Consider the following 72,089-nt stretch of genomic DNA (forward strand, 5'->3'; position numbering starts at 1 on the left):
GAGGCGAATACTACAAGCACACGCATGCGATGAAGATCGCAGAGTAAATATGGGCGTCGCGTTTGTTCCCCGACTGTTCTCTTTTTCTTTTGTCCACTTCTTCGCTCGCTCGTTCCTTGCAAGCATAGGAATAGGTAGAAGGAGAGACAGGAAAGAAAAAAAAGAGCGCGGTTTCGTGTCATCGATGGAGAATAGCAAGGAAAGGGTTTCGGGAAATTTGTTTTAGATTCGGCGTGGCGTGCGCCTGGCATCCTATCGTATTAAGGCCGGTAAAAGGCAAATCTAGAGTCTACAAGGACACAGGCCGCCGCTGAGATAGAACGAGGAGATCGGGGAACGGGCTGTCACTGCTGGGTATAGCGGCGACGCCCGCAGGGCTCTCAAAGCTGGGGTGTCGGCGTCGTGCAGCTATGGCTGTGGTAGTTGAGTAGAAGGCGCGTGACGCAGGCTCGGCTCTCGTCGCACCAGGTAGGAAGGAAAGATTTCCAGGTGCTCCTGTAAACAAAATTAATAAACGTACTCTCCTTCTCTTTTGCTCCAATATGAAAGGGAGCACTCGGTTAACTTGACATGTTAGTCATCAATTTTTTTTTGAAGTTTGCGGAGATTATCCGCATGAGTGTTGCTCTCTTCATTGTTCAGTTTATCAGCAAGAAAAAAGGATGATGAAGGAAGGCTAATAACATCATTGTCATTTGATAGGGGAAATTTCAGTTCGAGAAAAGTAAGTGCGGCTTTCGCCTTTATTCTTGTGCTTTGGATGCCGTCACAACGGACAAGTTCGGAGGAACCTTTGGTTTACGCGGCTTCAGCAGGAGGTTTCGGGCAGTCTGGCAGCACTTCCTGTAGATCCGATCTACAAACACTGCCTAAGGAGGGTATGTAGCGAAGAATGTTCCTTGTCAGCATAAACGGTCTGGAAAGGAGGGGTTGAGAACAGTTTACTCTTTAAACGACACTTACTGAAGGGAATGTTTCGAAAGGTTGTACTCTGTTCACGTGGTGCCATATGAAAGACACAATCTCTGAACGCAAATGTGTGTGTACCATCGTATCACAATCACACCGTGCACAAGGCGCCGGAAGTGCTCTTGGGACTGTGGTGTCCTGTCAAATCAATCAATCAATCAATCAATCAATCAATCAATCAATCAATCAATCAATCAACAGTCCCTTAGTCAGTCAATCAGTCAATCAATCAGTCAGTCAGTCAGTCAGTCAGTCCATCTAGCGAGGAATCCATGAAAAACTCATCGATTATTCATCTCACTACTTTTTCTTTGCTTTAGGCATGGGAGTATCCCAGGCCATGTATACGCCTTTCTGTTCGTAGGTGCGTTCGCTGTTCAGATACATCAGAATCAGAGTGATAGTGTAGACCGGAATAGGACTCAGAGTGCGCTTATAATTTCATGCGGTGGTATATCAGCACGCCCAAACTGCAGCCTTACTGAACGTTACTGCACTATCGCATAAACGTTTCGCGCGTCAGTTGCTCCGAATATCAAACAATTCAACTGAAATTGCCAGAATGGCAACAACACTTTGGCCAGCAATGGCTACGGTATAATCTTTAACCAGGCCTTTCCAGGGTATGCGATGGCAATTTTCGGTTAGTAAATGTCTGGCTCACCGTTAGTCATGATTTCAGGAAAGATTGGCATCCTCCTACTGTGTCAACATATAGTACGTAGCACTCCCCAAGCTCGGCGAAACAAAGTTGGCCTAAGTGGGCACTACATATGGTTGGTTCGCCACGATGCACTAGGCCAAGGCTAGGTCTATTAAGTTTTACAACTTGAGGAAGTTAGTGTGTGGTGTCTGCTGTAGAAAACTATACTAATGAACGCCTGAGAGGTATATTTCTGGCTTTAAATTCACGGCAGCAAACGAACGTTGCGTGTGTATGCGTGTGTTTCTGAGTGGAAAAATGCGCGTGGGAGCTGCCCATGGGAAAACTTCGGTACCATGCAGTTAGACGACGTGCACGAAGCGAGCGACGGAGCCGGGGACCAGCGCGACCGAAGGGACACCGCGCCAATGGCCGAGGGTACGGGGGACGTGTCCGACGCAACTGGCGGTCCACTAGCGACTCTGCATCCACTCCGACGACGACAACAACAACAGACAAGAAGGTTACGCACGCATAGCGAAGAAGGAAGAGAGAGGGAGGATGACGGCGAAAGAGTGCGGGGGGGGGGGGGGGGGGGGACAGGAACTAGCGTCGAAACGCCAACAAACCCTCCACCTCCAGAGGCGAGAGCGTCCGCCGCAACTCAGCAGAAGGAAGAGCGCAGCGACCAAGACGAAGCCGGTTTCGGGGGTGCCGTGCCGCGAGCAGCAGGAGTCTCAAGAGAGGAGAGAGAGCGTTCGCGTGCCCCACGAACGCTGAGCAAGGTCCGCACGACGACGCGGTCAGTCAGTCGGCGAACGACCGCCGCTAGAACTAGACGCGCGCTCTCCTCCGGCAGAAGCTGCCAGGCGCTGCTCGAGCACGCTCTTCTACGACATCGCGCTCTTAGTCGTGAGAGGACTTACTGGCAGCAGCAACTGCTGTGGCGTGGAGCTGGACAGGGCTTGTGGATTGGAGGGGAGCCCTGTTTCTTGTCCGGTCCAGGACAGCTGTACTTGAAGCGTCGACTGGGTCGCCGGCTTCTAGAGGAGCAAGAGCGCTGTCTCTTCGTCTAGTTGCCAGCCGGGACATCGTACTCCTTCGTTGGGAGTGAGGTCACTGGCTTTGGAATTCAGGAGTGAGTGTTGGTTCGTTTCTCTTTCGAGGGTCTGGTGGATGGGGTCTGATGAGATTTGCTCCGCTGATTTCTGATTGCAGTTGTTAATATGCCGAGACAATGTCTGAGTTTGGAGGTTACCTCAACACCATCGTCTCTATATACTGCTCCCGGCAGTTTGCTTCTCCCGATCCGGGGAGGCCTGCATGTCCAGATAAAACTTTTCTTGCATGTTCTAACCGCTTTAATGAGTCATTCTGGCCCACTGATGCTGGGGATAGTTTAGAGCAAAAGCAGAATGACAATATTTGAACCAGCTGACTTGTTACCGTCAGGCAATGACGATAAGAAGTCTGCGTGTCAAAACGGCAACAGAATGAGCTGAGCTTGTCCTTGTTCGCTTCAGAGTTTTATCGGGAGGAGTTCTTAGCTTTGTTCTTGTGTGTGTATTTTCCTTTTCACTGATACAAGTATTCCGATTAAATTTCCTTTTTGCGGGAAGTATTGCACATGCCATTACAGCACACGAACCGGCATCAATCTGAACTTATCCGGCAAAGGATGAAATCTGTTACATTGCCGGAAATCAGTCAATGTGTCAAATAGCGTCTACGGAAGTTCTTTTGAGAAATGGTTTCTGGAGCTTTTACCTGGCAGCCAAAACATGACTTCATTTACCAGTGAGCTGAAAACCTAAGCTTTCAGAAAGAAGGCAGAACATAAAAGGGGGTAGTACCGAACTCATAATCACAAAAAGGGTACTGCTTCACACTAAATACGACTGTGTAATTGCAAACGTTTAGAGGCCATACGTGTGAATATTCCCCTGGTTTTGTAAAGTTCAGAGCGTAGACTTCGATATGGTGTTTTATGTGGTTTTCGGCTCCGTTGCAAGTTGTAAATTTGACAGCCTCATTTTCTTTCGCATAATTGGCGATGGGACTGTGAAGCTTGATTGCAGTGCAGTGGCGTCTGATAACGAACGTGTAAAGCGTTCGCGAGCAGTTATTATCTGACATAACTTGACAGATGGCGGTAAAAAGTTAGTTTGGCATTTCATGAGTTGTAAAGTTCGAGCGATAAATTCGATGCTGTGATTTTTTTACCGTGAGGCGAAAGAAATGAGGCAAAATTGGCAAGTGTACATCCAATTCCTCCAGCCCACTTCACAAGGCCATATTTGCGGTTATTGTAGAAGTGCCGAGATGGCGGGAGGATTTGCAGCGGTGATGTAATCGCTTGTCTGAAGCTCTGAAGTTGAGATGCATTGTTCCCTTTGAGAATGCAAACGTTTTATGCGGGAGGTGCTCGTGGATGGATAAGCTTGAAGATTGCCCGGTTTGTTCACATTGCATGGCTGCTGTTTGATAATGTTTCAGTTCCCTTCGTGATTGTGTGTTATACACTGAATTGTATTCCGACTAAATGAGCCCTGTGCGAGTTTTTTCAGCATTAACATAAATGAGGAAGTGACAGCATATATTTGTCTTCTATTGTGAACGGTTCTTGTGGTTTAAAAGTCTTCTTACACGCAATATGGGTGTCACATTGTTTTCGATATTTTAATCTCCGCAGCTTTCACTGCGCTCTGAGTTCTTGTGCTACGTATTCCCGATTGATTTTCACTTGATATCCTTATCGTACAAAACCCAATGCAGTACATTATTTCGACTGTTCAATCGCTTCCAAAGCAAACGTTGAACGTGCTTTCATCGCGTTCATTTTTTTTCAACGTTGTTGCCTTTGCTGTAAAACATATTTGGCCGGTGTCGTTCGGTACCACGCTTGGGACCAAGAACTACGTAGCACATACGGTGAAAAGATGAAAGGTGTCACGTGAAAGCCACCACGCGTTAAAGATGGAATGTGCGAGTAGCTGGATGCCCCTTTCCTGGATTCAGAGCTTATATATTTGCCTCTTCACAGACTTCCTCAGGCGTGCGAGGTAGACTGCACTGACACTTTGTTGTCGTTTTCTTGCTGTACATAACCCAGATACGAGGGCTGTGCGTTGGTTGCAGTTGAAGACACAGCAAATGACTATTCAATGAATGAAAGCTGAAGACATGGCAAGTTATCTGACAAGTTTGAGTAGTATGCCAATTGCCTTTGAATGAAACTGCAGAGAAACCTTGAAATAACAATTCTGCTAGACTCGCGTCGCAACACACTGCCCTTTATTTTGATAAAACAACGATGTCTGGCCACACATCGGCAGAGAGCGAGATCTTGGGCTCCTAGAGGTGACCGAAACACACTTATTCGCGGCACCTAAAACCTATCTGGGACGCTCGCGGAGCAACCGCGTGGGCTACCAGGGCGGCGACTGCGGCTGCATACACAAACGCTGCCCCGCCGTAAATAACCGTCACCCACGTGCACGGCTTTCACCTTTTGCCACGCCGCCGCCTCCCCCGGCGTATAGCGACTCGCTGTTGTGTAACGTCCCGGCGCATTCCTTCTTCGCAGGCCTTCGCTGTTGTTGTTGCGGGAGACCCCGTGGACTCCTGTTGGAACAGGCGCAGGGCATTCGCCCGGGAACACGGTCGAAAGAAAGAAAGGAAGGGGAGGCGTAGCATCTCATCGCTCTCTTCAAACTCGGCAGGCAAGCGGGTGGGGGCAGATAGCCAAGACGGCCAGCCACGAGGGACTCGCCACGACACGAGCGCATATCGAACAGGGAAGCCCGACAACGAAGGCAGGCAAGCAGGCAGACTCCGTGTAACCCCGATCAGCAAGAGGAGAGCATCGCTCCGCCGCGCGTCGCACCGGGAAATTCCGTAGAGGACAACAGCGGGAGAGAAAGACACACACACAGAAGAGGTGCGACGCGGAGGGAGAGGATTGTACGAGAGTCCCGCAGGTGCACTCCGTCCTCGAAAGGACTCCTCCAGCAGTCGGATAAGGAGAAGGAGAACTAAACTAAGACAAGACGTCTTCAAGACGTCTTGTTCTTCTTCTTCGACGTCCTCACACAACCGGGCCCTTCTACTCAACCCCGTCCCGTCCTCTTGTACACTACGGCTTCTACAGCAATACAGACCACCTGACCGTCGACGAGACGGAAAGAAGGCGACGAGGAGTGTGCGCCGGTGAGCTCTTTCGACGAAGAACGAGAGTCTGTAGCTCTCGCGTCGGGCTAAGCGGGAGCGCCGCATCGGGAGCATCTCGGACGCTTTCTGGCCCGCGTGCCTTCTCTCTCTTTTCGCCGCGCCCGCAGCTTCTTCGCTCCGTCGCTGGCGGCCGGCCGGCCCGGAGAAGGTCAAGAGAAGAACCACCACCGACACAGCTGGGCGAAGAAAGAAGCGCCTGAGCGGTGGTGAGCGCGTGAAAACGCAAGCGCTAAAGCCGGCGCCTTGGTCGTCGTGAGTGTGCGAGGGGGCCTCTCTTTCGGTTCTCTTTTCACCGCCGACTTCGCTGGCCTGCTGGTGCTCACCCGAGAAGAGGAGGAGGAAAATCTTCGTTTGACTTGGGGGCGCCGGCACGGAGTGCGACACGAGTGTGGGTGGTGTGTGTTGATTACCGGGATAGCCAACGGCGCTTCTCTGGGAGAGTTCGTCGAGCCTTTTTTGCCGAGTCGTCGTTGCAACAGAGAAGAACGAGATGGCGTGGGACTGGCTTTGCTGATCTTCGAGAGGCCGCGCGTTCAGGGACAAGAAGCGAGCGAGACAAACGGCGTTGCGGGGCAGCTGCAGCAGGAGCAAGCGTAGCGATGACCAACCGGGCGAATCGCATCAAGGTCGCCGTCCTCGGAGGTCCCAGGTCCGGAAAGTCTGGTGAGTGCGCCTGTGTCTTTGCATTTCACACTCGTTGCCTTCCCACCTACTGCGGCGCCGTTCTGTCTTGTTGCCGCCTGGAGAGGACGGGATGTGTGTGTGTGGCCCTTTCCGCTCCTGCCATTGGCTTCAAGAGCGATGGCTGAATCATGCATGAGACGATTTGTCGTAGAAAGCGTTCCTCTTTCGCTTGTGCATTTCGGTGCAAAATAACTTTGCTTTTTTTTCCGGATTGGGCTCCTTGCACAATGCTGCAGTTACTACACATGTGCAATGCTTGCTGAAGAATATCATTTTACTATAAACTGCGCGTTGATAGTCCACAATAACGGATGATATGTAGTATGCATGGTGGAGGAAAGCATTGTATTGTGTGCTACGTGTTGATCAGATGAACCTTATTCAGCGAAACAGTTCAAATCAGCGATACAACTAGGGTTGCACATGCAGCTGCCTTAGTTGGGGCCTAATGTAAACAACACTTGAGAAGCCGTGGCTGGGAAGAACTTTGTTCGCAATTTGAGACCTTGTTTTCATTTGCTGCGAGCCTTTTCTAGGCGTCTTGCATGTGCAATAACTGCGACAGATATGAACAAGTAAGTTCATACCCTGCCTTCACCAAAATGGTTTGGTTCATGTTCAGCGTTTCGTCTTTCTGTGATGCTTCGTCGGCCAGTTTTACTTACTCACCGGCGTATTCACAATGCTCGCAATATGTTCTGGGTGTCATTATTGACCGCATAACTTTTGTTTCTAGACTTAGCTGTGCCATCGGACTATACCACGGCATTTGAGCAGCTAATTTAAGCTCGATGGAGCATTAAACCAAATTTTGTGAAGATATGATGGAGACGGGGTCACCGACAAGGGCTCAGACATCGGCGCCTACGCGTGCGAAGAGGCCGCTTGATTAGGTAATCAGGAGCATTTCTGCAGAACGCTTTTGGAGCGCCTCTGAAGAGTTAGCATGCCGCAAAGGCCAACCACGCGTAGATGAACCGAAACTCGTTTGCTCTTGTTATAGGTCATGCAGGGTTACCTGCCTTGCATACCGAATTATGAATGGGTCATCCAGCGCGGCAGTCCATGTCTTAGCTCCGTTCTTGTTGCATTTACACTCCGTAATATTTTTTTCCTCTGCCAACTTTACATACGTTATTCCTTATATCCCATGGTCGACTACTCTGTGAGGAGCTTATCTTGAAGCCACTCTCTTAAACGCAGCGTTATAGCTGGGAACGTCGTTTGATTCCATAACGCCGAAAGCTATCTTTTTGCGGCTCATTCATAATCAGAGAAAGTGCGGTTTGTGTGGAATGACAACAGTGCATGATTCTAAACAACCCAGAGTTAAAGATGCCGCATGAGCTAGACCTTAGCTAACGTAGTTACTTGACTTTACGCACATGTAATCCTCCAGAGGGGCCGCGTGGTCTTCAGCTTGTTGTGTTGTTTACCTCACACGTCACCGTTACCAAGCGCGGTAACGATGACAGTGCCGCTGCCTTCACATCCGGGGGCGGTCGGTAACGAAAGCGGTACTGACAGCTTCAAGTTGCGGTTTGGGTCACCTGAGCTCCATCCCAATCGATGGCGCTAACAATAACTTCAAGCCTAGCCAATTCGTTGTCTATCCTCGGAGGGTAGTCCGGTCTCAACCATAGACAGACAATCCGCAGACAACCCACACCGGGGAAAAGCAAGGAACGAACCACAAAAGCACAAGCTGTGCCGAAGCCGTGCGGCTCTCCAAGACAAGACGATCCCGTCGTACGCCTCTTCTGAAGAGCACTACGCCGGCTCTCCCATCGTGACCGACTGAAGTCGTCCTCGAAGCCACCGAACTTGAGGCAGTGGAAATTCTTCTTTGCTAACTTTTTCTTTCCTTTCTTTCTCGCCTTTTCTCGCTCCTTCTCGCGAGAAGGCGCGCGTGCTCGCCGGTGACATTTATTAAAGATAGCAGAGCCAATCACAGCAGTCAGAACCGGACCGTGCACGCCGTGTAAGCGCGCGGGCGCGCTTGGAGTGAGCCGAGAGACTCGGAGGAGGAAACGCGGTCAATGGGATAGTGGTCATCTCTTCTTTAGCGCCCCTGAAGGCGGCGGCGGCGGCCGCCGATATTAAACGGCGACTCCTCTTTTGCTTTGTTGGCGGCGGCGGCTGTTTTCGAAACCGATTTCGCCGGTCCGCCCCGCGTCTACGCTCTTGAGGCGGCCTGCGGTACCTTACCTGGCGGAGGCTGCCGGACGAGTATCTAGGTTGCGCGCTGCAACAACGGGCCTCCCCCCTTCCCTTCTCTTATCCTCCCTGGGGGGCCACTGAACCCAAACGTGCACAGTTCATGTGCACGTGCAGTAGGAGAAGCCAAACGTTCTCGTCTATAGGTTCTTCGGGTTAGAGGTACGCGTATGCGTGAAAGAAGACATAAAAACATCTCTTTGAAGGCGTGAAGGGGCGGCAGGACGGACGAGGGGTTGTCGAACGGCGCGGCGGGCGGTTGTGGCTGCCACTGTGAAGTTTGATGTCGGTTCTGCGCTCGGTACTACTTCACAGAGCAGTGACCTTAAAAGGTTGCTCGATGGAAAACCAGCTGACGTGTCCTGCCCAGCTCCACAGTCGTGATGAATCTCCGAGGACTACCAAGCAACCGGTCGTTCGTCAGTGGAGGCGGGGCTTGTATTTCCCCCGTCTCGCTACCAGCCTGTAAGCTATAGCAACGACCTGCATGACGTAAGAGTGGCGACGTGATTTGTTGGGGCTAACGCCTCGCAGATAGGTCGGTGTGTCAGAGAGTTCGACGGCTCGCTATATTTCTGGCCTGACGAGAACCTGCCCGAGTTTTCGTGCACTTCTGTGCATCGAAGTTTTCTCTTACTAAGATGTGTGTTCGAATAATCGTTTGGAATAGTTTACCGCAGGAAGCTTTGAAAACTTCCCACAACGAGATTCCATGATGGCACAGTGGTTATTATGCTTGGTCGCTGACCCTAAAGACGCTATAGTTCAGTCCCAGTCGCGGCGGTCGCAATTCTATGCAAGGGAAACGCTACAGGCTGGTGCCGAAATCAGGAAGAAGAAATGGTATTGGGCAGGGCATGTAATGCGAAGGAAAGAAAGCCGCTGGTCCTTAAGGGCAACGGAGTGGATTCCAAGAGAAAGCAAGCGTAGCAGGGGGTGGCAGAAAGTTAGGTGGTTGGATGAGATTAAGAAGCGTGCGGGGATACTCTGGCCGCAGCTGGCAAAGGACAGCGTTAATAGGAGAGACATGGGAGAGGTCTTTACCCTGCAGTAGGCGCAGTCAGGCTGATGATGATGGCGATGATGATGATGGTGTACAGTGCTTTGACAGTGCACGTTGAAAAACCCGAAGTGATGGAAACTGTCTGGAGCCCTCTTATACGGCGTTCCTCATAGTCCGAGTCGCTTCGTAAAGTTAGACCCTATAAACTATAAACGATAAAAGCTTTGCACATTGCTGAAGGGGAATTCTTGATGACATCCTAGTGATGTTTGCCTACAGTAACTTCACGCTCCTTCTGTAATTACTTGGCACTTCTGTCCTTATCGTTAAGGCTGATGAATAGTCAAGGCAGCAGAATGCGTTGACTAGCTTGTTTTGTGTGGGCTCTGTCCTGAAAAATGCAACGATTTTTATGAAGGTTAATAATGAAGTCTCCACCAAGTGTGACTGGGGCTGTCTAAAACTGCACCTAAAACATTTAATCATATAGGTCAGTTTTTACCTTATAGCTGTAATCCTAATGAGTCTAGCCGAACCTAAAACGACCTCTCAGGCATTTAGTGGCCGCCAGGACAGAAGGCAAGGGGTAGATCGTGAAACAAACCACAGCGTGGGTGTCCGGATGCCCTCATTCCACACTTTCAAACAAGGGCACGCTGCATTGAAAAGACGCATCGTCGTTTTGAGAAGACAGGCACGGCCGCGATCAAGACGTCGAGCACACAATGCTGACGGTATTCGGACAAAAGGGAAAACCGTCCCAAGCCTTCTGCCTCAATGCAAACAGTCCAGAACAACGCCTCGCTCGAAGAACAGTACACAATCGGCGCGGCCAGGAATGTCACGCCGCGTTTCAGCCCTATCTCAATGCTCCGTCGGAATCAAGGGACCGAGAAAGAGCGGGGAACAAGCAGACACGACCTGACCGGTCGCTAAACGGACTGTCACTACGCGTCGTATGCGGTCGCGCCGAGACTACGCACACAATGCCGACGCCGATCTCGCCATCGAGCTCCGCATCGCTAGTTTCGACTGTCAGGCCGGACAAAAGGCGGCGTGGTCGTCGCTGCTTCTCGCGGGACAGCGCGATAGTCAGACAGCAGCCAGAGAGCGATCCACAATGGCCGTCGTAATCCGGCTAGGAAAGCGCAACCTCCCACCGCTGTCAAGCTGTCTCGTAAATGATGCGGGCCCGACTGGCGCGCGCACACACTCGCCAGTGGGCTCGTGGTGCAAGTTTAAACAACGTCTGTCAGGACGGTGCACTCGAGAGAGAGTTGCTCCCGTCTCATTCGCACGCTTCCCTTCCTTTACGGGTGGCGGGCAGGTGTTTTCTCTGCCAGAGAGGATGGTGCGTCGTTCCGCAACCACCTGTGCGGCTTGCTGCTGCTTTCACGCGCCCGGGAGTCGTCTATGCTCCGGGGGCAAAAGGCGCAAAATGGCAGTAGATTACGCGCTACTCGGCGGTGTCACGTCTTGGAGAGATGTAAGGCGGAAACTGCCGGCACGCAGATGGGCCCTGCAGACACGAACGAGACTTGCAGTCAATGGCATGGGAGTTTTTTTTTTTCCTTTTTACGGCGCTGAAGTGTGAACGCCCGGCCGGAAACGTGATAGGTATCCTCACATATCCGGTATTTTGAACGTTCATATTATGTTGCTGCTGTGTAATCGGCTCTCAGTTTTCTCGCAGTAGTGTTGTTGCCAATAACTGCCAACTTTTGTTCGGCAACGTTCGCAATTGCCGATAACATGACAACCCCAGTGTTACCCTGTTCTTGCCTATAGCATTGCCAACGGCTTTGTTATCGACGTAGACCTGGGCGACAAGCGTTATGTGGGAACTACAATGGGTGTTGCAGCAAATGCATCCTCTATTGTAATCATATCCCGAATGACTTAAGCGCTGACCCTCTCCTGGAGAATGAGGGGAAGGCATCGTTGACAATATAGAAAGGTTTGGTTTGGTTTGGTTTTGTTTGTGGGGTTTAACGTCTCAAAGCGGCTCAGGCTGTGGGAGACGTAGTCTATAAAGGCCTGCGGCTTTTTTGTGTGGTCGGGTATGGCAAGAGTATGAACAGATTTGGACAGTAATAAAAAAGCTCACCTATGATCGACTGTCGAGATTCTCAACTGACTCTACCTAAGACACATGTCCGTGTAACCTCCTCTCCTTGGCACCACGGTGCAAGGCGAATAACCCAGGTCATCCGAAGGGGTGACGTGTGTCCCCGCACCAGGCAGCATTGATCACGACACGTCCACACGCCGTAAACCTATTCGCAAACAAGGACCATACTGCATAGCCCTGCAGCTGCTCGCCCCCGGAAGACATCACAGTTTCCTATCCGCTTTCGACATTACCCGCGCACAGTTCCGCAATATTGGTTCGTAAGGGGGCCCGGCGAGCGAGCCCTTATCGAGGTGGGGCCAACAACGGGCAAACGCGGAGACGTCGCGACTGTGCGGTGTCGCTTGAGCAGTCCAGACCGGCGCTTTACTCCTTCGACACGAAAGATACGTGGAAAGCAAAAGAAAAGGGTGCTGTACGACTACATGTTCCTGAAGCCACTATCCTCGGCCGGCTGGGCAGTGTCGTAGTAGGAAGGGGCCTAGGCAGTGTGCCAGTAGGGAACTGGTGGCAGTGTATACACCGTTTCTTATCTCTCTTCCGCGTTTGCTGAAGAGGGGATGGAAGAAGGAGGGGGGGACAGTTGTAACTGCACCGCACGGTCCTCACGCCCTGTAAAACACGCCGTAGAACGACAGCAGAGCAGCAGCGTCGAGAAGGGGGGGCCGTTAAAGAAGCCGAGTGCGGTGCCACACGCGCACACGGATATTGCCGCGACGCAGAGAGACTGCATTCCACATTCTCCTCGGCCCCGGACCATATCCCCGTAAAGGAAACGACTTCGATATCCATTCCCCCGCCGCTTCTCGGGCGGAGTGTACGAACCGAAACTCGGCGACGAATCAAGTTTCTGGGTATGGTGTCGCGGAAAGTGGCCGTGCATCGTCCCCCGCTGTCCTCTCCCTGGGAGACCTGCAGCCGCCTGAAGAAAATCCGTTGGCTGCTGCTGTCAGCTATCTGCGTGCCTTTGGAGCTGACCGGCTATGGCTGTGAGGTAGACAGGAGAGGTTGCTGAGGGAACACTCTAGTAAAGGGCTGAAGGCTCCTCGCCCTTTACTGGAGTGATCCCTCAACACCGCCTTCAGCCCTTCACTTAGCCCCGGACCACACACCCCCTAATCTAGTCCTTACTTTAGTTCTCTCTCAGCAGCTTGAAGAGATGTTGAGCTTAGTTGTAAGTCCCAGTCGCAGCGTGAACGTCCTCTGTGACATTGCTCCTGCTTGTTGTTGCTGCATTCACGCCGAGAGCGGTTTCCGCGTACAGACGGGAGTATGGGCAGCCACGCGCAAACGCGTGCGACCGTAACGGGCAAAGGGTTAGCGGCTGCCTGGCGGCGGGGACATGAATCATAGTGGCTCGGGCGCCACGGCCTGTCGCCGCTATCGGCTCTGCTCTCTTCTGGTCGGTCGCGGAGAGCGCGCCGAGCTGCGCGCTCGCCAACGCAAGAGCTGAATGCTGATCAGCCCTCACAATCTTCCTGCCTGGGGACCGCCACCTCGTTGCCAGAAAAGCAACAGAAGCAGCAGCCGAAGAAGGACTCCCTCGAGGCGACCTTCGCGAAACCACTGGCTTCCTTGGTGGTGATGGCGGTGGCGAATTGGAGAGCGCCGTTTGACCGATACGGCCGAAACCCCGGAGAGTCGCGTTGTATCCGGACTCGTAGTGCAGCTAAGAAGTCGCGCCGTCTCTCCCACTGGAATGCTGACTTTGTGTTGTTAAGCTCGTTACCATGAACACAGTGTGTATGTGTGAGTGCGAGAGAGAGAGAGAGAGAGAGAGAGTGAGGCGCCAAGCTGACTTTGTTCGATGGACCATGACGCCCTCCGTGGGCAGCGGACCAAGGCGGGGGGATTGAGTCCTTATCGTTCCGAGCAGTCACACGGTACATTGAGGATAATATCTGGCGCCGACTGGTGGGAGCCCGTTGGTCGACACTTTCATTTGTCGCGCAAATTATCGGCCATTTTTGCTAGATACACTACGGGCAATAATTTGTCCTTAAGGTATTTACTAGCTCAGCGTCGAAGTACCCTAAGCCTCCCAAAACAATCTGTCCTCAAAGCGTTTCTTTTTCAAACTATGATCTTAACATGCTTTCTTTGTTATGCGGACGAACGTCGCTTAAAACGTTCGATTTTTCAAATAAAGGAATGTAAAACTGAAAAGACGAATGAAAGAACAATAAAGTGATAAATTATAAACCTTCAGCACGCGACCGAAGAGACCTGTGCAATAACACCTCCAGCTGTCTGTATTTCTTTCTGCGTTTCTTCTGTTTTGCGTATCACTTGTGATGCCGCATTATCGGCGCCAGCGGACAGGGCAGCAGCACTGAAGTTTTAGCTGATGCATCACTTTCTGACCAGTCGCAAAATTTCACACATTACGGGAGTACTTCTGGAAAGCGAAGCTCACGTATATGTCGGAATGCGGCAATCACTAAAACAAACAAGGAAAAAAAAGTAAAAAAAAGTCAAAGCCAAAAAACAAGGAACAAACACATGCGCTTCTTATTATAAGATATCGAATTCCCAGACAGTTCTTTCAGCGCCAACTTCCGTATCATTTGGTAAACGTGCTTATAGGCCGCCGTGTATGCGGAAATTATTTAATTTCGACCTGCTTCGTTACTGTTGGCGACGTGAACGTTGCTGAGCCCGCAGGGAGAATTGGGGTTATAACTTTGAATTCCAGAAAACTTTCGGCTTTGTGTATATATGTGTGTTTTACCTGCGGAACAGTTAGATCAGAGCAGTGGTCCTTTATAGCTGTTGTTCACCTATTTTAATACTCAGAGCCGTATGAATGGGCTCCTGTGTAAAAGTGAAGTTTCGTTTGCTCTTATACAAACGTCTCGGGACGCTTGTAACCGGAGCATTTGTCACTTTCACTATTTATTCAAGAAAGAGATAACTGTGCTGGAACCCCGGAATCAGTGCGAGGCTGAGGCTGAATAAATAAGCGCAAACTTGAAGATACCGAGAACATTATAATTTTTTTGTACATATTTAAACACACGGACTGTGGCTTAGCAAAGTCGATTATAGCGACGTGTACCAGCTGCTTCCTGGATTGATTTTTCTCTTTTATTTTTTCCTTTCGTCTTGTGTCAGTTATATCTGAGCTGTATCGTACCTTCCTGCTATCGCTGCTGGTCTAGCAAATGAGGCAATCACTTGTGAAATTGTAATTCGTCGACGTAACGGGTGAAGTATCCGCGGACTAATAGACCTTCCTGGAAAGGAAACCTCCTACTATCGTTTCGCATTCAGTACAGTTAGCCGAGCACCGCTATAGAGAAATGCATTTGCATATACATGGTTTCGCGTTCAACAGCCACCTACGGCGCAGACTTCTTCACATTGCTCTTCGCTTAACCAAGACAAAGGTGTACCCTGTCTTTGGCGCAGTTTCAATCTGCGCGAGAGAGCATGAGACTCACACGCACGCACAGAATACATTGGGCGAGGTAGTGACAAAGCGAAACGTTGAGCAATGCTCTCTGAGTCACCGCAGAACTCTTACCTACCATCTCGATATATTTCGCGGGACAACGCCGTTGAATGCTAAACGGTTTAATGTGGTAGAAGAAGGCGAAAAGCTCATAGAGATGACTCTTCGAAGAACCGATCGACTGGTGTAACTGCGCTCTTGCACGCAAATAGACGTCATGCGGTCTCGGCGATGCTGAGGTTATCTTAAACCGAATCACGCTTCTCAAGGATTAAACTGGGTGACCTAAGCAGCAGCGGCAGAAAAAGAAAGTAGAATGAAGGAGATAGTCTGAGTGCGGTACCAGGCTAAAAGAGAAACTTGTGCTGTTTGAGAGCTGGAGATTTTCGAGGAGTTACGACCATGTTTGATATGGGGTTAACTGATGCATTCATGTGATACGATGCTTTCGTGCGTGTTAAAAAGTTGGCTCGATCTGTTCTGAATTCTTCGCTGCTGGATATATGGCGCAAAGTCAGGAGTACACCGAAATCAAGTAGATTGTTTCTAGCATAGTTTCTCGTCTAGGCTCTGGGCACAAACAAACAGACGGTGATTTTGTTTGGTTTGGTTTGGTTTGGTTTATGGGGTTTCACGTCCCAAAGCGACTCAGGCTATGAGAGACGCCGTTGTGAAGGACTCTGGAAATTTCGACCACCTGGGGTTCTTTAACGTGCACTGACATCGCACAGTACACGATCCTCTAGAATTTCTCCTCCAAAGAAATTCAACCGCCGCGGCCGGGATCGAACCCGCGTCTTTCGAGTCAGCAGCCGAGCACCATAACCACTGAGCCACCGCGGCGGCGGTTGCTTTTGTATAATGTCTGAAGAGGTATATTGTTAGAGGGCATCATAAAATACTGATGTGGAAGTATCTTATATGTGTGTATAAAATATTTGTACGAACAACAGTAACGAGTATTTGAGTTTCTAATTTTATGACTGAAGTAACCGGCGGTTTTGCATCCGAACCATGAGGCAGGGCTCAGATATTCGAGACTAACTCCATTAAAACTTTTTTTTTGTTAGTTGGTGGATATCGATCTCGTAAAATGTTTTAGCGTCAACAAACGCAGACCGTAAGAAAGGCGGCACAAACACACAAGCTCTTATGTGTGTGTCATCGTTCTCGTGGTCTGTCCGTGCTATGGCGTATTACAAACGACTAACTCATTGCGCGTGCTTCATCGTACCTTCCGAGGGATCATCCTCGCCAACATTAAACTACGTAAGTAAGCCTGAATGGTGTGCCTGCTGGTAATGCGTGTTTAAAAGGGTTACGCCAGCTAAAAAGACGCACCCACAACACAGGAGAGCACAGGACAGAGGCAGGACTGTTGTTTTTGTGTCTTTTTTAGACTGGTGCAACCCTTTTGAACACGCATTAAACTACTTACCATGCCCCGCACACCCAGCCTTCGTCTAATCCGCTGTACATTGCTTAACACTCGAAGTAGAAAGTAATCGTTTTGATTCCACAACTGTCACTGTTACCCTCTGTGTATAGGGGACTGACCTCGCTGAAAAAAAGACAGAAAACTCGAGACGGGTGGTCAATGCCAGGTACTGAATAAGTCGAACCATGCACGCAGAAAAGGCATAAAAAGCACAGCGAAAAAAATAGAAATTACAAATAAGCTATAAAAAAAGAAACAAGCCACCCGAACCGTAGACTTCGATATCTTGACTACCGGCACGCCGCACGTGCAGCGGTGCGGAAACTGAGGAGGCGGCAGTTTATGCGGTGTCCGCGTGGTTGGGTTCGACCACCAGACGGCGCTTGCATGTTCGATTACGGCTCACTCTGGCGGTGGGCGTCGGTTTGGCGACGTTGAAACACGTTTGCGCGATAAGCAGTGGTTCAAGCGCTGGACATCCACCATGCAGAGCGGGATCCGGTGCCTTGTGTTGGCGTGTCTGATGGCGCCATCTGGTTCCTATCTCTAAACATCGCCTACGATGCACGTAGTAAGCCTCGAGCGCATGAACGCACGAGCGGAACGCACGATGCTGAATTTCAATCGGTTCTGTCCTTACCAGTTGGCTGAAGACAATCTGGGCTGGGCTAAACTGAGTAACCTATGTGCCATATACTGTAGTTAAAGGTACTCTTTTAAAGCACAAAATTATAATAGCCTTCGTCAAGAGTATTCTAGTGCAACATAGGCTGTTCCTCGTCGTTAATAGCCAGTAATGACCAGTAATTAGACAATTGCAAAATCAGCCTTGTATCGATCTTATACCTCTCCGATCAGAAACAAGGGGGCGTATTCTATGAGTTGTCTATTTCGCATTCATTTCGTCTGCTGTCAACGGTTAATCAGATATACCCGCGGCTTTCAAGCGTCGGTGGCAAGCTACCCGGCGTTTGGGTGTTTGGAGAACCGGGCCTCGCCATTGGCTGAAATTGGATGCAGTATGCGGCCAGTGGTGAAGTGCATCGCAGCGCTCTGTGAACAGGAGTCGACTGGACCTTACCACTGGCAGTTATTGGCTGCGATATGCGGCCAATAGTGAGGCGCGGTCACCAACCACCCAATGGCCGGGTAGGTTGCCACAGAGGCTCGAAAGCCGCGGGTATATCTGAGTGACCGTTGACAGAGAACCAAATCGACCCGAAACGGACAGTGTACAGTAGAATACGGCCTCAGTACTCGTATGATTGAACAAGGAGGCTACCCTTTTCTACTAATACCCTAGTGGAAAGATTTCACTGTCGAACTTACGCACGGCAAATAACGTCAGTATGCTGAAACGAAAAGATATGAGAATTGGAAGAGCGCCTTTAATCGGCAGTAAAAATTGGTAAATTGTTTTTTGAGGAAAGGGAATGACGCAGTATCTGTCTCACATATCTCGGCGGACACCTGAACCGCGCCGTAAGGGAAGGGAGGAAGGCGGGAGTGAAAGAAGAAAGAGGTGCCGTAGTGGAGGTCTCCGGAACAATTTCGACCACCTGGGGATCTTTAACGTGCACTGACATCGCACAGCCTCCATGGAAACGCGGCCGCCGCGGTCGGGTTCGCACCCGGCTACTCTGGCTCGGTAGACAGGCGCCTTATTAATGAACCACCGCGGCGGGTTAATCTGCAGTACTAATCTCGTTTAGAGTCTCCAGTGCTCGCGTACGCGTCGTAGGTACCGCACTAGTGCCAGCAAATTTATACACCATTTTACGAGGAGCGGGCAGGAGAGGGAGAAATACTCTCAAACACGTGCGCTGCGCGACACCCCACTGTTGCCGTCCTCCCCTGGGCTGATAATCCGGCGCGCGGAGCAACGTCCGCGGCTGCTTAGCTACCGGTCAAGCGCGTGTTTGCGTCTGTACAACAAAAGCAGCAATGTTGTACGAAACACCAACGTCTTCTAGACATTGTTTTATTGTCGGTTGCGGAAATAGTCGACGAAAGTAGAAAAAAACAAACGCCGCCAGTATTTACGTGCACCATGTTATGTGAAGGTCTCAGCACGTCTGCGGTGTCCATTTCTTCACCGCTTTTCCGCCGGTCCCAAGTTGCATTGACAGTGGGCGTAGTTGAACAAAAAATACTTGCGCCAACAAAAAGCTTAAACGTTAGCGCACTTTGTGAACGAAATGCAGACAGAAACAAACCCACTGCCTGTGCCTAATATCGGGCGCGGAACGAAGCGCAGCGCCTGGGTTACCAAACTATAATCTGTGCATAATTTTAAGAGATCAAGTATTTGGACGGCCTTGGCAAAGTTCTTTTATTTCAGCAGTGCACTATGTGAGGACTTCACAAATTTGGCCACTTCGTTTCGCCGCCCCACATGATCGTCAATATCGGGAGGGTGTAGGGATCGCCACCTGAAAAAAATAAACATGTCGTTAGTGCAAAAATACTAATTTAATTTGCACAACATAGCATGAATAGAAGCGGCGACATGAACTTTTACCCAACTGCAAAGTGAGGAAAAATGCAGCCATGGCAACGTAAGATGAAAAAATACACGGCCTGCACAGGACGGTAAACTCTGCCACGCATTGTAATAAATTATTCGACTGAAATCGCATCGAATGCACTGTAAAAAAAATCCACACTATGCATAACCGTGCCAGAGATACAACAAATGCAGCGACTTGACCAGTGCCCGACCCGATTGAGAATGGAATTCTCAACACAGGTGCGGCAATTCTGCCTGTCAGTGTAAGTGGTAATAGCGTTCCAACCTATTAGATCGTCTAACTGCACATTTTCTGGTATTTGTGCACCAGTGAGTACTGGCGGGAGCGGAGAAGGCGAGAATGCGAATTGCTTTCAGTCAACTGGCTTGTATCGCTCGTAGTACGAACAGCCCTACGCAAGCGGCAGGAGGGGCCGAATTTCAATTTCATCGCGCGTATCTCCGCAAACAAACATTCTAATCAACAGAAGTGGTCACGTACTCGTTGTTTCCAAAATGTTCAGTTTGTAAACGGGGTACTCTGTCGCAAGCTCAGCACCTAAACTGTCACACTCGCCATGTCCAAGCAGGCAGCGAAAGCGTTCATAAAAAACTGCGCTCCACGAAAAACTAGATATTCAATGCTCTCCGCGATCTTGTGTTTCAACACATTTTGCTTTCGTTTTTTTCTAACACGCAACACCGTGCCGCATTCGCCCTACAGGCAACCGGCGACAAAAAAGCACGCGTGAACTGCGAGCATGGCACTCACCGATGCTGATCGTTCGCTGCGTCGAGGAATGGTCACTTGCTCCCAGTTGGTTATTGCAGGAGCTAATGGCATAGCACACACGAGGATAGACATGAGGCGAACGCCCACCCAAAATTTCTAGGCTTGGCAGGAATAAAACGGGCGAATGACACTTTCAGAGATCGCACGCTGCTTCGTCTGCAGCCCACCGGCTGCAAATGATCAGTCCAAGATGGCGTCGGCGGTAGGCGGCGCTCGAGTAAAACAAACATGGCGGCGCCCAGGTATCGAAACTAAAATCATGTATAGGTTTAGTATTTGCATAGACTTCCAGCTAATGGACGGGCTAATATTTTTACATGTGTCTGTTGCTACCCAAGCCAACGAAACGTGTCAGTGTGGCTCATACTCGAGCACAATTGCTTCGTTCTTGTTCTTTTCGTTAACTACCACTACAGTGAGGCTTACGATGAAACGATGACGCTGCACCAGTCATTAGCGCGAGGTTAGCGCTGCAGCGCATCAACTCCTTCAAGGTGAAGTCTAACGCTCTAACGAGCAGTCTCGCGGCTCTGCTCGCACGCGTTGCCTAACCTTCGAATTACGCCGTCAACACAGTAGATGTCAAGTAGCGAAACCTGCTTTCACGTGATAAGCGATCCACCTTAACGTTAGCGTAGGCACAATAGGAAGCTATATAAAATGCCAAGGGCGTACGACAGTAGCCTTGAAATCATGCCTCTTGAGACCTCAGAGTCAGCTTGGATTTGTAGGAGGAAAACAAACTCAAACTTTTGGTCTTCTTTGTCGGTTTATGGGGTTTAATGTCCCAAAGCGACTCAGGCGACTCAGTGAAGGGCTCCGGAAATTTCGACCACCTGGGGTTCTTTGTTCTTGTGAGCAAAGCCCCATAACACTGTCCTCACATTGAAAAGGTGAAAAGTTTTAGGCTTTTCTCAGGCTACCGCTGCATTTTCTGTGCCCTGTGTTTTTTAGTTTTTATTCGTTCGTATGTGTACCCAACACTTTTGGGATTCCGCACGTAATAGACATGCGCATGCACAAAGAATCGCCAGCTTTTTTGTATCACATGCACGAAAGACTGTACGAAATAAATAGCCCGTTGTCCAGATGCGTTCGAAAGTGTATGTGTGGTGAACGGCACCAATAATTTGCTGCTTCCGTGTATGAAGTAATATAAAAATGGCCTCCGTTTTGAGTCGAACCAGGAGGTAATCAATGCATTACGTCGTTGGCGTAGTTAGCAGTCATCGTCATTCTGGCATGCATGCGTTGTAGTGCTAAGTGTAGTACATCGGAGGCACAATTACACCACCACTGATACCGACTTCACCCAAAAGTGGTGTTTTTTTTTTGGCAAGGAGGACTTCCCATGCTTTCACTACAACGCAGTACCTATTCGTTCAGTTCCGTATTAAGGTGGTTGCAGCAGAGAAGGAAAAATATATTTAATACCCATAGTACACTTCTGTGCATGCAATCGGGCAGGCTGTCAGTTAGGCCTAAGGAGCAGTGCATGGCAACGCTGACCGCGTGGAATAATGAGCGGGTTTCCCAGATACATTCCTGGGAAGCCTTTCCTTGCGTGACCCAAGGCGACAGCAGTGCAACGCCGCGTCCATCATCCGTCAAAAAGCAACAGCAAGGACGGTGACGGCTGCTGTCAGGCGCGTGGGGCTTCGAGGAGGTAAATGGGAGAGAAGGGTCCCGAGGCTGGGGAGGAGGACAAGCAGCAAGGTTTCCGTGCACGGATCCTACTGCGCAAGCTGAGATCGGCGGTGACAAAGCATTGTGAAATCAAACATGGAACGGATTCTCTGCACGGTGCAAAGAAAAAAAAAATTCTGCATTGCACACGGAACGTTGCTTCCACTCCCTGAAACCACACCCTGACTCCGCGTTCCCTGGAGAAGACAACGCCATACTCGTCACGGTACGTGGTTTCATGAGGCACGGGACACGTCTTCTAGAGATAGTGCCGTTAATGTCGCTGGCGACGTCGGCTTTGACGTGCGCCTGACGTGCTGCTGGGGGTGACAGTGATGAAAGACCTGCGAAACGTTGAGTGCAAAGCTGCGAGAATCTGTTTACTGTGTTTCTGTATAGACAAAATCATATTTTCGCGCCATTGCTTTTGGGTCAAATGGAATGTGACAGCTCATCCTTTTCCCGACTACGTAAGCGAACGGTCATGGCCATGTTCATGAACTTTCGAAATAGGTTGAATAAATAATAATAGGATTGAGGGGCCCTAATGATTGCTGGCTGCAGTAGCAACGGTATTGTCACACTGCTTCGGAAGGCTGCTAAGGTGCACAGCTTCAAGCGATATGCACCCTTGAAAATATCAACACTAAGTACTGAGGGCTTGCAAGTAAAGTAGCCTCTCAGTACACAGGGGGAGCCTGAACGCTTGCTAGTTTTCAGGGTAGCTTCTCCAGCGATATGCGCGGGATTCCCGACACTAATTCTTAATCTTGAATACTTTGTATTGCATAAATGTCTCCCTTTTCCTTCATGTGTGTTCCGAAACATAGGTTATGAAAATTCTAGCCGGGGCAAAGAAAGAATTAAGAATATTAAAATAAAGTTCATTCCGCGCCGTTTGACATTAACTCTGTTGATGAATTACAATATTTTTCTGGGCGCTGGGAAAGAGAAAACACGAATAACAAATACCGGGTTGAAGGTGGTGGTATCTTACCGGTACTCACCTAAGGAGCAGAAACGTGGAGGCTAACGAAGGGTTCAGCTTAACTTAAAGGCAAAGCAACGAGCTATGGAAGGAAAATGATAGGTCTAACGTTAATATACCTCAACCGCGCAGAGTGGGTGAGGGAACAAACAAGGATTAATGACATCCTAGTCGAAACCAAGAGGAAGAAATGGGCTTGTGCACAGGATGTGATGCGAAGGCAAGACAACCGCTGGTCTGTAAGGGTAACGGAGTGGATTCCAAGAGAAAGCAAGCATAGCAGGGGGCGCCAGAAAGTTAGGTGGGTGGATGAGATTAAGAAGTTTGCGGGGATACGGTGTCCGGAACTGGCAGAGGGCAGGGTTAATTGCAGAGATATGGGAGAGGCCTTTGCCCTGCAGTGGGTGTAGTCAGGCTGACGATGATGCACACATGCTCAAACTTACACACACTAACTCAAGTGCACACAATCCGATGCGAAGTAGCGTCGTCTTGCTGCCACGCTGTTCAAAATAAATACTGGCCAATAATTATAATATCACGCCGCCCGCCTCTACTTGCTTGTCCTGGTATAACCTCACTATCCCGAACACTGTTTCCATTCGTTTGCTAAGCTGGACTGCCTGCCGGCATCTTTCGTTTTACCCCCTGAGCCCGTGTTCTTGCTGTTGGCTCACGTGTGTGTGATTGGAGCTGTCCGGGCGCGATAAATGCTCGCCGGGCCGTCCGGCATTCCCGGCGATCTTTCTCGGAGGCGAGTGGAGAGGGAGCAGCTCGGTGGGGACGCGGCGCCGGCCTCCCGTTGCCTCTAATGCATGCCTGTGTGTGTCTTTGTGAGAGCGCAGAGCCCGGTATGAGCCAGACGCCGAAGAGATACGAGCCGGCCGCACGAAGGGCGGCGCTACGGACCGTCTTGCTAAATGCGTGCAACTCTGCAGAATCTTGCTGAGAAGAAGAGTTGTGCAGTTCCAATCAGGAAATCATGTGAACGTACCTGTGAAAAGAAAGGGAATAACGCCGACGAAAACGGAGTTGTTACGGAAACGGAAGCCGAAACGTCAATTACATCTTTTAACAACTCCCTTTTGGTCGGCGTTATTCCTTTATTTTCTCATATGGGTCTACTACCCGACCAGACGAGGTTTCGCCAAACCTTAGATTTCATTAACATACCTGCACTCTAAACAAGAGGGAGTAAAAAAGGGTGTAAAGTTGTCCTCTAGCGCACACCCTTTAAAAAAGGGTGCTAGAGGACAACTTACTCCCTTTTTACACCCATATTGGTGTATTCGTGTTTAGAGTGTGTGTACCGATGCTTAGCGTTGTTCCACGTAGCATTTTAATGCGCTGGACGACAGCAGTCATGCCGTACGACAGTATAGCGATGACAGTAGTGATGTCGACATCCAAGACATGCTTATTTTCCAAAAAGTATAAACAAGTAAGAGGTGACTGGAGGACTGATGGAGAAGGTAAAGTGAGCGGTGTAGTAATGGGAAGATTATTGGCAGCTGTTCCGAAGATATTTAATGGCTAGGTGACACTTCTAACCACGCCGACACAAACGGGAGGCCAATAAGTACCTATCTATGACGCCGCTATGTTGGCAGTTTACAGCAATGCTCTTGATTCGGCTTATCGAAACCTGCACGAAGTATATGGAATGTAGAGTGTACTCAACCGTGAACATATCACTCTGAAATAGGCCGTTCGATGGGCAATTCCGTAATTATCGATATTTTCCTCCCTGTATCCGACTCTGTTTTGTGTTATTGCACAAATGCGTGTAGACGGTTGGTCACAAGTCCCTATACCCCATGGTGTGTGCTTGGGCCTTGTGGTGGGGCATTTAAGACATTGCCATAGCTCATAATTTCTGGAAAAAACTCGTATACTTACCTCTGAGGGCGCTTGTAGCTTCCTAGACGTCTCAAATATCCCACCATAATGCTCAAAAGCAGATTCTCTGACCTGGGGAGTTGCGACCTATTCTGTTGCACCTGTCATGCTCTTTTAATTGAAGATTACAGTTTTATTACCAATAATTGAAATATATCATCGATGAAAGCACACCTGAAAGAGCAAGCACTCTTCGAAGGCAATCGTATCGAATGTGGCGGTGTATTCATTTAGACCCTGCAACTGTAATGTACCGTCGAGCGTTCTCATAGCTTGGTCCTCGTAAACATCACGGCAGTTGTAGCCGATGATGTTGGGGTTGCGGCTGAAAAGAACGCGATGAAGGGGATGAAGTAAAGCACTGTGCGAACTCCTCTAGCCGCGTGCAGATTTGCGCACCAGCTAACCTGTCTTAAGTTGTTCAGGGCAAAACTACCGGTTTCCCACCATATTTATGCCTGTTAACCTATGTGGCGATGCTGTAGTGACAGGCCACGAATACTTTTAATAGTAGCCGTTCGACCTTATTGCCTCAAATCAAAATAACCAGCGAGACCGTGCACCAGTCACCATGCGACCGCGCTGGACATTAGCGGAGTGTATTTCGGAAGGCGTTCTCCAAACTCTCGTCTTCAAAGAGACAAGTGCCGAAAAACTAGCTCTTCGCCTAGCCGTTTGGTAGATGGCTTGTTGGCTGGCGCTACACGCAAACAAAATTTTACAGTGCTCCGTTTGGTGCCTCTCTTCACCATTGCCTTGTTTACTGGCTCGTCAACAACACTAATCTGCATGATCGTGCACTGAATAGCCCTAATCTATCAACCCCCTGCATCGACGAACAGCCTTCGAACTCACTGGATTGCCACTCCTTTGTCGGATGACAGATTAAAGTATAAGGAAGAATTAGAAAGGCCCAGACACATTGCTCTCCGTGCACATTCCTTCTCGCATCTTAGTATGCCGTTCAATCTTCGTCTATTAATGCACAAATTGGCCCTGAGACACTGCTATTCCTACGCATTCCTTGTCGCACCTTAGTATTACGTTAAATATTCTTCTAGTAATGCACAAACTGGCCCCGACACACTGCTGTCCCTGCGAATTCCTTGTCGCATCTTAGTACGCCGTTCAGTCGTCGTCTACTAATGCACAAACTGGCCCAGACACACTGCTGTCCCTGCGCGTACCTTGTCGCTCAGTCTTCGTCTAATAATGTACAGACTGGCCCACACACTGCTGTCCCTGCATATTCCTTGCCGTATCTTAGTACGCCGCTCAATCTCCGTCTAATAATGCACAAACTGGCCCAAACACACTGTTGGCATTGTACATTCCTTGTAATATGCCGTTCAATCTTCGTCTAATAGTCCACAAACTATACCAACAAGGCACCCTTTCTGTGAGACTGGCGGCTTGCTGCAACCCATTACTCAGCAGACGGGGGCCAGAACGGACTGCTTCGCAGACGGCCCCTTGCGCGCTGCACCGTTCTACGGGAACGGAACGCAGTCAGCGTCCGGCGCGCGTAATTATTGACAGCCGGCTGAGACCAGGAAGGCGTCGGTCTACGCGGAAGGGAGGGCTCGCAGTGCGAGACGCGGCAGCAGCAACGGCCGAAGAAGAAGGAATCCTTGCCGGGCTGACCTTGGCCGGCATGCGCCGAGAAGTCCAGACGGCGCCACGCCGGAACCCGACGCCGTCGACGCCCGACGTCCGCGGCGTTCGTTAGTGAGAGAGAGAAATGGGAGAGGAGAAGGGGGACTCATCTCATGCTTGTGTTATAAATCGCCGCTGCCCTTGGCCATTTCGCGTGCTGTTTCTTTTTGGTGTTTCTCTGGTTCGAAAGTTGCTTGAACCGGCTGCGCTTGGGACGGAGCGGTAAACCACGTTGCGTCTGTGGTGACCTCCCCCATCGCGACTGACCGGGGTCGTCGATTTGATTGCCGGTTGGGGGCTTCCGTCAGCGTGTCAGGGGACTGTTGTGCCCGGGCACTGGCGTCATGCGGATTACCTAGGGCGAAGATGTGCCGCTGAATTTAACCGACAACGATCACGTACGCGAAGTTAGAGGGAAGGTCACGTGATGCGACGTGCTCTGAGCCGGAGCTGCATGTGCAAGAGAATGTGCTGGGTGAGCCTTACCCCTCCGGTGACGTAATCTGTGCGTAGTCTTACAGATTAGGATTAGTCATGGGACATTGCTATGTGATGACGTAATTTCATGTGGACAATGACCATATGATGACCTGATACCATAGGCCACGTAAGGCGTGGGCTATACATGAGTTAAGTCCCCCATAGGTAATGTCACCGATCTAAGAGTCATGCGGCCCATCGGCAATGTCACCCATGAAAATAAGTCGTGTGGCCGTGCTATGTGACGATGATATTTGTGGTGGACGACCACCACGCGATCTCGCGATGAGGGTTGAGCTTGTGGCCTTCTGTTAGAGAATATTCCTCGCATTCTTGAGGTGGTGGGTTGTCTAATGGGTACTAAATTTCCACCAGCTTGGTGCCCGGCTGTTCTTGGGTGAAATGCTTGGGAAAAAGGGTCTTGTCTGTTTTACTCCAACATTAAAGGTGCACTGAAGAGGAATCTGAACTTGTCTTTTTGCCGCGGGAACTCGATCTACACGTTCCGAGCTTTCTTAGAAACTGCGATTTACTGCCCTGTGTGGCCCATTTCCCCAATTAAATCGAATTAACGCCCGGCTCCCGCCTTTTTTTTTTAATTCTGCCTCGTACGGTGGGCGGAGTCGACCAACGCGTGGAGCGCCTTTCACCCAGTCCCGTGGCGGCTTGCCGCTCTGACATCGGCGGAGTAATACGTAGTAGTCCGTAGTAGCAAATAGTCCGCGCGCATTTTTATTTCTTCGGGCTTATTTTGCGGCTATATTATCTGCGAATGAAACTATTTATTCATGGAAACCTAAAAACAAAATAAAGCGAAAGCAAAGCCTCCACGAGACTGGGTGAAAGGCGCTCCACGCGTTGGTCTACTCCGCCCACCGTACGAGGCAGAATTAAAAAAAAAGGCGGGAGCCGGACGTTAATTCGTTTTAATTGGGGAAATCGGCCACACAGGGCAATAAGTCACTGTTTCTGAGAATGCTAGGAACGTGTGGATCGAGTTCTCGCGGCAAAAAGACATGTTCAGAATCCTCTTCAGTGCACCTTTAACACCCCCGCAGAACTGGGAAACGTTAAGTTTGCTCACAGTTGTTCGATCTTCCTGTACCTATGTGCTACTGGACACAGCAACACGTACTCACTCTTGAGACTGCACTCGATGTTCAAAGAGCCAGTTTTTGCCTAGACATTCAAATTTCGTTGCTCGGACATTACGTTGTAAAGGCGCGTGCTTTTGATAGTATGCGAAAGAGCCTCATATTATGGTATACTTTCATGAAAGGCACCTAACAACTTTTACCTTGATTGTGTGAGGTCATATGCGCAAGTAATGCTTGCACAGGTCACAAGGCCGTTGCAAACATGGTTACTTACGCTAATAAAACTGAATGCCCTTTTTCCTAGCGCCAGTCGAGAAAGCTTAAAATTAGAAATAATGGATCGCTGTGTGTCCAGACGTTGGGCTCCTCTATACGCCCACTTCGAGTGGGGCCGACCCGCTAGATCGCTTGCCACATAACCAGCGTTCATTCGTACATTAGGATGAGTTCATGCGTCTTGCCGTCGTTGCCTTAAAGGCGTGATCCTCATGCTTGAGTGTCAAGGGGCAGGGTGTGGGAAAAAATGATGAGGGTACTTAGACTTGCTCTTGAAACACCAGACACCACTTACAAGGTTTCTGCAGATGGTGGCTTGGTACGTTCTACGTCGGCAACTTGAAAGTTTCTAGGTCGAGAATTGCGCTTCTGTGGACGATTCACACAAGATGAACGAATCTAGAGCAGAGAGACGCGGATATCTTGTCGCAGATCTTCCAGCTTCACAGCGGAGAAGCTGGGATCGTCTTTGAAAGAGAAGTTGCCGCACCCTCGGCGCAGAATGAACGAAGCGAAAAGATCCAGTTTTTTTTTACTCACTTTTCAACTTTCTTCACGGTATGTGGCGCAACTCGTTACGCAACACACCACCCGAGCACAATGCCATCGCGTCCGCCACACAACCCAAGCAGCACAATCCTCTGTTACATCTGCGCATCTAGTATTTCTTCCTCACGACGTGATCCGCACACGCGGAAGGAAGCAAAACAAAAGTTATGAACCAGCTCAAGAAAAAAGAAAAGCCACGACAGAAGCCGAAGAAATCTCAGAGAATCGCGTCGCCGCCTCGAATCGGCAAGACTAGAGGCGGTGGCGTCGGCGGCATCGCTGTCCCGCTTGCCCCGAAGCCGTCGCGACATTCCAGCACATAGCGAATGATAGCGACATGGAGAAGCAGCAGCAGCTACAGCAGCAGAAACAGCCCCTGCCTTGGTTTCAGCTGCCCCAACGGAGCTAGCCGTCTCTGGGTACGGTCCTCTCTGTCCGATTACCTCGTCCTCTATAGCAGCACCTGCTACAGGAGCCGTGAGATGTCACTTAATTCTCGTCCCCGAGTGCCAACCACGTGTGGCATCGCTTGCCATAAGACACCGCGCTCCCAACGGCCGAATAACCCTCTGCGGCCGTCTCGCCACTGCCGGCGATGTCTCCTCCAGCCTGCTGACCGGGACGCTGGCATCTTCGAGGAAGGTGGATTGGGGGGACGGGTGGAGGAACGTCATGACGTAAAAGGTGCGGGACGCGGCTCCGCGGTTCTTTGGCTGTCCTGGAATGTGTCCCCGTTACGTGCACGATTCGAGCGGGTGAAGAAGAAACCGGGGCGTACATTGGAAACGAAAGTGTGGCACCCAATGCCCGTGCGCGCGCACTGTGTAAGGTGGGATTATGGGATTTATTGCGTCTTCGATGGCGGTTATCGTTGTTGGACGCATTCCACGCGAAAAATAACCACGCATATCGATCGGATCGTTTCTGCGGTCTCTCGGTTTGCACGGTCAGGGCGGAATTTGTGCGGAGAAGGCGTTCTTTTTTTTTTCGTGGACGTGTGAGTTGACCTCACTAATGCCGTTGGAAGATCGGTGTCATCGTGGCGTTAGTGCCATTAGTAAAGATATCCAAGGAATCTGTGTCAGCGAAGGTGAAAAACATCGCATCAGGTTCTATCAGAAATCTAGGAAAAGTGAAGTTAAAAAAGCATGATGTTGCAGGGCGAAGTTACACGAGATGCGAGCAAAGAAGGACTGCACACACGATGATTAACAACTGATAACTTTGCAGGCAAAGGAGAGGAATAACCTACCTTGATAAGTGTTTGCGTTTCATACCGAGATTCTTTTGCGCCTTCGCCCTAGTTTGATCGTGGGTGGGAAACTACCATATAAACCGCTGTCTAGCCAGTGCAGATGTCAGTGCCACTTCGAGTTCCCATAGCCACCGTAGGAAGCCAACTGGAACGTCGTATCGTATTCATGACAACGGTATCCAGCGGAAACAATATTTCAGCCCCGAGTCGGGTTCGAACCAAGGACAGCGTAAATAGAGCAGGTCCGCATCCGTGTGCCTCAGATGCACAATTCGGCCACAGCCGCTTTTTTTTTTCCTTTATTGACTTCGGCCAGTGCCGCTGCCTATTCCTATGCGTGCCTGCGCAGGAATAATTCCGCTTTAAGCACTACTTCTCTATCAGCTGAAACTGAAACGAACCAGTTTCCTTCCTTTTGTTTGGTTGCGCGATAATGTTTGTTTAGTTTTTAAATAATGCGCGCTTTTAAATAAATTCACGGTTGTTAGTTGTGCTCGTCACTTGTTCAGCGTTTATTAGAGACATCGTGTGGAAGATTGGTGAACTAGCCCAAATCTCTGTATTGCTGAAGATGGGAAACAATGGCACCCTATTACAGCTCTTGCGCTCTGTTTGGAGTGTCGTTGCTCTCGAAAAAAACTTTCCAAGAGCCCACTTTATATCCGTCTATAGTTAACTCAGTTTGTGCTCTCTTATGTAGGACAAAACAGCAAGTAGAGTCGGAGCGGTGATCGGAATATGCAGTTCTCGTGTTGTAAATCTCGTCCCACATCGTGTCTCTTCGCAGTTTAGCTTTTTTTTAATGCACTTTATGATTGCGACCACCAATTCCCTGCGCTTATCAATGCCGATCCCTCCGGCACCCGACCTTGAAAAAAGGTTACTGGAGGCCTTAAACACACCCCGCCCTTCGGGTAGTGAAATAGGAGCGCGCGTCTGCGTCGAGCATGTCCAATCTCCCCGGGGCACATAAGTAATATCAGGAAGCATCTCTAAGAAAAAAAAAGAACAGGTACCAAAGGATCAGCGCTTTGTACTTGGAGTCTCCACATGGGAAGAAACTCCGCCGGAAACTCCCACTATAAGAGGCACAGCAGAGCGTTCTCGTCCAATGCTGATTTGTAAGCATGCCAAGCAAACAAGGAGTGATCGTAGATCACTACAGTGATCTTCATGCACCCACCCGAGCAGGTCTGAAACGCTGCCGATTTCCGGAGAAGAATCGCTTTATTAAGAACACGGCAAAAGTAACGAGGGGTATGAATCAGCCACCAGAAGAAAGTAAAACTCCACGGCGGTTCTAATTCCTTCCATCGCGAAAGGCCCGTCCATCTTCCTCCGAGAAGCGGCACAAATCAGTGCAGAAAAAACACTGGATGGCGTACTCTGGAGTAAACAAGACGCATTCCTTCACGGCCCTGCGCGACCAATATGCGAGCGCAGGGGTCAGCAGTCAAGCTGGTAGGTACAAGGGAGGGTAGGGGGTCGAGGGAGCGCAGGGGGTCGGGGGCCTCGGAGACGGCGACACAAAGACCGGCGTATTCGGTTTGCGGAGTCGCTGAGGGGACCACAAGGCGGGCGGCTTCAATAAAGGGCCTTCCACGTGTAGCGCATACCTGATGGGCTCGGCGCACCCCACTCACCGAACTCTGCATGGCTGCTGTCTTCCTAAAAGCAGGATTTCTGGTGCATACGTAAAGCAGGCCGGGCGGACGGGCGGGTTCGAAGGCAGGATAGCCGACGACGTACCCACTCCCCTCGCCCCAGAGATCGAATTCAGCTCCTTCATCTTGAGTCAGGCTTTCTTCTTGTGCAGCAGGGGCAAGAGAGAAGCCTGACAAGGGGAAGAGAAGGCAGAGCGGGCCGAACTGGTGTGTATACGATTACAGAGAAGCGATATCGGCCACCGCCGCCGTCGCATCGGATCCCGGGATTCGCTTGGCCACATTGAAAAACCATTAACGCAGTCGTATGCGGAGATAGTAGAGCGTCGCCTTTGCGGAGCTCAGCGATGCTGTCCGCTTGGCGCCCTGTGTCTGTGTGCATAGGCAGAGCAAAGCGAGGACTGTGGCCGCCGAAAGAAGCACCGTAGGCAAGCAAAACAAACCAGAGGCAGGAGAGGAGCTACCTAGGACGAAGATCTGCAGGTCACGCGGTTCCCTAGCGTGTGAGTGTGTCTGCGCGCGTTAGGTAGCGTCGAGGCGAAGAACAAGAGATTTGGAACGATGGCGTCTTCCAACACCGTGTGCGGTGGTGGCGCCCGTGAGGAGCTAGGTGTGTATAGCTGTCTAGAGAGCGATCGAACCACCGTCTTTCTCTGGTCGCCCTGCTTTCTTTTTCTTTCTTTCTTTGTTCTTTTCACGCATAGAGTTGAGCGGAGAGCGACGAAGGCGTTATCGGACGGGTTTCTGCAGTGCGCGCCAGGGAGAGGTGTCAAGACGCACGCCCAAGCGCGTGAAGAAGAAGCGAGGGCTGGGGTGTAATAAAAGCAGAAAAAGGGGTTGGGGAAGGGCTCCTGTTAGACTTGACACCGCCACCGAGGCTTCTGCCGCGTGTAACACTATCGAGACGCTAATGGTCCGGAAATAGACGGAGGGTTGCACGCCGTCCGAATGCGGCCGAACCAGATCCTGCTAGCGCTGTTGTTGCCGCTGCTTCTCCTGCGGCTTCGGCGGCCAGATATACACTCTCGGGCGTCCCTCGTGAAGAAAGTGAGTAGGCCGCGGAGGGCGCAGCGATCGAACGTGATTATGGTGCGGCGACCTTCTCAAGGCAAGTGGCCCTGCAACCCTGCAACCGGCCCAGAAGAGGGAGGGCTGCTGCTGCTGCTGCCTCGCGTGGACCTCGGTTATTGGGGCGCCTTCGGGCGATGCTGGAATCAAGGGGGATATCATGGTCGCTGCCCAAAGGGGTTCACGGCCGGTTGTCTCAAGGACGGGACGAACCGTTTTGTTCTGGACGCAGTGGCATATGCGGTCGGTGAGGCCTGGTCACGACGAAGCATCCTGATGCGCCTCTGTCGTGGTTGCATTAGCTTGGAGGGCGAACACATTTGTCTCAGCTTTTGCGGCGAACCGAGCTTTAATATGTATGCACCTTGACGTCTGTTGACAATCCCCCATTTTCTCCTTGCTCGGTAATGACCGCTTTAAACTTCTACATCACTTCTTAGAAGCATTTTGATTTGTGTCGATCCGGAAATAGATTAGTTGTTGGAAACGGGAAATGTTTCGCTGACATTCATTGCCAAGGTGGTTTGCTGCCGTAGCTTCCTTCTCACAGGGCAGGCCCTTCAGCACAATTGGCACTTTTTGTCCAGATGGTTGGAAATAGCAACTATGTTGATTGCGCTGTGAAACGTTAAGCTACTGTTTGGACAGGACAACTAAGGAAAAAGAAAGTATGCCTTTTTGTTTGAAAACAATTGCTCTTAGAGTTGGGGGTACGGTCACCATTGTAATCAATCCTCATTCTAATGCGCTGCAATTTGGTATAATTTAGTGGCACAGTTCCATTTCAGCAGGTAACAGACAGGCATTGTTATTTTCTTTTTTTTTCTCTTTGAAGAAGGCAGGAAGCAATACTCTTCGCGCTAAAAGAATAGAGGTAGGCGTTCAAAAGTTCCCCGACAATGCAAAGAAATATGTTGAAGCACCCTCTATTTTTTTCTTGAATACTTTCTACGCTGTCATGCTTTGTAGCCATCGTAACTCGTAGCCATTGTGGAAACATGAGGTAGTACGTGCACAAGTAGTATCAGCGGCAACCTTCGCTGAGTGGCAAATATGGAGTTCGTGTGGAAAGCATAAAACAGTATGATATGCGCTGCGCTTCCCAGCTAAGAAAGAATAATACCCACACTGGACGTATACTTACCTTCTTCCTTCCTACGCAAAAGGACAGCTTTTTATTTTTGGGTTTGCAGTTACGACCCAGCCAGTCGAGAAAACAAACAGGACAGAAACGTGCCGCATTGCAAGCATTAAGGACTGACTAAAGATGGGCCACTCAATAAAGATAGCATTATGCAACTGCCAACACACGTCATAAGCATGTCTATTGCCAGCTCTTTGTTTCACGCGTACCTATGACGGCTTACAGCCTGAATCAGTCAATACCACATGGAGGACAGAATCACTAGGCGTTGCACAGAAGCGCGAACACTCTTTGTTAGCCATGCATTAGACTTTTGTCATATTAAGGTGGATGCGTGTTGTGTTGTGCTCAATTGTGCATAGAATCTATGGGTGTCATGTACCAAACTCAAAGATGCATGTAAGACGTAAGCATGAGCGCAGCGGCTCCAGAAAAAAACCCGCTACTAACATGCGCCGTTTTATCGCTATACTAAAGTAGAGGACACATCGTGTTCTAATTACCGGGCAAAAAACTTGGCCATATAGCCTTTGTGCCAGTGTATACTCTCTGCTGGCCTTGTCTTTCCGGTGTTTTTTTTTTTACTTCTTCACCTGATAGCGACAGGCCAGAGATGCAAAAAGATATATGACGGCAGCTACTCGCCCCAGCCGGCGCCTTGTGGTCGCTTCATCACACGCGTCTCTCACGCGCGGCCGAGCAATTTTCCAGCGGCTCGGGGGCTCAAGGACTACATTTCACTCGGGCCCCGCGGCTATTATTGCGGAAAGAGGAGCTTAGATACGCGGGTATAAAGAAAACCGTTCGACGGCCGGGGAGTGTCTCCGTGGTGTCGCGGCTCCTTGCATTCCGTCGACAGTGTGGCGCCCCGTCCGGAATCATTAGGATCTCGCTTGCTTTTCTCTTCTTCGGGGCTCTGAAGCCGAAAGGAAGCGTACAGTCCTGCGAACTGGCGTGAGCTTCCAACCTGCTGATTACTGGACCGACCTTGCCGGAGACCTTGCACATTACCGGAGTTTATTGCAGTTTTTAGGCGGAATTAATGAGGAATTAGAAAGCCCCCGGAGCGTCCTTGGTCACATATGCAACAGAAAATTAGGTGGCTTCGCGTTGGCTATAATTGCTGCCCATAAAACCTCCACTCCACCAAAGAGGTATTTGGTAGACCGCCGAAGAGTTCGGTAGACCTTTAGGACATTGAAGTTAGCACGTCCTAGCGCAATATTACATTTAATCGAAGTTCATTATAAAGTGGAATCTCGTTGCTGTTTGAGTTGTACAGTGGCCTAAAAAATTCATGGGGACACATAATTACATTATGTGCTGGCAATGCAGAAGCTGTTGATGCCTTTGCAGGGCCTGACTGGTGCGGCTTGTGAGAGAAAGGCTGCTCTTCCTACGCAATACTGAGCTCTTACCGTGTCTCCACCTGCCATGGTTGCAGGTGGCAGACGATGTCACTTGCGACATAAAAATTAGCTGATGCCGCTCAGAGTGTTGTAGTTCTAGCACTTATGGCCCCTCTCACCTATTTCGCAACTGTCTGTCGGCTAATCTGGCCACTTTCTGTCTGGTCACCGTCTGTCTGGCTGATCAAGGTCACGGGAACTTGTGACGTCATCACAACCTGTGCAGTGGATTGTGTACAAAATGCCCACAGTGGCGGGGGGGGGGGGGGCAGTTCAATTAATGACTGGTCGCGAGAGGTTGCTCGCGGAGAGCAACTTGGTTCTTGCAAAGCCCACCAGTGGCAGCACCTACCATCTCGGGCCGCTGGCGCAATGCTCAACTGCTGCATACTGCTCCAGCAGGGGTGTGCGAACTGCCAGCAATCTGTAAATGTAAAGTATAGAATGACATATTCTGCATATATGAAATAGGCTTACGCGTCACAACCGCGTCACAAGGGGTGGATCTTCCCCTACAGGTTTAGGTCGCTAGCAGTAAGGTTCCCACTCACCAATTTCGCCAATCTTTGTCTGAAGCCTACTTGAAATTGAAAACTGAGCCTGGAAAGGAAAACAGAAGTACTAGTGCGCCTATTTCGTATTTGATCTAACCACACTAAATCGTCCGTCACTTTTTTTTTTTCGGGATAAAGCCTCTCATGCCATCGCTTCAATAATTAATACAACCTTGAAAGACCTTCAAAAAGTGAATATCACCTGGTAAACGTATTTAGCTGAGATGGAAGTGAAGGAATGACATGTAAATTGTGAAGAGCTCATTGAACGTAGCCGATCACTCCTTGGTCATTGTGCTTGGATTGTTTGATAAAAATGCGGGCCAAACCGCCAACAAGTTTTAGTTAAGCCAGTCAGTTCTGAACCCGCATCTGTCCCCAAGAATCAATACCAGACACACTCCGTAGCGTATCCCCAACGAGCAGCGTGACATCGCAGGCAACAAGTTTTACGATCGACCGTAAAAAACCTTTAAAGACGTCGCTGCGTTGTACATTCACTATACAACAGCGAAACACCTCTACTTTGCTAGTCAGTAAACTGCCTATATAACTTCGAAACGAGTTAGGTAACTTAGGCGTGCTATCTTGGGGAACAAACAAATATCGCGAGGAACAAACTCCGATGGAAACATTCGCCGTGTTTGTAGTGATACGATGCACAATAAAAAAAAGCCACTGGAATCCGTGTCACAATGAACTGCACTTAACAGGATAACGTTTTTTTTAGCCTTTTTAGACATATGTCCCCTCTTTTCCTGGAGCGTTGCGCCTGGTCTGTTTATGCCCGCTCTTTGTTGTATAGCTAGAAGCTATCTAACTTGCGCAAGTTTAAGCATAAATGAATACTAAGCTGTTGACGCAAACAAGTCCAAGGCCTGCTAACACTTTGAAGACAGTGTCTATAGGCTATTGGGCTGAGCCTAAACTGCTAGATTAACTTTCTTAGTAGGTTGACATCTTCTCTAAGAAATAAAATTGTGGTAAAACAACCAAGAAGAAACAGAGCTGTAAGAAAAGATGAACTTTTTCTCACGAACACAATTACTGCTGGTGGAACCGAAACGGAGAACTTGTGAAAACGTTTTTGTAACATACTTTGAAGCGAAGGTAGCCCGCCGTCACCTCTGAATTTTATAAAGCATTGTAGAAGACTACCTTGCCGCGCATTTTTTATTTCCCTTGATCTGAGGCCTAATGCGCCCTGAGTTCCTTAATTGCTGCTAAAAATCAATGTATTATTGGTGCACGGCAGTCCTAATAAGCAGAGCAAATACAGTTTTGAAACTCTTTGCCAGTAGGCACTGCTGTTTCTAGGCTTAATAGTTACAAGCTTGATAGCTGCTCTTTCTAGCGCCTTTCTAGGACCCTGTTAAGCGTATACAACTGCCTGTTTAGTTACTCATCTACTTACCATGGTGTTTTGAATGCTAGGATGCTCTCTTCAGTGTGATCAGATCAACAACGCACAATTATTGCGTACATATAGCACTGATGACTACTGTTCCTGAAGTAAAGAGTAGTTGCAATTTTCAGGAAGACTCTCCAATACTGAATGTCTCTAAATGATAAACTGATACAACTGGAAGACTCTCCAATGCTGAATGTCTCTAAATGATAAACTGATCCAACTTTATTTGCATCAATTATATTCATCAACTACAGCTATCAATTGCTTATCTCAGTGAACGTTGGTGCCGAAGCATACTAACAATGAGTGCACCTCGTTGTCGGACGAGTCCCCGCGCAGGATTTGCGCTCAGTGGCACGTTAGGTTGCGTTACGTAATGTTACCCCTGCCGCTTAGAATACGTCGAGATTGGTTGGACACAGAATAAAACCGCATGATATGCAGCAACAACGCCAGTTTTTTCCCGGCGAAGAATCATTGCGTTTAGACCGCGTGACGCCGGCCACACGGCACAAACTGCGTGTGTAAAGTGCTCGAAACAATTAGCACTTCCTGACCCACAATGAAGTCACGTGACTGTTCACTTAGGCCACGTGAGTAGAACCACGAAGCCACCTTGGCTTGAAATGACGCAAGAGTGGTTGGACCACTTGGGAGAAGTTCGCCATTAAATGAGACGTCTCCTCACCGGACACCTTTATTTCGGGGCTGAAATATGCTCCGGGGTATTCCAATCCGCTAATTACCTCTTATAGGCAATCATGCGTTTGTGTCGGGGGTGAGAAATGTCCAGCAATTACACTGTCTTTTCTTTCTTTGGCCGAGGCCATATCGAGTCTGGACAACAGTTCTCTGCTCGAGGGTTGTCGTATTTGGCAAAGGGGACGGTCGCTAAGGGCCAAGCCGAATCTTATTGCATTGCAATGAAGCTTCGCGTTCTCGATGTAATACGCGTGTATGCCAGGTACATGTTTCCATGTCATGTGTTTTTGATTTCGTGAGGCTGCTTAAGCCTTCCTGTTGTTTCCAATAGACACCTGAAACAGAAAAACTGGTGGAACGTAGCCCTAACACTCGGTAAAAGGTTTACTCCTCCGCTGGCATCGATGACCGGAAGAACGGACTTAACTGTGCCCTTGCCATAATAAAACTTGCCGGAGCTGCGCGTATATGCGATCAAAACAAGTCCAGCGTGTCAACAATAACTACAAATCTAATGTTCTGGGCTCCACTGAAGAACATGCTCGGGCGCAAATGGCTCCGAGCTGGCAACAAGCAAGCAAAGGAACAAAAATTCACGGGCGTCTCATTGCTATGCGTGTTGGCATTGAGATAGCATTACCAACTGTCGATACCTTTACCATTATTGACGTCTATTCCGGCCTTGTCACGTGGCTTACCTCCAGCCAATGGTAATGTTCTTATCTGCTGACGTCACTTCCCTCAATACAAAGGTAATGCTAAGGTCTGGTGGCATCGCGTCCTTGCAGCCAATGGGATAATTTTATGACTGACGATGCAGTTTGGCTTCACGGGGCTTCTAATGCTAAGCATTAAAATTTGCGGTGTTCTTGACTTCCTTGTAGGCAAAGAATTGACAAAGAAAACTTTACAGCATCCCTGCCCTCCTCTCAATGCTCTACCTTTAAAGCACACGCTTAGCAAATTTGCAGAAATGGCCCATTGTCCTGATAACCTCCTCCTTGTCCTACGCGTATACCTTGCTCTTCAAGCGCACCAAGCGGAGCAGAATGTTTTAGTAGACAGTGCTTATGGTGCATATAGACTACCGTTTGAAACTTCAGTAAAGAAGGATGTCACTCTATTAAGCGAGAGTTTTCAGCCGCAACATAGAAAGCCATTTTCTATGAAGAAGGTCCGAACAGTTTCCGCCAAAAACGAAGCAAAAACATTCTTTAAATCCATAACCGGTGCAGGGCAATTACTCTCAAAGCTCGCTTTGGTTCGTCGTGAACGGCGTATGTTCATATAGGAGGCATATATTTGCATTCTGACAGCAGCAAGGGTTCACCCAGCGGGGGGCATAGAAGAGCACCTGCATCAACAAGAAAAGCGGTAGGCAAAACAAGAACTATGCGCTGCCTCAACATGACGTCTATTGGCCGGCAGATCGCGTGTTTCGGGGCCTTCAGCTCTGCTAGATGAGGCAGAGTGGCAGGCAATAGCGGTCGGTATGCCGGGAAGGACGGCAAGCATGCAGTCTGGGTATGCACGAACAACGCCCCCTGATCTCTAGGCTGTCCGGCTTAAGCTGGCGAGGCCGATCGCTTCTTCCACGGCGTTGGTCGAGTCCTAGGGTTGCCGAGGAAGACGTTGGCTGCGTCTGAGGCGGCACTTAAACATGTGAAAATATAATCGACTTCAAGATTTCTCTTGATCTTATTTTGAAGTTAAACCTGGGTAATAGCGTCAGCGGCCGGCTAGGGGAGCAATAGTGTGTCCTCTAATTTGCTGTGACCAGTTGTAGGGTCCACTTCAGTGCCGAGGTATTGTAAGGCAAAAAAATTTAGGGAGTTGCTTCCTTGCTTGCTTGGCACTTAATGCACGCACACGTATGCACACACATGTTCTTAAAGAATGGTGGGGGTAGACATGTAGACATGCACCAGAACGGGGCAACTAACTACGCTTCGACTAGACCGGCATAATCTTGTGTGCTTTTGGGCCGTTCGGTTATCTGGCTAACCATCATTGTACGATTGTCACGGGCGTGACGGCTTGGACTGACGGCTCACCAGTGCCTGACAGTTCGCAGTTAACTCAGCCGGTAGGGGCATGGTTCATAACTCGGAGTAATAGAAAACGAGGGCGTAAACATTGACAGACGAAGAGAGAGGCAGCCGGTTAGAAATAAATATTTTGATTACTAAGTGGCGGCTGTCTCCTTCACATTGCCTAGAGCTTCTGTTTGTTCAGTGTTTTAGAAATGCGTCCATTTCAAACTAGTATAATGTACAATGGTTCTTTTGCGCTTGAATAACGTGCCGTTACAACAAATAAAAGGCGCGAAGAAAACATCAGCAGAAGCCAACCGTCCCCCGAATTTATGCCGCGCGTTTTGGAATTGGTTGACGCGAACTGTCTTTGTGTTTGACTGTGGCTTTGCGTCGTCGGAACTGCCGCCACGTCATTATTCCCTCATGTGAATAGTGTTAGCTGGCACATTTTGTGGTTCGGCAAAAACCAATGACCACAATGGTATTCTTTCCTTTTTCGTCGCGTTTCAAAGTTGTCGGTTTGCAGAATATTCTTTTGCGTTTTGCTTCGGCATGTGATGCGTAAATGTGAGAAAGGAACAACTGAACAGATCAAGCCACATCTCTACGGTGCGATCGGTGATGGTGGAGTAGCGACAGAGGTTTAGAGGTTTAGAAAATTTTCCTCACGAGCTTGTGCAACGTCGATAGACAGTCGAACCTCGCTATAACGAAATAGTTTACAATGAACTTTTGGATGTAACGAAGGAATGACAATTCCCCTTCGAAGCTTGGTCAACACGGGCTATAACGAAGTCATAGCTATAACGAAGTAACTATCAGGCTCCTTTAACTTCGTTATAACGAGGTTCAACTACATATCGTTTCGTGTCTCCAACGGGAACTCATGCGAGAGAACGCGTTTCCAAATGGCGATTCGCTCGCGGTAGATTTGTTCCTTTTCTGCCCCAGTCGTTCTAACCACAGTGTGCGTAGTCAGTTTGAACGACCTCCATTCTTGCTGCTGTTTAAGATGGCTTCACTGAACGATGTTTCCGGGCGCGATCCAGGAAGTCATCGACTTCCGTGGTGCACCTCTCCCATTCCTTCGCTACAGTGACAGGTTTAGCGGGACCAAAATACATTAAAGCAATGACTTGATTAGGCTTCGCTGTGTAATGTATACCCCCGGGGATCACGCCACGCAGGGTACCATTTCGTAATTACCCCGGAACGTGATCTATCAACATCGGTGATCCGTCGGCAAGGTATTAAGCTACAGCGGACGGTACAGACAGGCAACCGTAAAAAGTGACAAAAAAGTATAGAAATAAAAATATAAATGCCAAACCACTGATGCCGGCCAAAGTCTGGATCAGGCTAATTGGTAATTCATCTTGGCGAGAAATGTGCTGCTTTTTTATAGTTAAAACTAACTACTTCGCTAGTGCGCTGCACGCAACAGAGTGAGACGTACAACCTGCGCTTATGTGTACACTCTAAACACGAAAAAGCCTACATGGGGGTAAAAACGGAGAAAGCTCTCCTCTAGCGCACTTCATTTTAGAGACAGCGTATGCAGCCCGAGTTCTGGAGTCGATTTCGATCACTAAGTATACGGAATGCTTACCCTTGGCAATGGATATATATTGCCACTGTAAGGCATAGTAATTTGATGCAGGCAGCAGTGGGAGAAGGTTTTTAAATGCGGCACCGAAGGTTCTGAGATCAGCAAATAGGGGAGGTTGAAGCCTCGGTTAAGATCTTCGTAACTGCTAGACCTTCGCATGTTTTCAAAAGGGAATTTGTGCCAGTTGCCAACCGTAAGTGTTCCATTCTTTAAGTGATGAAACTCTACTCCAGGGCTTGGGCAGAATACAATGTCCCTTAATAGGAGTGTGCTAGAGAAGCTTATTCCCTTGTTTCTCCTTTCGTGTTTAGAGAGTGCAGCAGGACTATCGTGACATCTACATCAGGAACCTGATGCGATAGCACAACACTACGGCAAGAGCACGCCACCATTAGTAGAATCATTGTGTTATTGATGTTACGGCTATGACAGCAATGAATTTATTTATTTCTTGACTTTCAGCGTTGCTAGTAAGTGTTATTTACAAGCAATGCGAACGGTGGTAGACAAGAAATGAACGAAGAGATTTATTGATTTTTAGTCAGCGTTTCAAAAGCCCTGTCCATGAAGTAATGTATACATACGAAGCACAGTGAATACCACGCTGAAGTAATTCAGCCCCTCCTAACAAATATTGGTTAAGAGAGGTGGACAGGTAAAGCTCAAAAATCGCAAATCTGCGGGCTCACTTTTTTTTCTGTATGTGGCATGCTTGCATAGCGCAACACCAAACTGACGCTGTTTTTCTCAACTTGACAGCTGCGTATAATTCACGACGCACTAAAAAAATAACCAGTTCCGGTGAGTAAATATCGATTTTCTGGCCGTCACTTGTTTCGTATTAAAGAACTTCTCACGGTAAGCTAGCGCTACTAAGACCGCAGGCATTTCACAGCATTCACTCTTGAGAGAGAGTAATTAGTTATTAACAAAAAACATAAACTATGTGGCCGTCGCGAAAAGTTTAGGAGCATCAAAATCAGTTGTCTCAAGCGCTATGCGTAGAAGCAGTGTGAAGTACGATAGAACATACAGCATTGAAAAATTTCGTTTTTTTTTTTGCTGAATACGAATTGATGCCACTTTTAGGGTTACCAGCGATCCCCGAAGCCTCAATATCAGCGAAAATAGAAGGATTCATTCACTAAAAGAGCGAGATATATGCTGCTGTCGTACGCGTACTTCTCAACAGTCAATTGTGAATATACCCACGGTTTCGTTGATCACCCTCAGGCGAGCCACAACACTACATTTATTAGCATTTCCGTTCGTCGTTCAATCCCTCAGCACACATTTATCACCTGGTACACTGGTAATAACTCTGTGTGCAGGGCGAATAACAACCGTTGGTGGACGTCTGCTATTCTTTTTCGCCTTATTGTTACTTACGTATCTCGGCACGAGGTGTCACACCATCCCGGAAGAGCACAGCGCCCTCTGTTGGCGTTTAGGAAAGAATAGAACAATAGGCAGGACGGCTGTTCTCCAGTGAACTAAGAGGCTGCGAAACGTACGACCAAACTGTTTGTTTCTAGGAACTCCAGAGGGCCTTCCATGCGCCCGTCGTACGGTAGACACCATAAATGACGATGGCGGAAGTGAGCACCCGTTTTCCGTAGGCCACGTGAGAAAGCTCCGTAAGTCAGGAGACGTTGGACATTGTTCGGGGATTATTTTGCTATGTTTAGTCTGTTTGGCGCGGGAAATATCCTCTGTACTGTCGCCGGGAATTCAAAGAGGGGCACATCTTCGAGCTGTCTTAAGGATGAAAAATTAGACAAGCATAGCCCTCAGTGGTCAGTTAATGACAGATCATACACAGTACTTTTTTCTGAATCTTCTTTCATCGCCGTGGTCTGCATAAATGTTATTATTGCAGTGTTTTTTTTCACTGAAAATGAGCAAACTGATAGATTGAGAACAAAAGCAAGCTACGGAGAAGGGTGGGTACTATTCAGGTATGTACATTGGTTTCCATTCAGCCTCGGAACAAAGAGACACAAGAAAGAGGGAAAGATGCGGCGTAGAGCAAGACGTCAAGGCAGGCTATTCAACTCGAAATGCGCCGGAATACCTTCAACATCTAAAATCCCCATAAGTGGTATTGTTTAAGTACTCTTTTGTTGGTTTTACTTGTGTGTTTGCCAATCGCTCTATATCAGTGCCTAAGTTTTATGGCCAAGGACGTGCCATTAAGCCGCGGAAGTTCACTCCGTCTATTCCAATTACGAAAAGTGTAAAGAGGAGGCGTTAGTTGGATATTCTGAAGAAATATTTTTCTGTCCATATCTGCAGCTTGCAGCGCTTAGGTAATACAACAGAGGGCGTAAGAATACGGACACCCAAAGTCAGGCCACCGGCGTCAAAAATCACTGCCGTCATTACGTGGTAGCCAAGGCGGGCCATTTTCAGCGAACACACGCTGAAAATGGAAGTGGGGCGTGAAATCAGTTCACTGTGGTTTTCGAGATTCTAGTTGCAACTTTGATGGAGCCTTAATATAAATGTTTCCAAGTTTGCTTAATACGAAAGCCCGCATTTCAAGTTCTCTCATTTCACATTGTCCCAGGTTGCCAAAACAGTGCTGATGCGGAGCTTAAACCCTTTCTAGTCGGCAGCAGTCAACTACGTCCCAAGTAGCACAGGTAATCGGTCCAATATCGGAAAGAGGTGGTTTCACTCTGGTGTTTTGTAGGACCAGTTTTGCCAATGCATTGCCAATATTGGGCCAATTATCTGCGCTGCTTGAGATTGCCTGGAAGAAGTACATAAAAGGAAACAGACATCGAAAGAACGAACTGTCTTCACCGTCATCTTGATAGTCACGTGCGTACCTAATCGACTTTTTAAAAACTAGAGTTCCACGCAGCATAAATGAAAGTCGCCGCTCAATAAAGTGACTGACATGACACACTATTTCGAGATGAGGCTGCATGCACTTCACTGTTACTGCAAAAAACGGAGCGAAATAAAGGCTAACGTGGTCAGTTCCGCCTGTCGTTTTCCACTCTTGAAGAACCGCAAGACTAGTCCAAAGGACCCAGAACAAGAACTAGAAGAGCCAGACGTTTTAGGACCTTTACGCCGCGTTTATCAGCTGCAAACGTGCTCAGATGGCGAATGAAGAGAGTCTCGGCGGGCTGCAGATACAAATTACGAAGAAAAAGGAAATGGCTGGCCAAGTTAAGGCAGCACGGGTGAAAGAAGTCGCCCTATTTCGAGCCACTCTGTCCCCTAGACAGTCGAGTCAGTCGTGCGACGTCTTGGCAGTTCTTCGCTCCCTACGCGCGGTCAACCACACACATCAAGAGGGCAAGTCTTCGGGCCTCATATAAATCCCCATTGCGGTAACGGACAGCTCGAAGGCTGCCGTGAGGCTGGCGCGTTTAAGCGGGACGGTTGACTCGCTTGTCAGTTTAGCAGCCACAGGCTCGTCCACTGGGACGTACAGCTAGGGGCGCGCTGTCACCGTTCGTCTACAGCCTTTTCCAGGTTTGTTTGTGTTCATTGCTGCGTATTTGTTCCGTTCTGGGGGGAGGGAGGTCGCACATTGTCGCCAAGCCGGCATCGCGGAAGTGGACACAAGGAAACGCCTCCTGTATATGAATCGGTGGCACCTGAGTGGGAACCGAGGCATCCGCTTCTGGCTCTTTCGAAGTTTGTTTCTTTTTCCTTTTTCGGTTCCTTTTTTCACCGTGGGCTTAACTTTCCTTTCTTCGCGTGGCTCAGCGAAGCTGACTTCCTGGGTGGTTCGGTCACAGAGCGAACTCGTGTGAGGACGTCGCTTGCCGCGCAGTTTTGCAGCTGCAATATAGGACTGCGTTCCGTTTGGGGACAAGCTGTCTGCTGTGCATCCTAACTTTGGTGGCCACTGAACGCTGGTGTCTTTGCTATTGCGGGCTTTTAGCTTGTTGTGCATGTTCGGGTGTTCTTGTATCCGGAATGGAGCTTTTGGAGATGTTACATATTACGGCTGGAAAACTCCTCTAGGCTGCTTCGAAAGTTTGTATCCATGTCTCCTTTTCCATACCCAACTATGTCACGCGCGGTGTATTTGGGATGCGAAATTTCATGCTTAGCTCTGCAGAAGTACGCAATTCTAATGCGAAGGCGTTAATAGCCCCATGACGAGAAAAGCCAGCGGCGTGTGTGTGTGTATATATACGCATAAATGGTATAGAAAATCACAAAGATGGCAAGACAAATAGGGTGACGTCATCAAGCGGCCCTATTACGCACACAACAAGCCGAACACCGCCACTTCGGACAATCTTACACATGTCGTTCGTGCGTATATAATTGTCACTTGCCGACCTCAATGTGACGCCAGTCTTCCCTACATTCGTACTAAAATTGTGATAGTCGTTTGTCGTACAGCGTGCCGTGTGGTGTCATACGCGTGTGTGTGTGTGGGTGGTGTCATACGATGCACCCAGGGGCAGTAATGCTTTCGTATTATCACATGCAGTCTTAAATGTCTTTCCCGGATTTTTTCAGTGCTTTCTGAAATATTTTGTTCTTGCGTGGTCGGCCTGCTGTTCTTTCCCGTACATATTTTTATTGCACTTTCTTAAGGCACAAACAAATACAAATCCCCAATTGCAGATATTCATTCTTTTCTTTCTCTTTATTGCAGCCGTTACCGTGCGGTACCTCACAAAGCGGTATATAGGAGAGTACAGCTCAAGCAAAGGTAAGCACTTCATTTGTCTCGCTAAGCCATCATTTCACTGATTGCCTGCGGAGCGACAATTTCGTCTATTTCTCCGCCTGGCAAGGATGCACGATAGGAATAACCGACAAAGCTTGCTACGGCTATGCTAATGGTGTTGCTCCGGCCATATGATACCTGTAATTTCTCCGTTTGTTTCGACCTCTTTGATCTCTCTTCGCCTGACTGGATCTTTATGAACAACGGTTTAGGTGGTGTGGCTGAGCACAAATGCGTACAACGAAACAAGTTTGTGTTTACTAATGACAAGCATGTGCCATTCTTGGGGTTCAGATACACTCGATGTCAGGAATAAGGCTAACAAAGGACATCTAAGATCCTTTAAGCTCGGTTATTGGTATCGCTAGTCGGATTACATTTGTATACTATAAACTTTTACATTGAAACGGATGAGCCAAGTTAAGTGAGGCATCACTAAGTACGCAGAAGCTGGTAACGCCGCCATAGGTTTAGAACAGCTGGTGCAGTATTTTATAGCTACATTGTCGAGAACGCAATGAGGCGTTATGCTGAACAGTTATTTTCTAACCAGTCAAGTGATTATACCTGCTTATGATTTGCTTTTTTTTTTTTTTTACAGATATGCTGTACCGGCACAACGTCACGTTCGACAACGTGGCGACAGACGTCGAAATACTGGACTCGTCTTGTTGCATGGTAGGTGCGCACCAGGCTGTCTTTTTCTTCGAGAAAATGGTTTTATGCCATTTTTCTTAATTTACTCAGGCATTCCACGTGAGGTCGGCTTCGGTGATTGGTTGAACATTTGATAGTTCGGAACTGCCTCCATCGCAGATTAGCAGCATGCAGCAGATTGCGCGAATATGCGCACATGTGTGACAAACCTTTCTGGCATTGATTATCAGGCCATGAGACGACGGCTTAAAGATGGTGACTGGATGGTGGTACGAGGCATGTTTATGATCCATCGGCATACTGTGGCACACAAAATGAGGGCAGTCAGTCTGGTTTGGTTTGGTTTATGGGGTTTAACGTCCCAAAGCGACGAAGGCTATGAGAGACGCCGTAGTGGAGGGCTCCGGAAATTTCGGCCACCTAGGGTTCTTTAACGTGCACTGACATCGAACAGTACACGGGCCTCTAGAATTTCTCCTCCAAAGCAATTCTAGCCACTGCGGCCGGGATCGAACCCGCGTCTTTTTGGTCAGCAGCCGAGTACCATAACCGCTGAGCCACCGCGGCGGCCGAGGGCAGCCAGTCTGTAAGTGAGTCTGTATGCGTAAGCTTCCAAATTAGATGCGATATTGCCTAGCTGATACTAAGGCCGCTTGCAGTAATTTAGGGCAGAATTTTACCATAAAAGAACCTGACCATTTCGGGACCAAGGGCGCCCTGTTGCCCCCTCGTTGATAACGATGCCTTCCTACTCAACCCCTAAAACAGCTTTATTGGCTCCCAGAGGGTGCCAACAGGGACTACCGCTCAATGTTATGGTTATTAGAAAGTCAACTTTCGAATCCATGAACCATTCATGCTGGCATTAAACCACTGGGCTGATCAACAGACTGACGTAGGCTTGAGGCTACGTTATGGCGGCTGCATTCCTGTGAAGCTAAGATGCGGCGACTCATTTGCATTGTCCGACGACAGTGCGCGTTCCTATGTGGCTGAAGCTAACCTTGAGCCCTCCGTCAGAATGCTTGTTATAGCGCATGCGGAGTTTCTAGACCGCAAGCCTCAGATAACACACCATATCGTAAGTCGACGGATCAGCCTGCTCAGTGCAGCTGACCGGACGATGATGATGTCCTCAGGCTTAATTATCACGCCACTCAAGAAAGAAAAAGCCTTGTGTGCCTTAGCGTTAAATACACTTATTACCATTACAAATCGTTAATCTTTCAGTCGCAAGAAGTAACCTGCTTAAGTGGACGTCTTTCGCTAGCGATACCTTTGTGTTGCTGAAACGTTGCTGCTAAGCTAGTTAGTTGGTACTGAATGCCAAGACTCATGCAAGTGCGATGCAAAATAAACAAGCAAAGAACTTGAACAGCCGCTAAATTTTGAAAGTCAGCGCCAGTTTCTTCGAACCCTTCTTGTCTGCGTACTTTGTTTGGTGCTAAGATGTCTTAGGGGTGCGTCGTTTATGCAGACGGCGTAACTCCAGTTCTCCGCAGTTGAAATCTTTTTGCCGTTGAGCTTCATACAACGTGCTGTTTGCGAACATAATTCCGCCTCATTTGTAATTTGTCCTTTTACTTTTCTCTTACCTCGTCACGTGTGTTTCTTCAAACCTCAAGCGCAAAACATTTCAACTGGAATGACATATGAAGTAGACCACTAAGTAATCTTTCGTGGCCTTAGCTAATAAAAATTACGACATTCTTCCTTTCCACCGCGACCGCAGGTGACGGGCTGCCTCTATGACCACATAACGTGGGCCGACGCCTTCGTGCTGGTGTACAGTATCTGCGAGCGTTCCAGCTTCGACCACGCGCGGGCCCTACTGGAGACCCTGGTCGCAGTTCGGGGTGCCCGCTCGGCTCCCATGATCCTTCTGGGCAACAAGCGTGACCTGGAACATTGTCGCCAAGTTGGTGTGGACGACGGCCACGAGGCGTCTCTGCACTTCCACTGCCAGTTCTACGAGGTGTCAGCCGCCGAAAACTACGTCGGTGTGTCGCTTGCCTTCCAGAGCCTCATCCGTGAGACGCGAGCGCTGCAGGCGCTCAGGACTCTCCCCATACGCCGCAAGGCTGGCGCCGCCATGACCGTGTCCAAGATGATTGGCATCGTGTTTGGAAAGTCGCACAAGTCCAATCGTAACGGCAAGAAGAGGCCATCTCTGTCCATCTGAGGGCACTGACGCATCGGAAATGACTGGTGGTGTGTCGTGCTACAGCTAGGGTTGTGTCGTACTACCCTGTGCACGTCTATGCTGTTCTCGAAGTGGTGTGCGGTACAGTGTGCCAGTGACGTCTGAATGTGGTGCAAATGCTGGGATACAACGTGCTGAACCATAGCTCGTATGGAACGACTGAGTGAACGTTTAAAAGTGTCTATTTGTGTAAATCCGGGAAGCTGACTCTCACCAGTCGTTACTGACTGCCTGTTGTGTTAGGCACCAAGACGCACATGTGTGGATGCGTTGCTTGAAATTTGGTGATACAGTTACTCGCGCAGTTATCTGTGCCCTGCTTCAATGAGCTGTGCTTACTTGTTTTCGCCAAGAGGAATACCTACCGTTGTGACCACAGCTGACTTAATCATCCCGTCTACGCATGTGAACTGGCGTTCGTCACTGTTTCCAGTGTGAGGGACTGCAGGGCTCTGAAGACAATAATCAGCAAACAAAGTGACTGCATGTGCTCACACTTTTCACTATAGACTGTCTAAATGTGGGCTATGTGCTTCACATATCGGTGTGTTCGAGACTTTCGACGAGTGGTAGTGCTCTTTTCTATGTTCAGTTACGAAGGTCGCGTCTTTGTTTACTGCATTTGGTACAATGTGATTTCGTGATGAGAGTTGTGCTTTTCTTGCCTCAAGAAGAACAGTGACCCGAGTACAGGTTTTGGTGCGTGTATTTTGCCCATTTCTTTAAACCGTTTTACAGTCTGTGCACTGGATCCTTGGGAATGAAGTGGTGCTGGATGACGTGCAGCATTGTGAACCACAGAGGCGAAATTCTCTCAGTCGTCAAAGCGTTGACCGACATCTAACTGAATGCTTTCTTTTCGGCATGTTGGCTTGGAATAGCCATTTTTTAAAATCATTATATCGGCACACTCGTTTTTTTAAGTGAGGATTAGCGTGTCACAATCTTTCTGGCCGACGAGGGTATGCTTATTTTCCTTGACAAAACGTCAAACATGTCTGTATTATTCTGTTTCTTTTTGTAGAGATGGCTCTTTAACGGCAATCGTGATTAACTGCTGTGCATGAGCGCAAATAAGGCTTGTGAACACGCGTTACTGTGATAGGTACGTTTATGGTAAAGCTAATGCTAAAGAAGATAACAGCCCTGTTTGAAGACCTAAAGAGTGAAATAGACCTGGAACGTCACACGCTGATGTGAATGCGCCTTTAATGCTCTCTCTGCATACACATATATATTCCCACATGTTTGTTTGTTTGTTTGTTTGTTTATGGGGTTTAACGTCCCAAAGCGACTAAGGCTCTGAGAGACGCCGTAGTGGAGGGCTCCGGAAATTTCGACCACCTGGGGTTCATTAACGTGCACTGACATCGCACAGTACACGGGCCTCGAATTTCTCCTCCAAAGAAATTCAACCGCCGCGGCCGGGATCGAACCCGCGTCTTTCGGGACAGCAGCCGAGCACCATAGCCACTGAGGCACCGCGGCGGCTATATTCCTACATGTATACGCGCGTTTCCTCACCAACGCGTACCATTTTTGGGGTGCGATACTATGCTGAACCGTTTTGCAAAAGTCGTGCCAAACTGCAGAGGATTTATCGTTCTGATGACCAAGTTCTCCTTAGGTGGTAAGTGACAGAATGCAATGAGTCGACAATTTTTTTACGTCGTTAGGCAGAAAAAAACCAGTCTGGGCTTAACAGTGAGGTTAACGCTGCCATTTGCGTAAACTTAAATATCTTACCCAAGAATACAAGGCTGTCTATCTTTGTGGATGCACATTCCTCCCGAGAGTGTTACTGTCGTTTTCTACTACCACGGCATTCATCGAATCATTCATTTATTTGATGGTGTGATCTCAGACAGACATTTGCGGTGTCAGTACCGAAGCGGCACTGCGGCCTTTTCAGTGCTGCGCATGCAGGCACTTATTTTTGTTTTCTTTTGTACATGTTGCTTTGTTCGAGGAGCAAGAGCATGTTCAAGGATACCGTGGTCATTGTAAGCGCATGCGGGAAATATAAGTGCCAAAATGACGCACCCGCTGCTGTGTGATTAGATGACGAAGTTAAGACTGCAGAGGTTTTGCTTCACAGGGTTCTTTCTTTTCATAACAGGCGCATAGAAAGTGCCACCCGCTCTTGTCACACCTATGCAATAGAATATTTTGTGTTCATATCTCGCGAATGTGTTACGATTTTTTGTCCAGTTATGAAATGTATGTGTATTTATGAAGATGAAACCTCCAAGCAGGTGTTTTATAATAAAATGTCACATGAATTCCTTTTGCTGCCAAATTTGCAACCTCTGTTGTGTGCCACTCTTCGTCTGGTGGGCTTGTATCATGACACAGGGGGCAATCATGACACAGGCAATGCACTCGACTTTTGGATGTTGTGCAAATTCTACTCTTTGAAAGGCGTAACCAGAGGGAAGGCTGCGCTGTTGGAGATTCTAAAGCTGTTTCAGAGCTCAGAAATTCAAGCCTTCAGTAATGAGATCGGTGAATTTACGTTTCTGAATAAGCTATGTATTTTGTGCTAGGACGGCCGTCCATATACTTCGAATTCAACATAAGAATTCCAAACTCGGCGCTCAGAAGGACTGCCATTGTAGCCCATCTGTGCTCACTTGGCTTTTGGGGGAGGGATAGGGAATGCGTCTTGCGAGACACAGACTAAGTAAGTGCCAGCATAATCACCATCACCACCATCACCCAGCAATGGTGGTAATGTTAGTTCTCGTAGCTGCAATTCTAGTGATCCTCCCTGACGTCGGTGTCGGCCAGCGAATCATTTCGTGGGCTGCCGCCACTCGAGCGTATTCTGGACCAACGCGTTGTTGGACAAGACATGTCACCAGTTTTCTACTGCGCTTTTTCTCAGCCCGTTCTACTCTTTGGGATTGAAGAGATTGAACGTTGGGGCTCGTGGAATGCGCAATTGTTTAGGAGTGCCCGCGCTGCAAAGACACAGATTAAGCTCAATAGGGGACATAAGGAGGCACAGTCACTAGCACTCTTATCCTCTTATCTAGTTCATTTTCATTTTCTCGTGATCTTCATTAGCATCAATAGTCGAGTTACTTGTGATCCTCATATTAGGTTTCAGATGCCTGCTAAAGTGCTCCACGGAGTATGTCGCTACAAACCGGTAATATGCTAAGCACTCATGGAAACTATACACATTCCACGCTGCAAGACGGAATGGGGCTCCCTGAGTTTCGACTGGAGCACCTATGAGACTTCTCTAACACTCCAGTGACAGATAGATAGTTCGCACACACTAATTACACCATTGAATGCCAAGAAATATGGAGGAGCTTCACGGAGGATCCTGCACGAAACTCAAATCATGAGGACCATATAGCACGAGCGCATTGTAAAAAAGACTGCTCGCGTATACAAACGCTTGCAATGGTTCCGGCCGCCCTGGGTAGGCAGCACACAGAACGCTTACAGAATAGTTGGGAACTCCAGGATCAGCATACCATTGCGTGCACACGAAGAAGCGATGAAGACGCTAAGCCTTGAAGTAACCTGGACTGGTAGCTTGCATTGAGACCCTGAGAACCGATGAAGACCCTTTTAAGTTTCTCCGGAACAGAACCTTGCATGCTCCCTGTGAAAATAATGTGAGCGTCCAATTTGGATGTGAGGGTGTTACACCTGATTCTCATGGTCTTTATGTCTCGTAGTATACTAGGCATAATACCAGGCAATTATGTACAGGTACTATCTGAAAAGCGCCTCCTGCCCTACGGCTGCAACCCGCAATTGGAATTGTCGCGCCCCTTTGGGATGGCGTGGAAACGATGCTTTAACAACCATAGCTCTGTATATGAGGCTTTGTGGAAAAATGCTTCATTCGCGTAGTATATCGCCCCCCAAAACTCTTACATTTCTACTTTCGCAAACGCGAGTGTTATTGAGCACCACAATTATTTCTTTTTATTCTGTTACCACTACAAGTGAATATAAAAAGACGCATTGTAGAGGAAGGAAGGTTGCTTTCCTTTCAATAGCAGTCATTAGAAAAACCAAAATTTACATTTACAAAGGTCGATGGTGGGCGTTAGATTGAGTGACGAATTTATTGCAGAGAGGACTTAGGAGACTATTCCACAAGTCCCCGTGGCCCTGTTTTAAAAGCATGAACTGGTGACACTATAAACACAGCCTAATACCATAGAAGAATATTAAAAGCAATATTTTAGCAAAACCCAGACGGGACAAGATAAGCGCATTTACCATTTTTTATTATATTGTCTTCTGTTTCGGTTCATTCTAAAAGGAACAGCGCAGAAGTACCCCAGCCCGTTCGTCCAGTTTTCCATCGTTTATTCTGCTGTTTGTGATCCACAGACTGCCCAAGAACCCATCTTGAACTATAAGCGTTCGCGGTTTCAAACAACATCACAACAAACGGTTTATTTAATCCGAGATGCCTTTGAGCAATTTATGACGCTTCTGTGGTGACCCGAACGCTTGTCAGGCACAGAAACGTTTTACACCAGTGCGCAGTTTCGTTTCAATGCGCTAGGCGCTCAAGAAAGTATGCTTAATCAGAATGCAAAATAGTGTCCATCCGTGATCACTGGTCATATAAGCAATTGCCCCAAAAGCACACCCTAAATATCACAGTCTTGGAGGAAAGGAATGAGGCCGCACCTAAAGTACACGTCACAAGTGTCGTTTTCAGAGAGACGTGGAATGTTAGCTGCAGAAGCAGCAAACGCTGCAATACATTACTTCGGAGAAGTAAATGACCGTGTCCCGCTGAGAAACCTGTGTAATTGCGCACTGGAAACCCGTTCAAATAATCGGCTGGTCTGAGCCCGTCACAGCGGGTGAACAGCGAGGTGAATTCGGAGGAGAGCGAGTGGATGGGAATCTTTTCCTCTCATTAAGAGCTCATTTATCACTAAAGTATGAATAGCCAACTCATTACCTCCCGGAGCGGTGCAATCTCAAGGTGCCTTAATTACCACCGCGTTGTAATTCATACGAACTCAATTCGAGTTCCATCCCAGCTGGCACTGAGCAGAGAAAGGTTTTCGGAATAAATGGCCGTAGAGAGGCTCGCGAAAAAGCAGGAGCAATTCTTTGACCGTGTACCAGAAGAGACTACGTATGCGTTTGGATCTCCTCGAATACTTGCAAACGGGAAATTGGTTGCTGATGCAGGCACAATCAAGGAGAAGCTCCTGGTCTTTTTCTAACCCTTTTCAATACAGCCAGCAAAGAGGCAACGAATGTTGTGATTGCGGTTGTAATTGCATTCGTGGCTCATCAATATCAAGGAAAGTGATTGCACGCAGAACGAGCGCTTCAGAAACAAATAGGTCTTTTGGCCGCACCCGAGTAACTCCATCCCAATTCCGCTTTCTTGGAGCTTTTCCGCTCATCATGGAGCTCTTCCTATTTTCGATTCATGTTCCTTACATCAAATGCGAGTGCCTTTGGTTTGGAATATTTATTAAATGTCACGCAACTCGACGATAAGTTCAAATCAGTCATTTGTTGCCCTGTCAAAAAAAATGGCTGAGGCTTAGCTAAGGTTAAGCCTAGTCAGATGCGAAGCATATTTATGGCTAGGCTTGGTAATACATGGCTTTCCTTGGTTGACGTTCATCCCGCTCTTCATCGGTCTCTGTGGCACGCTGAAGCTTTCGCTTCTCGTTCAAGTCAGCCCTGCTTCTAGGCGGCATCCCAACACCTGGCCGCCTCGTAAGTGCCCGGAGAGCGAGGCAAGCTCAGCTTTATACCGCTGCTGTAGCGTCACGTGGTCAGCCGCCGCGCCTCTGATGTGGAGCCTCCACCGCCGCGGCCGACCGCGCGAGCCGGCAGCCCATCTCTCCTCTGCTGTGACGTCATGTTGTCACGTGGTGTCACGTGGTAACGCTAAAGGTCAATGGTAGCTCCACCGCCGCGCTCGACGAGCTGTAGTGTAGCTCTAGTAATATGCTTCGCATAAAAAAAAAGCTGTGCTCCAATGGTTCTCAAATCTGTTTTTCGGGATGTCCGAAATCGCGCACCCTTGAAAGAATTTATGGTTTGTAGTTTTATTGTATAGCTAGTCATCTCACATACAAGGCAGGTTGCCGCAAAAATATGAATGGCCAGTTGTAATGAATCCATGAGCTTACACACCAGACTGATCAGGCCACTCATTAGTTGTAGAAACGGACGCAATGATGGCGTACGGTTACCCTCTGATACTCTCCTAATGAGCTGATTCGTTGCTGGCATCCATCGTGGATGCTCCCACAAAGGTCACTAATTACGCACGCATAAACGGACAGACTGCCGGAAGGTCGCTTGAATGTTTGATGCATGGGCAGTTAAGCTACGTTTTAATTTCGGTATAATTCCAGCCGGGTGGATGATGACCAACGCAGCTGCTTTGAATCTTCAGGATGACGCATCACTTGCCGGTACTTGCATGCACGGATCTCCAGTTAATTCAGTGTAGGGCCATGCTGGGCTCTTATAATAATTGCTATAACCTAAGGATATATGAAATAAGTACAAGAACCTGTTATTAAAAAGGTAAGTTATTAAAAAGGTAAATGATTGATCGATCTCCAGAGAATTATTCTGAGCTCCTGGCTAGACGATGGATTGTTCGTATTAAAAAACGCTTAAGTATGCAAAGAACTGCTGGGTCACGCTATGATTTTTGCCTTCTTTTTTTGGTTTTCACGTTAGTTGCCATGTCGAAGCTATTCAGCAGACACCAACTAACCAAAAGCTTTAATTTATGTTTACGAAGAGGAGCTATTTTACGACACGTCTATTTAATTTAGTTAGGAACAGCCAAAGGTAGGCGACTGGGATAGTTGGTACTCTATCTTGAAAATTTATAGTGCGAATAATATGCACGAAACGCAAAGGATGGAGAAACGCAGCGTTGAGTTACAACTGACATTTATTGAAAAACTTTTCACATATCTATAATCCGAAAATAACATGTCAGTAGAAATACAGAAACATAATCTTAACTACATTCGTAAGATCTCTTATTCCTTGTCTGGCATGAAAGGGGTGCTCACGCAAGCGTCTATCTCATCATTTGCCACCTCACCTGACTCCATTATCTCCCTCTCAGGAGCGTTTTTAAGCTTGGGTACAATCCCGTACTTTTAAAACGAACAGCACTGGTTCTGTCTTGCAGCAGACGCAGCATATGGCTGAAAAAGCGTAAATATATGCTAAAAGGCTGAACTAGTAATAAGGCAAGCGATATGTCCAGACTGGGTGAAGACGTCTAGAAAGCTATAACCACTGCCTCGTTAGCGAGGACAGCACTGAAGTGAAATTGGAGGCATCCTTGCTATCAGTGCTTGTTTCCAAGTCAATTAGGGACCTTTCGCGAATGAACGCAAGTTACGTCGTGAGAAATGAGGTAATAAAATTCTGGCAACGTGAAGGAAGCTGTTGAAATAAAATAAGCGGCTGTATTATGTAAATAAGTTGTGCATTCATATCTCAGACCTTTATCACAAGGAGCACCCTTGCAAAAGGCACGCCTTTCAATGTCAAATTGATTAATACTGAATGTATTTGCCTTTGATTAACACTGAATGAGTACTGAACATCACCATATGAGTGCATTTTTAACTCATTGCTCTGTAAATATATAGTCACCAGAAAGAGAAGCTTTTAAGTGAAATTTTAATGTATTTCTAAGGCCATGGTGATTAAGTATAAGTGGGAACCTCACCGTAGCTTTTTCCGCGTGAAATTGTCTACAGCCATTATCACCATCGAAAAGCAGAAAGATGTGCGCTGATAGTCACAATCTGCTTGCACTGCAAAAGAAGCCACAGGTGGTGTCAGGAAACACGGAGCCTCAATCACAAAGCTACTCGTGTGTTAGAAATGCACCTGATTGTGAAGCGCTTAGTTCTATTGCAAGTCGGTGCTATTACGATTTTCCTAGTAACAGACGCGTAACGGGCCCAAATCGATTTTAGGTGAAGACTTAAAAAAATTATTTTAGCATCTATTGGCTGACCTCAGTTGTAGGTTCAACTTTTGCGCCAGATGGTGAGCAGAGAATTGAAGAAATAGGTGTGCCTTGGTGTGGTGTGTAAAACAGACCATAATTAGATTTCACAGCTAGATCAGGTGAACCTCCAAAGGAAAAGTCGCAACGGGCAACACAAAGCCGAAAAAAGCTGGTTCCCTTCATGAGACGATGACGAACTGTGTTTGTGGAGTGCAGGCACATGGTTTAATTTTAGTGAAGCAACAACAATTGCGACACAAAGATTACGACACGTGAATCTGACGAATGGCCAGTATGAAAATGTGTTCTACTTGAATTGTCACTCAAGAAAGTTTCGTAAACAATCCAGTTGCCTTCATAAAGTGGCATTCAGTGACCATGGAATACATTCTGTGCGCTCGGTCAGTATTCACATCAATACATTCACTAGGAATGCATTTCCTGCGCTGTCTGCCCGACTGGCGACATAAGCATGCATCGCATCGTAATTAAATGTGATGAGCCAGTTTTCGGCTGTGATATATTCTTATGCGAGAAACATTAAGCCTGGCTAACATTTGTCGTGGGGCTTTGCTGCAACGGCTGTGGCCGCTGTTGATGGCAAAAAAAAAAAACAAATACTAAGTTCGGGCAGAATAAAAGGAATAAAAAATAAAATACCTCTGCCCATGCCACAGAGTACAAGGGGTTTAAACTAATGGAAAGAAAATTATGGTTATTGCTCCTGCCTTATCGAGTCGAATTACATAAGATATAAAGATATAAATATATAAAGTTATATAGACTCCGTAATTACATCACATGGGTAGCCAAATGTCATCGCTGACAGCGTCCGCACTGCTTTATGGTTTATATTATAAACAAACGAATTATTTGGAACACTCTCTGTATAATCCTACACATGTTGGGCTGCATATATTAGGCTTCTTTTAATGGCCCCTTAAATGCATGTATACAGGCCATAGGCTAGTCCTTGGTTGGAAACCGACTGCCCGGTTTCCAACACAACTCCCACGTTGGCCCTACGTAGGAAGCCGTTGTAGAGCCCACAACCGCCCCCAACTAAGCCTCTGTTCGGGCAACAAAAGGAGCTTACACCCGAAAACCACCGTGCACAAATTTGATTAGTGCCTGTGGTTGCGTTCACTGAGCTGTTATAAAATGGTGACGACCAATTTTGTAGCATATACTGAAGGTTTACCTGTAATGTGGCCAACTCGAGATGAATATAGCCAGATAATTATTTTTATTTACCGCCAAGGACGTCACTAATCACGCCCCCGGGTCGAAGATGTCGACCGCATCGCTTATTGGACGCGTGACTCCGATGCAAGCCGTTCGCAAGGTCAGGAGGATGCGGGAATCGCACGCACGACCTCTAATCACTATGTCACGCCAGGACGAATTCATCGAACCCTCTGTACGTGTCCCTGTGCTGGTTCCATCGAAAGTGTGACGTAACCATGACTGGTCGAGCACCAGGTAGGGTCACGCTCAGCAGAAGGCCACACTTGTTTTTCACTCCAAGCCAAGCTCGCATTATGCGACTCAAGAGCTTCAATCGTTTACGGAGCTAAAATAAATTAAGAGAAATGTCTTAATGATGCAGTTTGTAAGTTGTGACATTTCTGTAAATAAGAAGAATCTAATGTCTACAGTTTTTAAGGAAATGCTTCTGTGTTTACTATGTTAGCACTATAATCCTGTTTTCGCGAAAAAGCTGTGATCACTATGCTTGTGCGTGAAGCCTCCACACTTCAGAAGTGCTCTCCAAAAGAAACACCCCCCGGCGGGTGCACTTCCAAGCACCCACTGGCATCGATGCACCTCTCTTCCCCAATACCCACGTATACCCTCCAGAGGATCCACCTTTGACCTGCATCTTCCAAAAGACCTTCAACGGTTATCACCCATCCACCTACACCAATTAACCAACCAGCCACCCACCTACCACCACTCTTCATCGTCAAGATGCTCTAAATTTCCTCCGTTCAGCACCGGTCCGCCCATCTGCACATTCAAGTATTTCCACCCTCCAGAAAGCCTGAACCCATTACTAACCTCCATTCTCTAGAAGCATCCACCCATTAGAAACATCCGCAGCGAAATCAAATGCAAAGGAGCAAGGGGATGGCGCAACGTAAAAGCGATATATGCAACCAGGAGGTTTGTCCCATCGCATCGTATGATCACCTGTGCATTATTTGCCATGGCTTGTGTCAGCTATACGTCCGGTCTTTTCTCGTAGGAAAAGGGCGGGACGGTTAAGACCACCATAAAAATGTTGTTCATGTGCTAACATTTTAGGATTGCAGCACCCTGCTTTCGGTAGAGCAAAGAAGGGTATCCTCACTGATTGCCGGGCTTCATTTTCCTAACCGCTATTTGTCGTTGACGTATTGGACAACAATCGTTGTTCTTAAATATAAACAGAGCTCTCCTTACTATCTACTATATCAGAAAAACACAGTTCCTACCTGAAGTTTACCACATGGCCCGCAGCCCGCGGCAGATTAGCTAACGTACAGAGGCCTATACACTTCTGAGAAAGACTACGATCTCGAACGGTAGCTCCGGACACAAACACTGAAAGCTAACGAGGTGTAAAGTAACTTGCTTTCCCAAGGAAAGGAGAGAAGATGCGTAGCTTTCGCTAAATAAGCTGCGTTAAGAACAGCACCAACGCGTCTACCGATAAAGGGTCGTTTTCTCTACCCCGCCTTAAACGCTCGACTCGTTCATCGTTTGCTGTCGACTCCACTGCAGCCTAATTGGGGTCGCCTTAACGAAGCTCCGGACCCGTTAAGTAATACATCGAGGACGCGTAACCAACATTCGCTGACCTCACGTGGCCATGATCTGCATATATATGGCCACATTGATCCGATTCTGCGCGGCTCTTCAAACCGAAACGATATCAATGCGGACCTGGAATAGGTACCTGCGGCGTTATCGAAGCTGTATAGTAAAAAAAAAAAAAAACTTGCACAGTGCACGTTCAAGAAAAAAATGTTGAGCCATAGCTGCCTCCTGAGCTGGCATTCCTTCGAGTTGACAGAGAGTACAAGTTTACCAGAGTTTCCGGAAGGGCTCTTAGTTGTGGTTTGCCTGATCACGTATAAGTAAACTATGTTGTGTGATCCCGGATCTGGCAAACTTTTTTCCTTGAACATACGTTTAAGGAAAAAAGGAACGGATGTTCCTTGTAGGCAGAAAAACTTTAATGTTAGTAACGCAGATTAAAACAGGTCCTTTACTGCAGAAATTATGGGCTCGATACACCTTAGTTTGCAAGGAATGTATTTTTAGATCGATAACTTTTATACAGCCGTGGTTTTAGGCATCGCGGGCCATAATTCGCTGCATCCGTGTTCCTTGTAAACATATTCTACTGTAGACGTCCGCTCTATTTTCGACCCCAACGTTCTTGTTAATCCTTCCCTTGTTTGCTGCCATCCACAAGTCCATTATTTTCTTTTTTTTTGTAGACTCAAACTCAACAGTAAAGCGTAGCTCCGTACATTCGTGAATCCTTTTTACATCCGGGTTATACAATCGGCGGCGCATATTTTTCCCGGCTCTGTGCAGAATAAGAACGGGCTGCTCTACTTAAGGGTGGCTGATCTTGCTCCTTTTGACCCGGCTGGTTAGGCACGAATCTGAAGTAACGACAGCGCGCAGCCGTAACTTCTCGCTTAATCTTCATCTCAGCCACGTCGAGTAGACCAAGCGCGTTTCTTGTAAGGTCACAAAGTAGTCGTGTTTCGTCGCGATCTGCCGCTGTACAGCACCAAACCAGTTCGAGCACAGAAGTGCTGTTCATACAGCTGTCTCCGCGTCTGTGTTTATTACTGACTAGTGTGCCGCTCGTGAATACGGAGCTGCCGCACTGAAGTCTGGGTGCTGCTCCCTAGCACCCCGACTTGAATAGGACCTTGCGTAGCCCTGCTGGTTGCAACACCAGTTGTATCCTGAGACCTCTCTACATTTGTCTAATGCTAAAAAACATCCGGGCTCCGAACGGAACACGCCAGAAAAACACGGCTGTTTTCAACACGCTTATAGCCTGCATCTTCTTTGAGTTCCTCTGGTGCTTCGAGGATCTAGGCCTCGAAGATCCCTTACAACAATTTTTAGAGAGCCTATAGACTGTTCATAGACTCCTGTCTGTAAAGTCTATAGGCTTTCTATAAACCAATCTCAGAGAACAGTCCCCAGGTAATACAAAGGCTATAGACAGTCTTCGAACAGTCTATAGATTTATGGCCATGCACTTTTAGTAGACTTTGTTCTATGGACAGTGCGTAGACTACAAATACGCAAAAAGAAATATCTATAAGAAGGCAATATAGGCTATAAGAAGTTACAGACTGTTTATAGACGAGTTCTATAAGGGATAGGGCATTGCAAGAGTGCTCCTTAAACGACCCGTATAGACAGCTTTCTATTTGAGTTCCTCTTATCGTTCCGCTCGTGCTTCGAGGTAGAGCACTGCACGGGCCTCAATCTGAGGCCCGAGCCCGGCCCGGGCCCGCTAAATTATCGCTCTAGCGAGCCCGGCCCGGCCCGTGAATCCCGGAGTGAAGCCCAGCCCGGGCCCGGCCCGGCCCGTTTCACAGTAACGCTTGAGGTATACTGCTCACTCTGAGCAAGTAGTCTGCTACTACATCAATAAGGAACTGATCGACAAAGGTTCTGGAACCGCAGTTAGGCTTTCAGAAAGTTGGTTCTTTTTAACCCAAAAGGAAGTGATGAAGAGCGGTGCTCGCCAGGCCCGTGTATTGGAGAGTGATCTCGTGTAGGTGGGCAAAGATAAACTCGGAAGTTCCGAGAGCTCAATAAAATGGGCTGCATACACGCGCAGTAGTCTACTTTGCGTTCCCCCATGATTTGAATCAGTTATATTCTGCCGCCCGCGAAGTATAAATATTAAAGCTGCCTAGCAAGCAGTAGGATGAAATTTTTTTGGTGAACGTGGTCTGACAAGTTGAGCTCATAGCCGAACTGGTCGCCTTTCGGCAGAAACGAAAAGCTAAAAGGCTTGAGTATTTCACGGTATGTGCTTGAAGACTATAAGCGTCATAAACTAATATGTTCTTCCTGAATGCATTTCTAATAGTGTATAGGTATGTTTTGGGATGGCGAACGATCAATGGCCAGTTAAGGCCGGTTGAATTTTATTCTTACTGCACCGCGGCGTGGAAATAAGGAAATAAATAATTCAATGAATAAAGTTTAGTTTTTTTTTTTCTCAGCGCGTACTATAACTCATAGCTCATCCGTGTCGCTGCTTCAATGGCGCAGTTGTGCACTTCCCTCTGCAATAGTGAATGAAAAGTCGGGCACCAGCCGTTTCTGTACAGACCCAAGCCCGGCTCGGGCCCACAGCTTTAAGCCCGGGCCCGAAACTTCAGGCCCAGGCCCGGCCCAGGCCCGACAAAATAAATCATGTCCGGGCCCAGCCCGGCCCGGCCCGAGCCCGTCCAGTGCACTACTTCTAGGGTCCACACTTCCAGGACAGCACGGTAAACAAAAAAAAAACTTGTTGATAACAATATCTGTCTAGCCTGCGTTCCCTTTTCCGCCCCTTGACACTGAAGTACAGGGATCCATTGATTGACAGCAAAGACACGCTCATGAATAGATGTTCACTGTCATAAAGACCCAGTACGGTCTGTTAACCTTCTTTATCTAGGGAGTATCAGCAGTTCTGTTGTGCACCGCACGCTAACCATTGAACGTATTAACTTCCAGTGTAAAGTCCTCGAAAGCCATTTACGCGAGGTGGCAGGCAAAATGTGAGATTCTTTGGGGTTTAAAACTGCCACGGTGTGCAGTTCATTACCCGATATTGTAACCATGTAACAGGCAGTAAAATAGTTAATTGGGGACATGCCGAATCTCGTTTAGTATAGCGGAAGAATGAAATTGGAGAAATGCTTCCGCGAAGGCAGGTTGCGATTATTATTAGAAGCTAGGCGAAAGTTTCCACTATCCTGGTAGAAAGGCACATAATGCAGTTACCTAATTCTTTAGTGCGCCAGTCTTGAGAATTAGACGTCCAGTGCGACCACAGGTGCAATCTGCATCCCTAGAAGAACTCGAAAAACGTGCGACAGAACGAGACCTTTTCAAGCATCACCTGCTGACTCCTGTGAAGGACCGTTTTTGACCAAGAGCTGATCTGTAAACCGACAGATTACAAGAACTCTACTAAAGCTCGGTAACCTGCGCCTGCGAGTGGTCACCCTATCAGCCTGAATGCGCACGTGTTATTCGAAACAAACTGATATATCTCTGCCTGGGAGCATATTAGTAATATAAAGATATGCCATCACACGAAAAGAGCGCAACTTCACGAGGGCGCAGAAAGGATAGGCGAGACACAGGCGCTGTGATGTGTTCTCGTGACGTGTTCTCAAAGATATGCCGTCGCTTAAAAAGAACAGATGGGTCTTTTCGACTCCACCTACTATTATGTCACGCTTACAAAAAACAATTATGACTACGCGTATCACAATATGAAGCTCAAAGCATGCAAATATGACTCCGCAGCAAGCGCAAAATGCTTGAAATAAGCCATTCCAAAGCATATTAGCATACCACACTTTAAACAGATCGGCCTTTATGCCTCTCACTTTCAACACATCCTGCATAAAACAGATAGGCATCCATTCGTCTGCTTATGTGCACATAACACATAAAAAATTGGCTGGGGTTTAGCTCTGGTTAAACTTGGAGTGACACAAGAGCTCCACCGAGCCGCCTACTTATACAGCTGCGACACCTTTCTCCTTCTCCACTCTACCCCCCCCCCCCCCCCCCCCCCCCACCACCACTCGACGCGGCGCATGCGCACAGCTGTTGCAGCTTGGTTTCGCCGGTGCGCCGTGCCGCCGGCAGCAGCCGCTGCTCTATACCACGTGATCAACTGGTTCAAGGCCACGGCGCCGCCATGGCCCCGCCACGAAGCTCAAGGGGTGCCACGCTGAAGGCTCGAAGAGCTGGCGTAGTGTAGCTCTCGCTAGAATAACGGAGTGGGCTCGACGGCACCGGCTTGACCTGAAGGACTAACCCGTTTTGGTTCTGCGCTCAAGCGCTGCTCTTCGTCTCTGCTGCGAGAGAGGCTGAGAATTTCTTCGCCGATGTACGAGATGCTACTTTTCTTCGCAAGTCCGGCGAGTATGGAATGTGTGCTGTGTTCGCCGATAGATGGCACGAACTGCGTTCCACTGGTAAAAGCACCGTCAACATCGACATCAATCGAGGGGTGGTTTCCTCGAAGCAGGACGCTCGTTCCTCTGGCAGCGGGCTCGACGGCACAAGGCATGACCGGAAGGATCGACCCGTTTCTGTTCTTTGCACAGGTTGGTGAAAAATGTTTCTTTTGCTTTTAGAAAGATGACTGTCTTAGTGCGCTAGTGTTGCCGAGCCCGCGTGCCCTTTTTTGACAGCCATTGAGTGTTACAATGTCATTGGAACTTTGTTGATGCGCTGTGGCGATAAAGAGGCCAATCCTGGCCCAGAGAATGACGCTTTGCTGAAAGCCATTCTAGAGAACCAACAAGAAATGAAAACGAAGATGACTGAGGTTAATAAGAAGCTACCGAGCCTGGAATCAACTGTTTCCATGTTAACAGAAATCAGTACACGGCTCGACGAAACAAAGAAGCGCTAGGTCTTCGTTAAACCTTTGAAAGAAAGATTATCGGCAAGAATGGACGACCTCATAATTGAAGTAAACGGAATAACTTCATTATAAGGTGACTAAAAGAAACCCCAAAGGAAATTCCGAGACAACTTTAAAAGAAGTTGTAAACGGAGTCACCAAGGATAAACTGGATGCTCTTGCGATAAGGCTATGAGAGCAATCACAAGATAATGCATGTGATTGAGCGTTTTGGTGACTTCAATGAAAAAAAATGGACATATTACGGAATGCAAAAAAAGCTGAAGGGCACTGAAATTTCCATTCGCGCATTTGCGAAGATTCTTCGACTATCGTACGCAGTAAACGACAGAAACTATGGAAGTGTTGCTGATAACAAAAAGTATGGCCAGAAAGTAGCACTGGCGTGTGGCAAGTTGAAAATTGATGGGATCATGTACGCTTGGGTTGATTCGACGAACACGGGCTATCTGCTGCGTGTTAAGATAAAGCGGACTGCGAAGCATCACGAGTATGACAAACTTGCGTTGATAAGCTGTCCCTTTTGAACATTACTGCCTGAAGTCTTGTAGATAAGCGCTCATATGAACGTGTTGTACTTGGTCGCCAGCCAAATACAGTAGTTATGACAGAAATATGGATACTTGCCGACGTATCAGACTATTTGCAGACGACTGCGAGCTCTAGCAAGAAGTCAAGAATATTAATGACCAAATGAAGCTTAATAATGCTCCGACCAAAGTTGTGCAGTGGTGAGACACATGGAATATGTGCATTAATGCAGAAAAAAACAGTTTCAATGTGTGTTAGGAAGAAAAGAAAAACTAGATTTTTCATACTCCCTGAACAGGACCACACTATCTTGCGTCCCGTCGCATCAATATATGTGCTCTGATCTCCTCTAACCTTACCTGGACAGCGCATGTGCAAAATATAATACAGCGATGCAGAAATTCTTCTTTTTCAAGAGTGCTTTGCGACAGGCGACTATCGAGACCAAATGCCTTGCCTACGTCGCACATGTCAGCCCTACCTTAGAATATGCAAATATATTATTATGGTTCCCGCTTAGAAAAGACAATATCTACACACTGGAAATGGTACAAAGGAAATTTGTACGTTTATTTTATTTAACCACTACAATCTAAACAGGAGCATGTGCAAAGGCATGCACTGCAGTTCATCTTTTCTAAGTATTGGAGGTAGGAGAAAATTTCCCCATTGCATATCCGAGCTCACTTACCCCTCATAGAAGTTTGAAGGAAAATGAAAAGGTTGAATTTGTTTTATAATATAAATGACAAAATACTGGTAGACAAATGTAATTACGTCAATGAAACTGCCATATGTAACGCGGAATGAGCATTCTAGGACTGTCCAAAATAACGTTTTCGAAGGATTGCTTCAAATATTCATTTCTTTCACTAACATCACGTGACTGAAACAACCTGCCCGAACAAGCAGTAACGCCGGAGAGCCGTGGAGGGCTCTCATCATTGTTATTGGATATGTTTAAAACGGGATGCTGATATACTGGGTATCGTGACATCTTGCCCTGTTTCCGTTCCACTGTATTCCACTTTCTGTTCTTTTCCGCTGTCATTTTATCATCTATTACCCGTCTTTAGCGAAGCGTTTTGCACTGCTTTTTTCGGCAGTTTCTCAGTGTTCTTGTCACTCCGTTGTCATACCACGCTGTACGAAGTCGCTGCCATCAGTGTATTGTATTTTCGCAGTTTTCTGTTTGCACTTTATTGCGCTGCTTTATTTTTCCTTTCATTCCTGTATTATTTTTACATAGCCAATCCTATCTAGTCTCTATTTATATGATAGTAGCTTTAGATAAATAAATAGTTTCCTTCCCAAGCCATCACGCTTAAAGCGAATAGATATGCCGCCATGCCTGCGATTTTAAGCCTATCTCGCATAAAAAAAAACTTTCCAATGTTACAATATCACGCTTAAATATAGCCCTAAAAAGAGCTCTCAAAACTTATGCCTGCCTTCCAAGGAGCTCTCCTCCCGTTTCCACCTTACTACACCTCGTAGCACTTACAACGCTGCACGCTTTCCTAGCGATCCAGCACGGAAGCAACACATACTTTCAGCCTCGTGACCGTTACTCGACGTTACGCAAAGCGAAGCCCGACCGACGCGGCGCCGGCGAAGGCCGACGCATACGCCGCTGGCGTCAGTCGTCCGCCGGCGCGCTGCCCCGCACAAACGAAAGGGGCCGCTAATGACCGTTATCCCCCCTCACCTCGGCGTCTCGGCGCTATATTTGCAGCGCCGCGTCGGAGTGGCGTAACGACCGGCGCGCTCCTGACCTTGCACCTGGAGCGTGTACGAAGCCGCGTAGGCAAGCGTCGTTTGGCGTCAATGTCGTTACCCCGCTCGCGGTCTGTCTCTCGAACTGTTTCGAAGAGTGGGAGGTAGCGCGTGCGTGAGTGACAGCGTGAAAACGGCGTGTTTTGCCTCGTGAGCCTGCTCCGTCGTCTCGAGTCTCAGGTTTTCCCTCGTGCTGGCCGCTACTCTCTTGAGACTGGCGTATGCGTGATGGTAACGAGCGTAAGCGTGACGAACGTAGAGATCACTCGGTCAGGGATGGAGACTCCGGGACTCGTTTTCGCTGGACGGACCCATTTCGTTATGAACAGGGACTGGGGTTTTTGTACTTAGTGCAGCATCGGCGTGCTAGGAATGTGGTCTGTGGAGTAAGGCGGTCCTAAACGCGAGCGATTGGTCCTGCGAACCGGAGACCCCACACGTGCTATAGACCTGCTCGGAAGTGGGGGGCACATGTGCCGCAGGTGGGTGTATTGCGGCCATCCCTGCCCCTTTATTTACCGAGGGAGAGGACACTAAAGTGCTTCAGGCTCATTTATTTCCCGCCGCACATGTTTGTCATCATCATCATCATCAGCCTGACTACTCCCACTGCAGGGCAAAGGCCTCTCCCATGTCTCTCTAATTAACCCTGTCCTTCGCCAGCTGCAGCTACCGTATCACGACAAATGTTTTAATCTCATCCGCCCACCTACCTTTCTGCTGCCCCTGCTATACTTGCCTTCTCTTGGAATCCATTTAGCTAAACTTAAGGACCAGCGGTTATCTTGGCTTCGCATTACATGCCCTGCCCAAGCCCATTTCTTCCTCTTGATTTCGTCTACGATGTCATTAACCCGCGTTTGTTCCCTCACCCACTCAGCCCTCTTCCGATCTCTTAACCTTTCATTTTCCCCTATCATTCTTCTTTCCATAGATCGCTGCGTTGCCCTTAACTTAAGGTGAACCGTCTTTGTTAGCCTTAACGTTTCTGCCCCATAGGTGAGCACCGGTAAGATACAGCTGTTGTATACTTTTCTCGTGAGGGACATTGGTAAACTGCCATTCATGATCTGAGAGAAGCTGCCATATGCGCTCCTCCCCATTCTTATTCTTCTAGTTATTTCCCTGTCAGGATCCGGATCAGCGGTCACTACCTGCCCTAAGTAGACATATTCTCTTACTACTACCAGCATCTCGCTACCAACTGCGAACTGCTGTTCACTTGCTAGACTGTTGAACATGTTTACATGTTTGTAAACAGATCCAAGCATGCTCAAGAGAAAATATATTTATATTCTATATATCCTCACAATACCTTGCATCAGTGCTTAAATCTGGGTGCTTTCATTAGTGCTACACATGGGGTGAATGCGTTCCTCGGGAGTAATGCAACAGCACGTATGACGGAAGAGGAACAAGCCGGCCCAGAGCATGAAGGAGGTGGGCAGAGTCAGTCGCAACAGCTACACTTTGCTCCTTGTCCTTGATAAGGGAAGCATGTCCCTGTGAACCATTCGTTTCACTCGAATAAAGGGGCGAAACGACGTACGCGAGCCTCATGACAAAAGGAAATACAGTGTCGGCAGTGCTTCGTGCACCAGGCATGAAAAGACAGAAGTGGCGACAACACATTAAAGACCGCATTGCACCGACAGGCGTAGAAGAAAAAAAATGTTGAGAGCAAAATATTGTAAGCTGAACTAAGGCGCTGTAGTACAGTGGTCGGAATCATTCTTCAATGCACTCTCCTTAACCAGCAATGGAGAGATATCGAACGGCATACCGTGTATAACGCCCGCATGCGGTAGAAATCGAAACAATGTGCGATGGATATCGAACCTGCGTGCGGTAGGCGTCGAACCTCCATGCTGTAGATACCGAGCCAGAGTGCGATATATATAGAACTATAATTTTGCAAGTACCGAACGCGCATGCTGTTCAGCAGGAGATGCTGCATGGTGCTGCATCTCCTGCTGAGCTGCAGCGCACTATAGTCCCTGATCAACTGCTAAAGATGCTTGGAATGGAGGATTGACAACAAATTAAAGGAGTACAGACACCTAATTTTGGTGGCATGTTTTCTTCTCTAAATGATGCTGAAGGCACTACTATTTATGAATCACCCTGTGGTATTCGCCTGCGATCGGTAAATAATTCATAATCAGATTTCTTTCTCGTGATGTTTCGGTTTCGGTTTCAACAGCCGAACGATGGCTGTGACGTCAGAGAGGTTATACGTCACTTGAGACATTGAAGAACTGCTATATAATCGCTGCTTCATCGCTTTAATTCACAACAGTGCAGAAGTCAGCCTACCTCAGGAGGCGGAAAGGCAACGTATGTAGAAGCACCGATTATATTGCAGTTTCTAATGCTTCACGGCACCTAAAGATTCTCTTTGACGTCAGAGCCATCGCTCGGCTCTTGAAACCGAAGCCGAAACAGGACCAGAAAGAAATTCAGTTAGAAATTACGTAGTGGTCGTAGGAGGATACCACGTGGTAATCCGTGTGTAACAGTGCCTTACGCATCATTACAAAGAACAGAACACGCAACCAAAAATTAGGTGTCTATACTACTTTAAGAAGACGAATTCAGTATAATTCGAAAGGCAAGATAACTGATGGCCCCTTAGGGTAACGGAATGGACTCCAAGAGGTGGCAAGCGTAGAAGGGGCCAGCAGAAAGTCAGTTAGTGGATGAGATTAACAAGCGTAGATTAAGAAGCTTGTGGGGATAAATTGGCTTCGTCGGGCTCAGCAGAGGCTAAATGAAGGTGGTTGAAAGACGGATTTGTCCTGTAGTGGACTTAGTTATGGTGAAGCGGGTGACGAACCAAGTTGCCTGGATAAATGAGTCGAACAGCCAGGCAAGTGTCAGACCGTGAGAGTTAGAAGCCCATGCGCCCCCTCAGCGACCGCCACCTCGTGCGGGAACGCATTTCTCTGTGCTTTGTTGACCAGAGTTCGTCCCTAGTTCTTCCCTCTCACTTAGCGCTCAGCGATCCGCAGCGCCCAGCGTGTGTGACCTCTAAATGCGTTCCCCTGATAACGGCGCCCTGGTTCAGCTGGGCAAACGCGTCCCGACGAAAACCGGTAGCAGGTGTTTTCGGGCGAGAGGCTTCTCTTCTTTCTTTATACTTCTCCCATTTTCTTTCTCTTCTAGCTGTAATGCCTTCCTCTCCGATTTGTGCCGATACGTTTTGTCCGCTCGGCAGCGCTCGCTCTCAGAAGCAACGGCTGTCTCTCCGGGGTAAAAAACCGGGAAGCGTTATTTTGACGTCAACTGTATTTGTCCATGTTGTTATGGCGCTAGCAGTATTGTGACGTCACAGAGCGCTTCGTGCAGCTTGAGGGTTTTCATCTCTGAGAGCAAGCATGGAGGAGCCTTTTCGATTGAAGCTCTACCAGTGTTGAGGATGGCTTTCATAGCCTGATTTAAATTATAATTGGTTGGATCGGGACATAAATAAAAAACAAGACGCAAGAAAATAGTAATAGGCTCGTACCTGCCTCCAGAAGATGCAGAAAATCTTCCTGCTGCAAGAAGGATCTGGAAGGCGTTTCAGAAAACCCTCGAACCCTTGTACCTGGTTGAACATGTATATATACTAAAAATTACAAATATATACTAAAAAGCCTTCACGACCTATAATAATAACGACTATCAGACAAGTGCTACAGGGCGGCTTTAAATCGATTTCCGCTCTCCAACATCCCGATGTTGAAATATAAACACCATTTCATTTCATCTGTGCTCGTAGTGGCGTAACGCGCTCGCGTGAACTAAACCAAGACCGTGAGGCAACAAAGAAATGGTACATGTTAGTTTTCTGAAGGTTGCAAGGCATTGTTCAGGCAACCTTCAGACATTGTTTTATACATTACCTGCTGGATAATCAAATATAACACAGTGCATATAGTACAGCTATACTGTATAGCAATTTGTAGTACAAAAATAGATGCTTCTACTTATAAAATGTTATCTAATGTCGTCTTGAAGCACTGGCTATCAACGATTTTAACGGCCTATGTGGGATGGCGATTGCACTCAACGAATGTGCGTAGAAGGATTGAGTGCAGCATGATATTTGTTCAGCTTAATGACATTCCAAGTTTGTTATTATGATGTGACCTCAATGAAATCTATCGGGGATGGGAGGATGATGAAATACGTTGTGAAAAAATGAAAATCGAAGGGCTTTACTGCGTGACGCGAAAGATGGCAGGCTATGATTTAATTTCACTGCTGTCTTTTCTGGCGTATAAAAGGTTCGTTTTTGGTGAAAGGAATTCATTTGTCGGAATTCCGTCGCATATCTATACAGGCGAACTTAAATTTGTCCCCAATGCCCTTTTAATTTATCCGCAAGTGCCATCTGTGCGCTGCTTGTATTCTTTTTTGTGGTACGTCGTAGATTCATAATCAGTGTTTATCCCCAGATGCCGTTGTTTGTAATCATATCTCGTTACCGCACTCCAGTGAAGCCGAGTTGTTCGTTATTGATAATGATCACTGTGGTTTACAATTCTACGAAAGTCACTGCTATAATTTTCAAACACATTGTTTGTGCCTACGCTGTGAATACATCGTGCTCTTTGTGTTTTTCTGTACCGGTAAACACTAGGAACCGTATCGATCGAACTGCCGATCGTTCCTCTTATGCTCTATACCACGAAAGTCTACATATGAGTCTTTGCGCGTCCTTAGAAGTGCTCAGTATGTCTAATTAGCTACTCCTGGCATTAGTCCGGAGTAGCATGCTAGGCTAACAACCAGGCAGACCTTTCCTGTACTCATTAAAATCTCTCTCCCTCCCTCCACCACTCCTCCTACAATTTGCGAGTTATAGAGCCACGATATTAACTATTCCCTCGAAGGCTTTATTCACAACTGCTCTTGTCGCAAAATCGCAAACCAGGCAGAGGACTATTTACCCTCTTTTTTTAATCC

At 48.0% G+C, this 72,089-nt stretch overlaps 1 protein-coding gene across 1 annotated transcript; it reads left to right on the forward strand.

Moving 5' to 3' along the window:
* Positions 1-5,756: 5,756 nt before the first annotated feature.
* LOC149330269 (ras-related and estrogen-regulated growth inhibitor-like protein A) lies at positions 5,757-51,407 on the forward strand. The gene is made up of 4 exons (XM_089559794.1): positions 5,757-6,505; positions 46,191-46,247; positions 46,867-46,943; positions 48,655-51,407. Exons 1-4 carry the CDS (start codon positions 6,442-6,444, stop codon positions 49,102-49,104), a joined length of 648 nt encoding a protein of 215 aa, XP_089415920.1. The 5' UTR covers positions 5,757-6,441; the 3' UTR covers positions 49,105-51,407.
* The last annotated feature ends 20,682 nt before the right edge of the window (positions 51,408-72,089 follow it).

This window comes from Amblyomma mixtum, chromosome 9 (genome assembly GCF_055824585.1).
Source record: "Amblyomma mixtum isolate Tamu chromosome 9, ASM5582458v1, whole genome shotgun sequence".
NCBI lineage: Eukaryota > Metazoa > Arthropoda > Arachnida > Ixodida > Ixodidae > Amblyomma > Amblyomma mixtum.

What these genes read in the sequence shown, in the direction of transcription:
- LOC149330269 (XM_089559794.1), top strand. Translation starts at nt 6,442, where the DNA reads ATGACCAACCGGGCGAATCGCATCAAGGTCGCCGTCCTCGGAGGTCCC. An exon ending in AGAGTACAGCTCAAGCAAAG is followed by an intron (nt 46,248 to 46,866) that starts GTAAGCACTTCA and finishes TTTTTTTTACAG; the next exon opens with ATATGCTGTACCGGCACAAC. An exon ending in TGGACTCGTCTTGTTGCATG is followed by an intron (nt 46,944 to 48,654) that starts GTAGGTGCGCAC and finishes CCGCGACCGCAG; the next exon opens with GTGACGGGCTGCCTCTATGA.